The sequence below is a fragment of the Hibiscus syriacus genome, unplaced genomic scaffold (genome assembly GCF_006381635.1).
Source record: "Hibiscus syriacus cultivar Baekdansim isolate YM2019G1 unplaced genomic scaffold, ASM638163v2 tig00110266_pilon, whole genome shotgun sequence".
Taxonomy (NCBI): Eukaryota; Viridiplantae; Streptophyta; class Magnoliopsida; order Malvales; family Malvaceae; genus Hibiscus; species Hibiscus syriacus.
Window position 1 is genome coordinate 408,205 of NW_024062654.1, and position 72,089 is coordinate 480,293.

At 34.8% G+C, this 72,089-nt stretch overlaps 4 protein-coding genes and 1 pseudogene across 6 annotated transcripts; 2 read left to right on the top strand and 3 right to left on the bottom strand.

Annotated features, from left to right (window-relative positions):
- Window positions 1–20,671: 20,671 nt before the first annotated feature.
- On the top strand, window positions 20,672–21,025 carry LOC120115543 (protein PELPK1-like). The gene has a single exon (XM_039136223.1). It carries the CDS (start codon window positions 20,672–20,674, stop codon window positions 21,023–21,025), a length of 354 nt encoding a protein of 117 aa, XP_038992154.1.
- A 1,458-nt stretch (window positions 21,026–22,483) lies between these two features.
- LOC120115557 lies at window positions 22,484–23,473 on the bottom strand. Its single transcript, XM_039136229.1, has 2 exons — window positions 22,775–23,473; window positions 22,484–22,687 (listed from the first exon to the last, which is right to left on the bottom strand). Exons 1-2 carry the CDS (start codon window positions 23,283–23,285, stop codon window positions 22,581–22,583), a joined length of 618 nt encoding a protein of 205 aa, XP_038992160.1. The 5' UTR covers window positions 23,286–23,473; the 3' UTR covers window positions 22,484–22,580.
- Window positions 23,474–25,248: 1,775 nt separating this feature from the next.
- On the bottom strand, window positions 25,249–27,847 carry LOC120115593 (vacuolar protein sorting-associated protein 24 homolog 1-like). 2 transcript variants are annotated; one of them, XM_039136254.1, is made up of 6 exons: window positions 27,678–27,847; window positions 27,424–27,500; window positions 26,566–26,668; window positions 26,189–26,310; window positions 25,498–25,692; window positions 25,249–25,422 (listed from the first exon to the last, which is right to left on the bottom strand). In XM_039136254.1, the coding sequence occupies exons 1-6, from the start codon at window positions 27,787–27,789 to the stop codon at window positions 25,342–25,344; spliced, it is 690 nt and encodes a 229-aa protein (XP_038992185.1). In that variant the 5' UTR covers window positions 27,790–27,847; the 3' UTR covers window positions 25,249–25,341. The 2 variants fall into 2 exon arrangements, with proteins under 2 accessions (XP_038992185.1, XP_038992186.1); XM_039136255.1 differs by having other exon boundaries at window positions 27,424–27,492; window positions 27,678–27,797.
- Window positions 27,848–28,544: 697 nt separating this feature from the next.
- On the bottom strand, window positions 28,545–31,722 carry LOC120115538. 2 transcript variants are annotated; one of them, XM_039136220.1, is made up of 5 exons: window positions 31,590–31,722; window positions 30,475–30,711; window positions 29,774–29,861; window positions 28,967–29,033; window positions 28,545–28,733 (listed from the first exon to the last, which is right to left on the bottom strand). In XM_039136220.1, exons 2-5 carry the CDS (start codon window positions 30,629–30,631, stop codon window positions 28,680–28,682), a joined length of 366 nt encoding a protein of 121 aa, XP_038992151.1. In that variant the 5' UTR covers window positions 30,632–30,711; window positions 31,590–31,722; the 3' UTR covers window positions 28,545–28,679. The 2 variants fall into 2 exon arrangements, with proteins under 2 accessions (XP_038992151.1, XP_038992152.1); XM_039136221.1 differs by having other exon boundaries at window positions 30,475–30,752.
- Window positions 31,723–59,314: 27,592 nt separating this feature from the next.
- LOC120115598 lies at window positions 59,315–62,720 on the top strand (annotated as a pseudogene).
- The last annotated feature ends 9,369 nt before the right edge of the window (window positions 62,721–72,089 follow it).

A 72,089-nucleotide genomic window follows, 5' to 3' on the forward strand; every position in this document is an offset into this window, starting at 1 on the left:
GGCAGTGGTTTGACTGACAGACGATGACGTCAGAAGATAGTGACAGAAGCTAGGGTTAGAGTTTCATTTTAAGTTTAGGGCTTGGTAGGCCAATTGGGCCGATTTTGTATTTGGGTCTTGTTTTGAGTCTTTGTAACCTACAATTAAAATAATAAAAATATTAATAAAAAAATTAATATTATAAATAACAATAATAAAATAAATCCGAACGAAATCGAATGTCAACAAAATACAAATTAACTAATTTATTTGTTGATGTTGCCTCTCATAATTTGATAGTTTGGCCGAGTCGCCAAATTTAGGCTCTGGTCCGAAAAGTTGTGGGTTCAAATCCCACAGTTGTCTAGTATTCCACTTTTTTACTTGAGTAACGACTCCCACTTGGGTTTATTCGGTGACTAGGGGTGTGCAAAACTACCCGACCCGTTGACCCGGACCTAAAAAACGAGTAATTTTCTAAAAACAATACTCGGCCGGGTCGGGCCCGGGTCACAAAATCTAATTTTTCCGTTTTTTTTATTTTATATATATATATATATATATATATATATATATATATAATATAATGAATTATTTATATTATAGATTATTAGATTTTGTATTTCAAACTTTTAAATTTTATGTTCGGATATTAGAGTATGTAATTCGAAGTTTCGAACATTTATATTTGTGTATATTTTTATAAAATTAATAATTTGAAAATGAAAAATAAAAAAACCGGGTACCCAAAAAATTTGAATACCTAATTACCAGGTACCAGTATCATCCGGGTTGAGACACGGGTACTCGGATTTGCGCCCCTACTAGTGACCAGTTTTGACGTGACATGCACATGCTCATATGTAAAAAATAATTGAGCCAACTGACCTTTATATTTTTTTTTTAAATTGTAACAGAAAAAGCTAAATAGAAATGCAGAGTTGCAGTACTCGACATTACAGTGCTATTAATATCATTGTTGTAGGCATCTGTGACTTTGACTCAACATTACAGTGCTATTTTAACTCAACATTGTTGTAGTTCAAGTTCCATGTAATGGAGAGACCTACGGAAAGTACTCACCCCTTCCAGATGCATGGTCCGACTGCAACATGATCGTCTTCCACGCTGCTGTTTTCAGATTCGTCTCCGCAAGTCAAAATCAAATCTCACTTACACACTTAATAACTCCTCTTATTTATGTGTACTGACAAGCTGCCATCAAAGAGAAAATCGTCTCAATGACTAAAAATGTCTTATAATATACGATTTTAACTAATTTTTTTTGGATTTGTTAAAATGACCAACAAAATCGCAATGCGATCTCTAATTCGCAACGCGATTTTCAGTATCGTAAATTCGCGAAATGTCGTTGCGATAGTCTACAGTGTCGTTGCGATTTTCCATTTCGCGTTGCGATAGTCTACAGTGTCGTTGCGATTTTCCATTTCGCGTTGCGATAGTTGAAAATCGCGTTGCGATAGTGTACAGTGTCATTGCGATTTTCCAAATTCGTCGCGATAGTCTATAGTAAATTAAAAAAAGATTTTGTTTCTTAAGAATTTTCTCTAAAAAGATAGTATCCGCGCGGACGTGTCGAAGACACGTATTACCATTACCATTACCATTACCATTACCACGACCACGACCACGACCACGACCACGACCACGACCACGACCACGAGACGGCGGCGGCGGCGGCGGCGGCGCGCGAGAGTCCCCCTTGTTCTCTTTCACTCAACAAGGAAATGGGAAATCCAAACCTTAAATACACTTCCCAATAGTGTTTCCAATACTATGTGGGATTGAGCATTACTCAACACTTCAAAGAAAATATAGCAATTTTTGTAACATGTTTCTCACTTAATCCACATATCTAAAACATTTTATCATTTTATCAAGAGAATTAAAAGAGTTGTAGATATCTACATTTCAATTCAAACTTATACATATAGTTTTAATATGATAAAATGTTTTAATATTTTTAGATATGGATTAAGTAGGAAACATGCTACAAAAATTACTATATTTTCTTTGAAGTGTTAAGTAATGCTCAATCCCACATAGTATTGGAAACACTATATGGAAGTGTATTTAAGGCTTGGATTTCCCATTTCCTTGTTGAGTGAAAGAGAACAAGGGGGACTCTCGCGCGCCGCCGCCGCCGCCGTCTCGTGGTCGTGGTCGTGGTCGTGGTCGTGGTCGTGGTAATACGTGTCTTCGACACGTCCGCGCGGATACTATCTTTTTAGAGAAAATTATCGCAACGACACTGTAGACTATCGCAACGCGAAATGGAAAATTGTAACGACACTGTAGATTATCGCAACGCGAAATATAAAATCGCCATCAAATTGTTCGATAAAAGTTCAATGTTGATGGTCCTGGCAAACTCGATTACAAAGAAAATTCTTTCAAATTTCGTATATATCTCTTCATAACTTGTTTTTATTAATGGAAAAATATTCAGTTATGCTTTACTAAGATAACTGACCGGTTTAATTGGAGATCACCTGGTTACATATGCAATGAAAGGATAAGTTTTCTTTCAGTCATGTTGGCCGTGAAAAAAGGGTCGACCAGGGGAGAGTTATTTTCTTACTTGATTATTAGATTCTTAAGAGAAGAGGGAAATCATTGAAAGCTATGATGTAGCATCTTAATGCATAGGCTTCCATCTTTTGCTTCTGAAGATGCTGTAAGTTCCCCAGATTTCCTCCTTTATTTGTTAGACTTGGGCAATTAGTCTGTTTATTATATTTTTCTTGTGCCTAGTCTTTAAATGTTACTATTATTTTGGGTCTTCTTCTTGCAGCTGAAGATTATAAAAATAGTAATCAAGTTTTTGGCTTAGTTTAGTTAGACATAATTCATTCTTGAACAACCTTTTCAAACATAGTATGCAAGATTCTCTTTTAAGTTTGATGCTCAAAGTGATTCAAACATTAATGCCGTGATTAATTGTCTCTAATTGTTCACTTTCGAAAGTTATAGGGACTATATTTGTCTTCCTTTTTTGAGATAAATTACCCCAATTTTAAAAAGAGAAAATAACCTCAGTGACTAAAAATGCCTTATAATATACGAATTTAACCAACTTTTTTTGGATTTGCCAAAATGACCAACAAATTCGTAACGCGATCTCAAATTCGCAACGCGAACTCCAATTTCGCAACCCATTTTCCAATTTCGCAACGCGAATTTATAAATTGCAACACAGAAGTCAAATTCGCAACGCGATAGTCAAATTCGCAACGCGATAGTCAAATTCGCAACGCGATAGTCAAATTCGCAACGCGATAGTCAAATTCGCAACACATAAGTCAAATTCGCAACGTGAATTTGTAAATCGCAACACAGAAGTCAAATTCGCAACGCGAAAGTCAAACGTTTTTACGCGAAACACAATATTAATTTCGCAACACAAATGTAAACAGTATTATCGCAAATCATGTCTAACCTAAAACCCTAAATCACAACTCAGTCCTATCTCTATCTTTCACTCTCTACGGCGACATCCGTTCTCATCTCCGACAAAATCCGTCTATGTAACATCCGCAATACCGGGTTAGTGACCAAATTGTAGAGTTTCAGAATTTGGTGACTAAAGTATAAGAATGAAAGAATTCAATGATTATTTGAATTTATATTAAAGGTTATTTGGTAATTATTAAAGGAAATTAAGGGTAGTATGGTCTTTTCCTTTAAAAGATATTCTTCCCCCTTTTATAAGAGTGAAAAACGTGGGAAGAGAGCTATCTGGAAGCTTTCTTCTTCTTGCTTTCTCTTCTTCACGTGGGGCTAGCTACAAAAGGTAAGTTAATTTCAGTTGGTTAATTCTTAAGTTTTAAGCTTAGTTTTGATTCTTTGGGTATTAAATAAGCTTAAGGAAAGCTTAAATCATCTTAAAAACAAATGATGGAGGGGTTATGAGAGATTAAAGATTTGGAGTTTTTATATGAAACTTTGGAAAAGAATTGATAAGTAGAATTTGAAGTTAAATTTGACTTGTCAATGGTTAAATTAAGAGATTTGGAATGATAGAATTTGATTTTGAACATATAGAAAATTTGATATGATTTTTGAATTATATATGGAAGATAGGATTTTGAGGTTTAAGATGAAATAAATGAATATAGATTGGTTTAAGTATGTGTACTAGAGTTAAGAATGAAAAGGAGATGATATATGAAGTGTTTGAGTGAAAATGAAGGAATTTTCGGGTTGAAAATATGATTTCTGGGCAAGGGGAATCGGTACCCATTCAAGGGGAACCGATACCCCTTCAAACGACAGAATTCCAGAATGTCTGGAGGGAATCGATACCCCCATAGGGGGAACCGATTCCCCCTAAAGGAAAATTGGGAATATGGGTTTAATAAGTTCGTTTAAGTTGCTAGTATCCAATTACAAGGTGTAGGTATCTAATGATTGTCCCGAAATGTACATTTATGTAGATTCTACGCATAAAGAATTCCGGAACGTTTGGCAAGTAAGATCGATCAAAGGGAAAGATAAGAGATTGGAATTGACTAGTGAGGCCAGGTGAGTGCATATTAATTAGTTTATGGTGCTAAATGGAAACAAGACTTGCGACAAGTCTTTTTCCTCTGTTAGAATGCATGAATATATGATTATACGTATATGAATGACATGAATTATATGTATGCATGATTATATGTGTTAACATGCTTTTGAATGTAATGTTATGAGAAGTATGTGCTATGTAATGTATATATATGAACATATGTGAAACTGAACTATGTGACTGCATGAGAAAGATATGAGCCATATGACATGATATATGTGAACATGAGAAAACAAAGTATAAGATATGAATTATGTGATCCTATGAGAATATGAAAAGAAGCTATGAGCTTATATGGCATGTGATATGAAAGTTTATATGTGAAATGATATGAAATATATATGTGAAAACAAGTATATGTTATGAGATCAATGATTACACGTACATGTGATACGTGACTGAAAAGAAAAGATATGTGGTTATAAGAGAAAGAATATGAATAAGTAATGTGAACTGTTATAAATGATAATGCCCATGTTATGTGATATGAGAGCTAGGGGTATAGTTGGCATGCCAAGGGTCGAGGGTTTACCTATGTTCTTCGGAACATATGGACTGTTTACCTATGTTCTTCGGAACATATGGACTGTTTACCTATGTTCTTCGGGACATATGGACTGTTTACCTATGTTCTTCGGAACATATGGACTGTTTACCTATGTCCTTCGGGACATATGGACTGATTACCTAGGTTCTTCGGAATCTATGGACTGGTCCTTCGGGACATTGATCAAGCTGTGGTGACAGCATATGGGTGCACAACCTCAATGTACTCACATACCTTAAGTTCTCACTAGTGTACATGGGCTAATAAAGTGATTAAACAAGCATACTGAATGTGATATGTATACGATGGGTTTATAAGTGGTTTGAAATGTGTTACGTGAATCATATGATGTTGTGTGTGTATAGTGTTTGATTGAAAATTGTTAACAATAAGAGTATGTGATTACATGATAAACTGTTAATGATGAATTATGTGTCTGTATGTATTTACTGTAATTAATCTGATATGATTTTATATGATACGAAGAATGCATGAAATTGGTATAACATGATAGAACAGAACATGCATGTATTGATATATGTTATGAAGTGCATTATAAGTCGTTATGCCTCACTAAGTCTTCGACTTAGCGTGTGATTGTTTCACACGTAGGTTTCGAGAAGAGTAAAGAGTAATGCGGAGCAAGACAGGTCAGTTTTCCTTACCAAATGTCAGATCAGAAAATGTATGTACTGTTTACAGAGTGTAGTTGGCATGTAGTCTAAAGATATAAATGGTACGAACTCTGATATCTGTTGTAAACGTTTGGAAATAATTTAAATGTTATCAAAGTTTTTAAATTACCCACTATTTTATACGAATAAATGTTTAAAAAGTCAATGTGTCACTTCGGACTCGTATCCGGGTCGGATACGGGTTGGGGGTGTTACATTTAATGGTATCAGAGCTAAGGTTTAGCCGATTCTCGGCATAAACCGAAGTCCAAAGTGTCATAAAAGGTGTACATGCCAACATAGATTGAAAAATTTCTGATCTGATAGTGTAAGGAATATGTTGTCTTGCTAATAGAATAAGAATAGTTTAATACAATAGAAATCCGATCGTGATAATTTCGAAGTAAGTGAAAGGTGATATTCCTGATTGTGATAGCTATTCACTTGCCCTGGCCAGGCAGGATGAAGAGCGGACACCTCAGGAAATGCCTAGTAAGATCAAAAGTTGATTTCAGAAAGCTGAAATCATATCTGAATAATAATAGAAAGTTTTTATCGTTTGGAATCGGAAAAATGATATAGAGTTATTATGTGGATAAGATAGAATATGGTGAACGGGTGTCACCATAAGAATGTTAAAAAGATCTAAGGACGTGATGAGTACGTATCGAAGAACTTAAGGATAAGTGCATCAGTGACAAGTGTATAAGATGTATAAAGTCAGAGTTTATGAGTTTGAAACGAAGTGATAGTATTGCGCATAAACAAGAGTATGTTTATGATAAGGGTTTGCAATTAAGATGAAAAGAGTTAGTATGGGCTAACTAGAGTATTTGATAAAAAAAATGTACTGGAATGATAAGATTATAAGATATTGTCAGGATATGAGAACCAAATCCGTAATGGATCTGGATACAGTTGCATATTTGGATCATAGTAATGTGGTATAGTAAAGGAAAAGAAAGTAAGAATTTGTATATTTAAGTAAAGCTGAGGATTGATAAGAAGAGTTTGAGAATATGTATATCGATGATCAGATTATAGGACACAGGAAGTCAGAATGTTGAGTTTGAGTAAAAGAAATTTCAGGATGTATGAGAATAGAGGTGAAATTGATAAGTTGAGTAAGGGAATGTTAAGATAATTTAGATTGGAAAGAATGTATATGATTGGTATAAGAGGGATTGTGCCCTAGACTGAACCAAAGTTATTATCTAGCTGTCAGAGTAAAGGTGCTAGAGTTATAAGATTGGAGGAAAAATAGAATGGAGTTAATTGATTATGATATGAATTTGAATATAATTGTATATTCTGAGCAGATAGCTATGATGTAGAAACAGAGATAAGTATTTGAATGGAACCTTCAGGAAGGAAAATACAAGTATAAGAAATGATAAAGAATGAAGTTATGTATAAGAAAGGGGTTATCAGAATAATGAGGATGCAATGAAGATTGGTACATAAAGATGATGTATAAACGAAAAAGATAGTTGGAAAACTAAAGGATTGAAAAGTAAGTTTCTGATAATGACAAGAAAGAATAAGTCAAGGAAGCAACATAAGAACATTAGAAGATATGTTCCTATTAAGATGTGCAGTGAAAATTCGAGGACGAATTTTCTTATAAGGAGGGGAGATTTGTAACATCCGCAATACCGGGTTAGTGACCAAATTGTAGAGTTTCAGAATTTGGTGACTAAAGTATAAGAATGAAAGAATTCAATGATTATTTGAATTTATATTAAAGGTTATTTGGTAATTATTAAAGGAAATTAAGGGTAGTATGGTCTTTTCCTTTAAAAGATATTCTTCCCCTTTTATAAGAGTGAAAAACGTGGGAAGAGAGCTATCTGGAAGCTTTCTTCTTCTTGCTTTCTCTTCTTCACGTGGGGCTAGCTACAAAAGGTAAGTTAATTTCAGTTGGTTAATTCTTAAGTTTTAAGCTTAGTTTTGATTCTTTGGGTATTAAATAAGCTTAAGGAAAGCTTAAATCATCTTAAAAACAAATGATGGAGGGGTTATGAGAGATTAAAGATTTGGAGTTTTTATATGAAACTTTGGAAAAGAATTGATAAGTAGAATTTGAAGTTAAATTTGACTTGTCAATGGTTAAATTAAGAGATTTGGAATGATAGAATTTGATTTTGAACATATAGAAAATTTGATATGATTTTTGAATTATATATGGAAGATAGGATTTTGAGGTTTAAGATGAAATAAATGAATATATATTGGTTTAAGTATGTGTACTAGAGTTAAGAATGAAAAGGAGATGATATATGAAGTGTTTGAGTGAAAATGAAGGAATTTTCGGGTTGAAAATATGATTTCTGGGCAAGGGGAATCGGTACCCATTCAAGGGGAACCGATACCCCTTCAAACGACAGAATTCCAGAATGTCTGGAGGGAATCGATACCCCCATAGGGGGGAACCGATTCCCCCTAAAGGAAAATTGGGAATATGGGTTTAATAAGTTCGTTTAAGTTGCTAGTATCCAATTACAAGGTGTAGGTATCTAATGATTGTCCCGAAATGTACATTTATGTAGATTCTACGCATAAAGAATTCCGGAACGTTTGGCAAGTAAGATCGATCAAAGGGAAAGATAAGAGATTGGAATTGACTAGTGAGGCCAGGTGAGTGCATATTAATTAGTTTATGGTGCTAAATGGAAACAAGACTTGCGACAAGTCTTTTTCCTCTGTTAGAATGCATGAATATATGATTATACGTATATGAATGACATGAATTGTATGTATGCATGATTATATGTGTTAACATGCTTTTGAATGTAATGTTATGAGAAGTATGTGCTATGTAATGTATATATATGAACATATGTGAAACTGAACTATGTGACTGCATGAGAAAGATACATGATATATGTGAACATGAGAAAACAAAGTATAAGATATGAATTATGTGATCCTATGAGAATATGAAAAGAAGCTATGAGCTTATATGGCATGTGATATGAAAGTTTATATGTGAAATGATATGAAATATATATGTGAAAACAAGTATATGTTATGAGATCAATGATTACACGTACATGTGATACGTGACTGAAAAGAAAAGATATGTGGTTATAAGAGAAAGAATATGAATAAGTAATGTGAACTGTTATAAATGATAATGCCCATGTTATGTGATATGAGAGCTAGGGTTATAGTTGGCATGCCAAGGGTCGAGGGTTTACCTATGTTCTTCGGAACATATGGACTGTTTACCTATGTTCTTCGGAACATATGGACTGTTTACCTATGTTCTTCGGGACATATGGACTGTTTACCTATGTTCTTCGGAACATATGGACTGTTTACCTATATCCTTCGGGACATATGGACTGATTACCTAGGTTCTTCGGAATCTATGGACTGGTCCTTCGGGACATTGATCGAGCTGTGGTGACAGCATATGGGTGCACAACCTCAATGTACTCACATACCTTAAGTTCTCACTAGTGTACATGGGCTAATAAAGTGATTAAACAAGCATACTGAATGTGATATGTATACGATGGGTTTATAAGTGGTTTGAAATGTGTTACGTGAATCATATGATGTTGTGTGTGTATAGTGTTTGATTGAAAATTGTTAACAATAAGAGTATGTGATTACATGATAAACTGTTAATGATGAATTATGTGTCTGTATGTATTTACTGTAATTAATCTGATATGATTTTATATGATACGAAGAATGCATGAAATTGGTATAACATGATAGAACAGAACATGCATGTATTGATATATGTTATGAAGTGCATTATAAGTCGTTATGCCTCACTAAGTCTTCGACTTAGCGTGTGATTGTTTCACACGTAGGTTTCGAGAAGAGTAAAGAGTAATGCGGAGCAAGACAGGTCAGTTTTCCTTACCAAATGTCAGATCAGAAAATGTATGTACTGTTTACAGAGTGTAGTTGGCATGTAGTCTAAAGATATAAATGGTACGAACTCTGATATCTGTTGTAAACGTTTGGAAATAATTTAAATGTTATCAAAGTTTTTAAATTACCCACTATTTTATACGAATAAATGTTTAAAAAGTCAATGTGTCACTTCGGACTCGTATCCGGGTCGGATACGGGTTGGGGGTGTTACAGTCTATCTCCATCTCTCAGAGCAACCCTCACAACCATTCACGGTCAGAAATGGAAAATCAACCACCGATGGTTAGTTTTTTTAATCTCTTATTTTTATTTTGAAATTTTTGTATTATTATTAGATTTTTCTTATATTGATGATAAATTTATTGGTAATTTCAATATATATAGATTAACCATTTCACTGAGATTGCTTAGTAAATTCATTCGGTTGCTGCCAATACTACTAAATTGCTTAGTATTTGTCTTTGTTTTGTCTTTTTGTTGAATAAACCCTAAATCACAACACCAAAATCGTAACGCGATTTTAGTTTCGCGTTGCGAATTTAAGTTTCAGAAACTTCTTTTATTCTGCAAATTGAAACTTGAATGAATTGCATTACTTCAACCAAAAAACAAAGACAAATACTAACTTCACAGTGTTGCTAATTTAAGTTTCAAAAATAAACTACTACTCTTTATGTTGTCCTTGAACCTGCACTAAACATATATGTTGTCCTTTTAAATATTTATATAAGTGCTTACTTCTGGAATGTTATCTGATGCATTTTGTGAACTATGATGGAATAATGACTTGGTTGAATACCGTGCTAGTTTGAAACATATTTGGCTTTGTTTTCACTGTTTAATATCATGTCTGTTTATAGTGTATAATAAGGAGTTTTTGGTATATCTAATTGTATGTTTATTGCTTTTGTAGAAAAAAATTTCGGCTGCATTGACCTTAAAGAATAAATTAAGCCTAGCCACTAAAATTGTGTCAACACTTACACCTCTACAAAGAAAATTGTTTGAAGATACTTGCTTCGGGCCATGGCTGAAAGTGCAACATACAGGTGGAGATGCTATGTTAACACATTTGTTTCTTCAGACCATGACTAACGATCTATCCGAGGGGATACAACGTGGTGATGAGGAGATATGGTTTCATTTTCCTCCGGCACATACTTGTTTTGGGAGGGAGGAGTTTTGCTTAATCACTGGTCTACGCTTCGGATACGATGATGTTGGTAAGTACACTAGCCATATCGCCCGCCCTTCATGGTTATCTCGAGTTTTTCCTGAGCTAGCAAAGTCGAAGCCGAGTTTACACGTCGACGACTTGAAGAGATTATTTGATAAAGATGGTTTTACTCGGATGGATGACCTTGATGTTGTCCGAGTATGCCATTTATTACTTTTGTATTCTTTTTAGGCAAAGAGGGCAGACAACCTATCTCTGAGGACCTAATATTATTGGTAGAGGACCTAAATGCATGGAACTTGTTTTCGTGGGGTTCATATCTATGGAAAGCTACTTGGAAGAAGTTGTCGTCTGCCTTTGAGGACCGAAAAAGTTTGCGGAGAGATGGTTCTAAATACACTTTGACAGACTTTACTTGGGCCTTTAAGGTAAGAATTTCTATATAATGTTTCCAAAATTATAATTAATTATTTAACAATTACTAATGTTTGTGTATTATATTGTTTGTAGATTTGGATATTTGAGGCTTTCCCCAGCATGCGGACATATGCGATAAAAAGATCAAATGATATTCCTAGGGATATTACCTGGAAGAGGATCCGCATGTTGGATTGGGAAGAGTTACTCCCATATACGACGATGAATGATGTAAGTTAACACACAAATAATATCATATATAAACAAGTTATTATTAGTACAAGTTTAACTTTGTTTAAACTTTTATATTGTTAGGAGGCCAACTATCCATTACAGAGGCTGACACCCATAGAGGCTGAGCTTGCTACTGATTGGTGGCGCGCTAGTAAGCGGTTTTTTGATGGGACGGATGATGAGCACCCCCTACTTCGAGAGCCATCTCCTGATCGGGCCGATTCTACAGCTCGACACCCGGAGCCATCACCTGATCGAGCCTCTTCTCCACCTCCACCATCACCTATTCCATCACATCATCGAGCCTCTTCTCCACCATCACCTCATGATAGGCGACCGGCAAAGAGGCCACGACATTTATCTCCATGTTCTCCACCTCCACGGGATGAGTTAGGGGAATTACGTGATGAGGTCGGTGCTTTGCGTCATGAGGTCGGTACTTTACGTGAAGATAATGGTGCATGGAGTGATGAGGTTCAATATTTACGTGGTGAGGTAGATTTTTTACGCCATGACAATGGTGCGCTACGCTGTGAGGTATCTACTTTATGTGATGAGGTTGTCGCTCTACGCGAGATTGTTTCATTGTTGTAGAATGAGGTTCATACTCTACACAATGAGGTAAATTTGTTTAATACTATACTAAAAATGCAAATAACCTTTTTCGGTATTATTTATTTATTTATTTACTGATTTATGTATTAATTTATTTTCAGCGGCCCGATAAGGTAGATGTTTTACTTCGTGTTTTTCTTGCACGACGGGGTTCACTCATCAGACATCGTGCACGTGCCATTACGTCTCTGTTCACCCCACTAGTGCCAAGACTCCGTAAGAATAAGCCCGATGCACCTATCATCATTCAAGAGGCGCCTCCTGATCAAGAGACGTCTCCTATCGTTCAATAGGCCCCTCTCATCATCGAAGAAGCCCCTCCCACCGTTCAAGAGGCCCCTGTCATCGTTCAAGAGGTCTTGTCCGCCGTTCAAGAGCCCGATTCACATGGCGTCATAAGTTGACATATTGATAAACCCCCTCCCGTGCCCGATATGATGGATGCAAGTTGGCTTTCGTATGTGCTACCGGCCAGTACCATTCCTTTGGAGGAAAGGGAAACACTACCGGAAATAATTACGGATAATACCCTTTGGACTAAGACCGCAGTTGATTTTTATGTACATGAGCGGAGCAAGGGGTGTTATTCTGACCTATGTCAAATCGACGATGCTATTCATTTGTTTCTTGAACGGTCTTGGTGGGGTATTTTATTAGGGGTTGAAGATAATGGCTATCTCGAAGGGGTGGTAAGTCTTATATTCTTCTTATATTGCATTTTGATTAATTTTTTTAAAATTAGTAATAAATTCACTAATATATTTATTTTTTTATAAAACAGCATATTGATGCATGGGTGCCACGTCTTCTAATAATAAGGAAATTGAGGAAAAGAAATACTCGATGGACTATTATGCCGACGTCTTTTCACGCAGCTTACTTGAAGGATCAGAGAGATGGATCAGAGAGATGCTTCATATACGTTGGGTAATGGAAAAGCTAAACTTTATCCTGCTTGGTGGGAGGTCGATAAGGTTAGTATTTATTTTTTGAATATTTTAAAGGTTTTCATAAATTTTATTTGATGTACGCAATTATTTATGATTACATGTGTTTATCCCTGTTTTAGAACGTCGTCATTGGCTTCTCGTCCAGCTTCAGCTCCCATCCCTGAAGACAATGGTATATGACAGCATGTTGAATTACATACCATTGTCTGATTTGAGAGATATTATTACAAAGGGATGGAGCGATCATTTGGCTAAATACTTGGATGTGATTGATTATTGGAACAATTCTGGAAACAAGAAGCCAAAGAAGTTCAAAATTACAATGATCAGAGATGAGACTAAGCCACAACAAACGTAAAGAGCCAGAGGGGATTGTGGTCCTCTCGTATGCTTGTGCTTGGAACGTTTGACGACATGAAGTAAATAGTATCTACCTCCCACAGATAGAGATAGAGGTGCAGTAGGCTTGTGGTTTTGGCATTATATGGCTAGATCGATATATACGAGACGCTGCCTACCTGCATCCGCGTGCTGAAAGTGTGCATAAACAATAGGTAAGTTTGAGCAAGTGTTAACATATATACTCTTTAATTGGTTTGAAAATATTTGGTTAAGTACCTAGAATTCAGTAATTTGTTGTTTGTTGGTTTTAGATGTGTAGAAAGTGTTGTTTGAGCAAATATTTGGTTTCTGCAGGTTAATCCTGAAGTGAGCTGCGTGAAATTGATGTATTTGTGCATAAACAATAGTCTGGGGTACACTTTTTTTGCTTTGTTTAATTGAATTTTACATTGAAAGTTGATTGATAAGGAAATAAGATTTATTTTTCGATTAATTAATTTGTAAAAGTTGATTTGTAAAAGTTTATTTGTTTAATTTGATGTGTAAATAAGAATTATTTTTTTGCTTGTTTAATTGATTTGTAAAAGTTGATTTGTTGTTTCTAAAAAATTCAATCTGCATTATGTTTGAAGGCAAAAAAGACCTGTTGAAGGTACAAATTCGCAACGCTAAAGTTAAATTCGCAACGCAAAAGTCAAATTCGCAACACGAAATAAGCGTTGCGATAGTCAAATTCGCAACGCGATTTTCAATTTACGAATTTGACTTTCGCGTTGATCGCAACATACAACATCAAGTTATATACAACATCAAACACATTTCAAGCTATAAATACAAGTTAAGGACACTTGAAGAAGCAAGAAAACAACTATCCAAGCAATCAAACACAAGAGAAAATCCCAACATGATAAAAACTGAACAGATCATAGCAATGTTCAAACTCAAGTTGTAGATTTTGATTTCCTTTTGCTTGGCACCATATGAGATTTGGATTTTGATTTCCTTTTACTTGGCACCATATGAGCTTTGGATTTTGATGAGCATCGGAAGCATTTCGGACTTATGATTTGGGTGGTACTCGAAAGCATTTCGGACTTATTATTTTTGTTATTATTACAAGTTGTAGCCCTCAATTATCGGGATTTTTAGTTGCCATTTGTTGCATTTCTCGTATACCACCCAGATCTTACGTCCAAAACGTTTCTGACGCTTTAAAGTTGACCAAAAATTACGATGGTCGGGATTTCCCTCACGTTTAAAGTTGAAAAAAAACAATGGAAATTAGGAATAATCAATGATAACATGCATATTGGCTTGGGCTAATATTTATAGTGGAGCCAAAATTTATATTGAAATTCAAACTCAAATTGAAATTTAAATTCAAACTCCAATTACATATGAAATGAATTTGAAATGCAGTGTTAAATTGAACATGGAAATTGTATAATTGATTCATATTGTTCAAGTATCATTCTTTATGAACCATCAAGCTAAAATACAATATTGATTGAGTTCAAAGCTGAGTTGTGAGTTGATGGGGTTGTCACACTTGTCACATGGTTGGAATAAAGTACTTACATGAAAGAGATAGATTGTTTTGTTATACACAGGTCATCTCATCTGAATGAAAATATATTTACAATATAATCAAACCAAAACATACATACACAACAAATTTATACATAACAATGTTCAAATAATGTACCCACAAAAACGAAATTAATCCGATAAAAAAGGGTTATTTCTAACGAAGTCCGGAACATTATTTTCCAAATAATGTACCCATAACAATGTTCAAATAATGTACAACATGAAAGTTAAATTCGCAATGCGAAAGTCAAATTCTCAACGCGAAATAAGCATTGCGATAGTCAAATTCACAACGAGAAAGTCAAATTCATAACGAGAAAGTCAAATTCGCAACGCGAAAGCCAAATTCGCAACGCGATTTTTGCGTTGCGAATTTGACTTTCGTATTGATCACAACATACAACATCAAGTTATATACAACATCAAACACATTCCAAGCTATAAATACAAGCTAAGGACACTTGAAGAAGCAAGAGAACAACTATACAAGCAATCAAACACAAGAGAAAATCCCAACATGATAACAACTGAACAGATCATAGCAATGTTCAAACTCAAGTTACTAATGAATGTCTAACTGAAAATGTATGCATTCACACATAAAATACACATAATACAACGTTTGTATTTAAAAATTACCTAAGTTAATAAGTCTCAAAATGTGAAGCCGGTTGTGATTGGGATTTTGATTTTGATTGCGCTTTTGATTTCCTTTTGCTTGGCACCACATGAGCTTTGGATTTTGATGAGGATCCATTTTTTGGTAGAGGAAAAGATGATTGTGATGGAACTGGTGATCCACATGTCAACCTTGTATGACCACTTTCCTTGCACCGACTACATGTCGATAACCTCTTCTCTTCACCCTTAGACGGTATACGATCGTGATTTTTTGGTCGGCCAAGTAGCCTGCTATCCATGACTGGTGGCAAAACTGTTTGTAAGTCATCTGGTATGTCCCACTCAAAAGGATGTGAACATGGGTAGACAATATCGGTATAAGTTTGTCGATATACTTCTGTAGTGTAGCAATCCATAGCGTATGCGCTTGAATCATCTTGGTTTAGATGAAGAGCAACTTTTATAACATGACCACACGGATAACCAGATGTTTGCCATTTCTTACAACTACACGTCTTTGCATTTAGATCGACAAGCCCATTTAAGTTATTATTCAATACTTCAAGCAAAGTGTTTGAACATGGTTCAACTCTCCATGACGTTGACTTCACAACACGTTTCGTTATCTTTTTTTCAGTCCATGGTGTAACACGACGTTCCAATGTTCCTGTAAATTTAAATAAATAATACTTAGTAAAATATATGATAAGTTACGAATTTAAAGAAATAATACATGCATGGTTTCTTTTATTGTAGTACCACTGTTGAATAGAGGCTCGAAAAAACTCCATTAACATAGTAATGGGTAATTTCCGGGAATGACGACTTAGAGCGTTGATTGATTCTGCACTATTAGACATCATGAAACCATATCTTGCTCCAAGTTGATGTACTCTTGACCATCTTTCAAACCTGACATCTTCTAGTGTTTGAGCACATTGAGGCAAAACACGTCTTAAACAATTTATATGCTTATTAAAATCCACTTCCCGATAAGCTTTTACAGCCTTCCAGTATGTCCATTTGTGATTTTTTATACCAGCAGACCTTGATTTTAGATTTATGTACAAATGAACACCACAAAGTCCATGAAAAGCATCTGGGAAACACCTTCTAACAGCATTGTCAATTGAGTTTGCCCTATCAAATATGATTGTCAGATTTCTAATAGGACCTATGCAATCCCTAAGATGCCCCATAAACCATGTCCATGAATCAGAGGTTTCAGATTTGCCAACCCCGTAAGCTATTGGCAGTATCCCATTGTTAGCATCCATGGCTACTGCTAATAAGTTTACTCTAAGGTATCGACCTTTCAAATGTGCTCCGTCAACTATAATAACTGGGCGCATGCAAGTAATAAACGAACGAATCTACAAAATCATATACACAAGAAATATAATCATTTAAATGTGAAATGCATGCAACTAACAAAAATGAGTTAACAAAATTATAATTATTTACTAACCGCAGCACCAATGGCGATAAACAACAACTCAAAGCGTCCATCTCTATCTGTTTTGATATGAGTTACCGACCCAGGATTTTTCAGCTTTAAATTATGACAATAAGCCGGTAGTTGGGCAAACAATGCTTCTGGCGACCCCCTTAACAATTCCAAGGCATAACATTTGGCTCTCCAAGCTTGAGAATATGAGATACTAATCTTGAACCGAACATTCATGTCAGTCATAATTTCATGTCCCCGATATACCCTTCCATTCAAAAACATTAACTCAGCCAGAAAACCACCCAACACCTTTTTGTTTGCCTGTCTATGGTGAGGAAAAACTTGGGTTCTTGAACATGTATGTTTATCAATAAAAGTCCTAACTTGAAACATTTCGCAATCTTTTATCCTCTTTGCAATCATACGCCACGTACAGTTTTTGTCAATCATACACCTTGTTTCGAAATGATCTTTGCTTGATTTGTTAACTTTTAGTTGATAGCCATCTTCCACACATTTCGTATACAAAGCTATCTTCAAGTCTTCCTTTGTATCAAAACAATCATCTTTCTTGATACGAATAACTTTTGTGTAACAATCAACTGCTATCTTTACCAACTCTTCTTCCGGTATCTGAAGTAATTCTGGCATATTCCAGTTATACTCCCATGGCATTTTCTTCTTTTTCCTTTCTTCGGGGACTTCTTCTTTTTCTTTTTCTTCTTCAGGGTTATATGAATTACAGAATGGATGTTCAACATGTTCATTCACAGTCGTAACTTCCTCCTCATTATCATCAACAACATCTTCTTCGGCAGCGGCTGCTTCATCATCAAAATTCGGGTATTGACCAATATTAAAATCATTACATGCAGGGTCTGTTTCTTCTTCCATCACATCATCAAAATCTGAGTATTCCCCAAGATCAAAGTCCGGGTATTGACCAAGATCAAATTTCGAATACTGACTAGTACTCACAATTTTTTCTGTTGGCTCATAATCGTCTAACTGGTCAATACGAAAACATGAATTTGGTGCTGAAAGTTGATTGGGATTTGGATTAGGAAAAGGTTGTAGGTTTTGAGATTGTGTTTGATATTGTGTTTGGTATTGGAAATGTGGTGAAACAAAATTTGCTTGGTGATGAAATTGTGGTGGAACCATTAAATTTTGGGTTGAAGAACTTAATTGATTACTACCCGCTAGTGACCCAACTTCACTACTTCTAGGTTCAACAACATACAATGTAACATCATCTTCTTGCGAAACACTAATGTAAGCAATGAATCGTTCAACATCTTCATTTTCGGTTAACAAATAAACTTTATCTTTTCTCTGATAAGATAGCCTAAATCCACTTAGAGGCTCTAAATTCAATTTCTTTGCAACACGTAACATTAGAGTTTCATAAGTTAACTTTTTTAATGATAGTTTTAGTTTAAGATTCATGGGTAAAGGCACATATTGTAAAACACTATGAACATTCTCCCATGACCCTCTTAAACACAAATCTATCCAAATATGATCAACATTAGATGATTTCATTCTACAAATTGAAAATTAATTTACTAAACAAACGAGCTATAAACTAGATATCATCACTAACTTAGAGAAAAACATACCTTTATTACGTTGATAGTTGATAATTTGGGAGAGAAATCATTGAAAAATTATATAGAAATAAAATTATGTAAAAAAAAATTAGAGATGGGGAAGGATGTCGTTGGATATAGGAACGGATGTCGCCGAAGAGAGTGATAGATGGAGATGGAATGAGTTGTGATTTAGGGATTTAGGTTATGAGTTGATGCTGCTACGTTGTTATATACCCAAAACATTTGTGTTGTGAAACTAAAACCTGTTGCGAATTTGAAATTCAGTTGCGAATTTGAAATTCCGCGTTGCGAATTTTACTATCGCGTTGCGAATTTGACTTCTGTGTTGCGATTTATAAATTCGCGTTGCGATTTACAAATTCGCATTGCGATTTACAGATTCACGTTGCGAAATTGGAAACTGGGTTGAGAAATTGGAGTTCGCGTTGCGAATTTGTCGGTCAATTTGCAAATCCAAAAAAAGTTGGTTAAATTCATATATTATAAGGCATTTTTTGTCACTGAGATTATTTTCTCTTTTAAAAATGAGAGGACCTAAAAAGTTTTTTACCGAATATGTTTCTATCAAATATGTTTTTCATCCCATATTTGTATAAACAAAAGAGAGTTTCCCTATATTTAACAAATATTCGTAGGTTCTCGACAGTGCAGAAAGGATGGACCCAAAACATTTCAGGCTTGTTATGTTGGAGTAAAATCCATATTTGTGGATATGTATAATGTATAATGTTATTATAAAGTATAATACAAAATTAAGTGACCAATTGTGTTATATGTGTTATATGTATTAAAGTGTAATGGAATCAAAGTGTAGATACTATAAGTTATATTTATAATTTGATGAGGAGTCATAATTATAAATTCTGACCTAATATTGAATCTATATTTGGGTTGTGCATAATTTAATTGATTAAGGTGAATTAGGTTTGTGTTTGTATTTAGGTGGAAGAGTTGTGTAGAATTTGTTGTTTGTTGACATAATACACTTGGAATAGATTCTTAATGACTAGTTACATAGAGAAATCATTTGTTCTATACGTGTCTAGCTGGTCCATTAATCTTGGCTTTATTTATGAAGATGTCAGATATAAAATAGGGAATATCATCCACTCTTTCGATGCTGTTATCAGCTCATGTTTGTTTGGCCGAGTTATCTATGGCGCCTGATTTAGGGTCTGGTGCGAAAGGGCGGAGTTCAAATCCCACAGCTATCAAATGGTTTCTTTCTCATGGATGAGTCTAATTGTTTTTAGTTTAGCTGGGTAGCATCTCATGTGGCTGTAGTTTAGTGATCAGATTTCTATGCAATGGCAGCCACATGGGTTTTTAGTTTTTTTTTATCTTTGTGGTTCTACTGTGAGGGTCGGTGGAGAATAAGAAGACTTTTTTTTGGGTTCTTTGATCTTTCAATGTGAGCATGAATATAAAATCCAATGACCATCATATTTCTTCACTGTGATTTTCATTTTCAGCTTCCTTATATAAGGAATGGAAGTTAAGGGTAAGCTTATTGTATGTATAGTTTATACAAGAATGCTGGACACGTTGCACATGAAGTGCAGAAAACAACGTGGTTTAGGTTTTTGTTAGATATAAAACAGTTGGAGATGTAGGATATGGGACGCAATGTCATTAGGCCTTAGGGTTATACCTTTGTTAAATTCAGATGTGGAGCAATTGTGTTAAAATTATGGCCTGCTAATAGATATTGTTTGTATGCTAACTTCTGGTAGCTTCTGGCCAACCACAAGTACATTTGACAATTTTAGTTAATGAGGAGATGAACTACCAAAACATTTGGAACCACTCTGTGCTTTCTTTTCCAACCATATTCCATCAGTAATCAACAACCTCAGAGGCCACTTTCCCTGCTTCCACCCTATGTATATATATACCCAAACAACTCAAAGCCTCAAACCATTAGACAGAACAACCTTTTTCTAAGATAACACTCTGCGGGGTTCCAAATCTCTAGCAATGGCCTCTTCCAATTGTTTTGTTTTAGCCATTTTCATGGCTCTGTCATTGTTGAACATCAATGTTGGGCTAGCAGCTCGTCATCTCCTCCAGATGCCACCAGCTTTTCCCGGAGTAACGTTGCCACCACTGCCATCTATCCCCAATCTCCCACAACCGACATTGCCGACAACTCAGCCATCGTTACCCAAGCCTGGAGCTCTGCCTCCACTTCCTAGCATGCCAACATTGCCTACCATGCCATCCGTCCCTCCTCTTCCTAGCATGCCAACATTGCCTACCATGCCATCCTTCCCTACAATACCAACTACCATCCCATTCTTCTCGCCACCTCCTTCAAAAACGACCCCTTGAAAATGTTCACTCATACAGAGAGTTTGGACTATGTGTGTTTTGCTGTGGCGTGGTCTGTGTTCCTTTAGATACTAATCTTGTATCGCCTTGGGATTATGTAGGAGGATTTTAGCCATTTATTTCCTTACATTGTACTTTTGTATTTCTTTTGTGTTGTTCTTGTATGATGAGAAGTCGCTTTGATTTATTTATATAGAATAATAATAATATATCTATCATTTCCACTTTGATGTATTTTACCCTTGCATAGGACCATTCATAACTTGTGCGCCACATCCTAGAGAAGTAAAGGAATGGTTAGAAGTGGAGGCAACAGTTCATGTGTTTCCTTCACTGTAAGTGTTGAGAACTATAGATTGACAGTAAAGGAGTAGATTTACTTCTCATTATAAGATGATGGAAGGAGTTAAGTTGGAGATAGGATGAAGTATTTCCCTCTAGGAATAATGAATTTGGAATAGAGGGTATATGTTTTATCTAACTTCTGCTCAAATCCCAGCAAGCAGGATTATATATTTGCATTCCTGCATGCTCTGAGGAGTGTTGGGGAATAAGATGATCTCTCCTTGTTTGATGTTTCAATGTGAACAGGTATCCAAGCATCTTATTAACATTATGACCGTACTTGTATGTTACATGGATTCGAATGAAATCACACACTTGGTTTGCTAAGAAACATTGATAACAATCCCTTTTCTTTCTTTTCCATTGTCATTTCTTTGAGCTTGGTGAAAGGCTTCATGAATAGTTTCAAAACAAAGTACTAGTTATTTAGATGACTACGCCATCTCATGACAGCTTGGCCGAGTGATCTAAGGCGCCAGTTACAGGCGTGGATTCAAATCCCACAGCTGTCATTAATGTTTTACATTTTTAACTAACAATACACACTTGGGTTCAGCCCAAAACCTTGGAGACACTAGCCAAAATTTTATTGTCAAAATTTATTAGTAATAAATAGCATATAATTTAAGACAGAAAACACAACCTTTAGCTCACAAGCAAAACAACCAAAATAATTAGTCCAAGATCTTTATCACTTTTCTGTTATTTTCTTTTCATTAGATGATATTCCTTTCAGAAACTAGTAATTATATATGTATGAATGCAATCAATTTCTCATATTGCTTTTTTTTCAAATCTGATTTTCTTTCATATTACTAAAATTTCATTGATTTATAAGATGATCAATTAAAGGATTCATGATTATCTTTAATAATTTTTTTAAAATTTCGTTTATCAAACTTAAACTCATTCTTTCTTGCTCTCCATAAACAAAAAAAGAAGCAAATTTGTCATCTATTTTTCTTTTTTATCCCACATGTTCAAGAGGAAACTCAAAAACTGCAATTTGGTTTAATATCAAAGAACAAAACAATCAAATAATATATATATATATATATATAATCATCTGCAGACATCTACACAACTAAACCTCATCTGTCTCGCTTTCTCCCTTGCTTGTATCCATTTTGCCTTCACTTCCTTCCAACCATCGTTCCAATTTCGATTCTTTATCCGCCTTGAATTCATCGTATTTTTCCGACACAAACAATCAAATATCACCGGACAGTTTGACGTTGTCTTCAGTTCCATCCTTCACTTCTTCATGGAGTTTATCTGCCGGTTGACATTGAACCAGGTTTTGGGGCTCAGTTGTTACCTCATCGGGTATTGAACCAATGCTAGCAGATGCAGGCGACAATGGTGGAGCAGGACACCGAACCGGCTTCTGCGGTTCTGTTTCACTTGGTTCCTTGGACTCGACTTGGAACCACTTAAAACTGCTCGCCTTCTCTCTCGCCGACTTGAATATGGTCGAAAAATAGTGACTTCCATCCTGCTGCCGGACATCTATGGATCCATAACTCCATGATATCGGTCCCCAAGATCTAGTTCTTGTTATGGTAAATCCCGAATCAAGGCTATCGACCAATCCTTGCTTCAGTTTCTCATCCGATGATATTAACATTAGCGAATTCTCAAAGTCCTTGATCATCTCGTCGACAATGGGGATGCCACATTCCTTCATTGACCTCACCATGGTGATCGAATCTTCCAAGTCCTCCGAATGCAAACTCGCTTCCCGGGACTTCTCCGTGACCCGATTACTGAGATCAACAACGTTAGGAACCGCATCGTGCGTGTGCTTTTGAACATACAAAAGACCGAGCGTCGGTTCATTCGCGATGTACTTGATCATCTCTGCCAGGGATTTGGTCATCTCCACGAAGCCGTCCACGGTGGAGAATCCATTCATCTTGTTGAAGGTGAACCACAGTTCATCACTGGTTTGTCAACAATCTCAAAAACAACATTTTGAAATGTAGGGTTTAATTTCATAGTTTACAATTTGTTTCTTCGTGCAATAGAATCAAAGCATAAACAGGGATAGTTAAAATTTTATAAGTTGGTCGTCCCTCACTTAAAATCAGATCCGTCCCTGTCCCTGAGCATAAATTCTTCGAATTCATTCATAATCCTAAACAAGAAAAGATAAATAAACAACTCTTACTCAGTAGACTAAACAACAGAGATCATGCATTGAAATCAATAGCCACATCGAAACAACGAAAAATAACAAAAACCCAGAAATCAAAATGTATTATCGACTTCGATTTTGTTCAATTAAAACAAAAGAGAGAGGGGGAAATCACTTACCAAAGAACCGGCTTGAAGGAGAGTTCCAAAGAAAGAAAAATCAATGTTCAAAGTTCAAGAAAGATTCAAAACTTGAAAGTTGGAGCGTAAAGAGGCATTATTGATTTGATTTTTTTCATTTATTTACTGGGAAGAGTGGGATATGGCATTCCATAGACAAAACCCAATTTTGGTTTTTTGTCGCTTTATTCATCAAAATCCATCCTTGTCTGCACTTTACGGCTCAATTGTAGAGAGTGAGTCGTTTTCGGATCTCATATCAATATTTTCAATTTTATCATTTTATTATAAATATTTTTATATTAAACATGATTCATTTACCTCGTATAATATATTTTTTATGATCAACTGAAAATACACTATTAAGATAAAAAAATAAAAAAATATTTATTAAAAATAATAAAATAATTTTAATTATTTATTTCAACTCATCCAAATATTCTAAAAAATTATAAAATTAGGAGTTTTACCCTAAAGTGCAAGTAGATTCTAACTAGGGATGGGTATGAGATTCAAGTCCAACGGGTTTCGATCCTACCTGATCTGATCGGTCGGATTTTTCTATAAAAAATTATGTTTGGGTTGGATCGTGTTAGGTTTTTTAGAGGTTATGTTCGGGTCGGATTATATTCGAATTTAGAGTGAAAAATATTCAACCTTACTCGATCCGAAAAATATAATTTTACTTATATATTTAAAGATAATTACAATAATATCCCATATTATTTTTTAAAATTAAATCTCTATTTTTCTTGAATAAAAAATATTTTTTAATGATATATTATTTTAGGTCGGGTCAAATTTTATCTAAAAAATTGGGGTTGAGTTTGAGTCGAAAAGAGAATGTATATTTTTCGAGTCAAACCGGATCGGGTGAAAGATGTATAAATTTTAGATCGGATCAACCCAAACTAAACTCGTATCCATCCCTAATTCCAACCCTTTTAGATTTCCATTTTATTATTGTTAAAAATCAGATTAAATTGTAAAATAAAACAAATTAACATGTTAACCGGCAATATTAAAAAGAGTAAAGTACATAAACATCTATTAAACTACGTTTAAATATACTATAAAATTTAAAAAAATATATAAAATAACTATTAAATTCATTAAATTATAATAAAATAATCATTAAATTTTATAAAAAAAATAAACATTAAAATTTATTGAACTTTATTGAACTGTTATAAAATATACCTTAAACTTACCGAAATTTATCACTATTTTGTAACACTCAATGACTATTTTGTAACACTTTGATAAATTTAAAAACTATTTTATAACTTATAAAATTTTAGTAATTTAAAACATCAATTATAATTTAAACTGTATTTTACCCTAATAAAAATGAAAAGGTGGTTGTATTTATGTATTGCAATAAATTTTATTACAACTTTTAAACTAAAACGAAAATATTTTAAAATACTTATCGTTCTAATATTGAAATAATTACATGATACTATAAGAAAATTATATAGAAATTCGGTGAAGCAATTGGTGTACAGCTCCAAAGTGTAAATCCGTTGAATGGTGGGTTCAAAGACTCGAGACACAACACATGAGCTCAAAGCTCCTTCAATGTAATGATACATTACAAATCACAGTTTCAGTTGATTGGCAGCTAAAGAACACCAGGAAAGAAGGCCGAGTTTTTACGACCGAACTCGAGCAAGCCGTGCCCTGATCTCTTCCAACTCTTCCTCATCGTCGGCACCCTCTGCTATAGCTTCTTCCTGTAACATGTGCTCAAAATTTAGATCCTTCAGCTTTTTGAAGCAACATAAAAGGGGGTTTAAAGTTTTACATACCTTGTGAGAAGTGCTTTCTTTTTGGGCAGATATTGTCGCTCTTTCCTTCCGAACAGCTTCAGGAAGCTGTGCTGCAGTTTCACCGGCTATTTCCGAAAGAACCTTGTCAACTTCTTCTTCAGTCTCTTCTTCGATATCTTCAGAATCCAATGCCGAGTCGAGGGAATCGTTTACTATTTCTTCAATAACCCCTGCCTTCAAACCAAGTTTATAACTACAAATACAAGGAACTCCAAAAATATGAAGAGCATGCAGATGCTTCTCACATGGCATTTTTCAAGTTCATAGTACTTATAAAAGGGGATGTTCATCAGTTTTAGCATGTTAAAAAATAGTAGACCGATTAATTCTTTTGATCTATATTATTGAAACTCGAATGTATTAGATTGGAATATATACAAGACGGGTATGTTTAACTTCAGGTTCCAATTGGACGCATCCAAAAATGAATTTCCGGGACAACTTCAACTTTGGGACCAAAAAAACACAAATAAAAATCAATCATGAGGAAACATAGGAACTCTGAATAACGATGGTAAAAACCAGAATATTGTTGATGCTGAGAAAACAGGCACTAGGAACTACTGAAACAGAAATATTGCTGAGAAGATTGAAAAATATTCTGAAACAAAAACCGGCACATAAAATGCAACAAAATTACGAACTTGAAATTTATGAACTTGAAATTTACCTTGGTCATTTCTTTGCTAAATTCTTGCATCGTGGCTGCCAATTGTGGTGCTTTCATGGCGTTGTTTACAAGTTTCATGACTTCAGCACTCTTGGACAAATGGCCAACAGTTCGAGCAATTGCTTCAAATACATACCAGTAATAAAGACCATTTAGAAAGAAAAGCAGTTCTTCCAAGAGAAAACGAAACATGTGCTTAGGTGTGTCAGATTATAAGTCTAATACGACAAATATTGATATGTTTACGAAAATAAGTCCGGGCCGACCCATTCTCAACCTATGTTCAAAATAATTGTTTTTTAAGAAGGTATTGAGACATAATAGCATTAACTGGAATAATCACAATACATAGAATTCAGATGCATAAGTTATCATACCAACACTTTCTCCAAGGTGCATTGATATTGAATTGAGCTGGGCTTTATTCTCATATAGACGGTTCACAGTTTTTCTGGACATTACAATTTCCTTTGCAAGTGCCTTAAAAAATATAGAATAAGGATCACTATGAGCACGTATATAAGAGATGACTCATCAATAACGAGGCAAATGCAAAATTACAGCCATGAAAGCATGAACACAAAGGAAATAGATTTCACACACATATAACACATCGGCTAAGACACAGGGGTGTCAGTTGATTGGACCACCCAAAGAAAACATGATCATTTCTTGATGAAAGAAACCAACAACTTGTTTTTTCTGTTCTCAATTAGCGGTTCCAGCAAAGAACTAGAGAAGAGTCACAACTCCAGATCCTAAGTTCTGCTAGAGAGCTTATCAGATGAATACCTAATATCAGCTCGATTTATGATAATCAAGCGGCATCCTTTTCATGCACGATCAAACATTCTATCAGACTCCAACCAACTTGAGCATTCTAAAGCACAAAATTACTCTATACCATATTAGGACCTAGATCCTTTTACAATGAACTTAAATTTACTAGATGTCATGCTTAAGGGTGGCTACATGAACCAATAGGTTCCCTTAAATTTACAAAATGGAGGCAGCGTTGGAAATGGCAGGATTCAAGTCCCTATTGTTGATTGTCACTCTTTAAAGTGGCTACGAGAAACCAACGGATTCGCCTCAATGATTTTAATGTAATTATGTAACTTATCTTCCCAATCATACCAATCCAAATAAAAAAACTTTGAATTCCTCAACAACTATGACATGGTGAATCTATTTAGCTAAAGTTCCATTGAAGGGAAAAATAAAAGAAATTTTACCTTAGCAGAACCCATGTCATTTCTCTTGGCAGCTTCTTTAATTGCTTTCTGTACAGCTTTCTCCTCTCTCTGAATATCTAAAACAAAATCCACAAATATCAGAAAATTAGACCAAAACCATTCAAAGAAAAAAAACCCATTATTTTAAACCTTAAATCTCAAACATTCATAAACTGATAACCCAAAATTACCAACAAAAAATCAATCATCGAGATTTTGAAAAACAATTTAAGGGGGGAAATGAAAAATCTTGCCTCTGATTTGTCGTTCGATGTTACGGCATTCTTGACGAAGCTTTCTTTGCCAATCTCTTAGTAATTGTTGTGGATTCGGCTTCGGTTTTAAAATGTTCTTGAATTTATCCATCTTCTGCTTATAAATTGATCGCCTTTTTTTGAAGGAAAAAGTGAGGACTTCAATGGGGGGAGGTTGGGTTTTTAGAAGGAAAAATGGCTTAGAATCGAAGGTTTTTTTTCCTCTCGTTAGTTTTTTCTTTTAATTTTTGTTAAACTACCGAAACGGTCACTATAATTTCATAATTGTTCTCCATTGGTCACTAAATGTAGAAAATAATGTTTTGACTATCGACTTATAACGTTTTTATCACTAAAACATTACATGTGTAGTTAGTTTGACAATGTAACACGCTAATTAAATAAATTAATTTTAAAATTGATCCTTTACATAAAAATATCAATTATATCTCTCGAATCTGACCAAAATTCTTTGTCGTCAACTGTCATTTACCATCATAAGTGATTGACTGTGGTCATCACTACCGATTAATGACAGTCAACAGTGACAATAATGAATAGATGTCAACGATCGAATATTTTAATTCAGAGGTTAAATTAATACCTTTACCTTATATGATGACAATCAATTAAACATGTATCAATTCAATCAATTAAGGTGGTTAACCAACTTATTCTTTTTAAAATAGTTATATAATTTTAATCAACTTATGCTCTCCACTAACGAAGTGTTGAAAGCACTCGTACAATGCCAACGAAAAAGCAACTATAGTCTTGTTTATTTCTAAAAGAATCCGTGTTTGTATTTGATACTCGTGTCTAACATAGTGATACGTAGATATGATTCTCAAAGTAGAAAAAAATAACATACTCGTCTAAGACAAATATCCGAATCCAGGTGACATAGTCGAAATGTGTGTTTCTTAAGATTAAGGAGGCAAACAAAATCCAGACCAGCAATCACCTAAAACTCTCCTATGCCTGTACTCCGTCATCCATCGTCTAATCAAACAACCCTTCGTCGTGCCAAATATCGACTAGGAAATCTACCATTTCCTGCACATCAGGGTTTACTGCAGTTAGTAGTTATCGATGGCGTTTGTTTGTGATGATATTCCTATGGCTGCAAAGTGCGAACATTCATTTAAACTGGATGAACCCTCTCACTTTTTTCGTAATGGAAGGATCAGAAACAAGCGCTAAACCATCTTAGCATTCAAATGTATTTATTGATGATTTATTCAATGAAAACAACTACTTGTTCTTGATGTCCAGTTTGGGGGACTTACAGGCAAAGGAATTGGCTGGGAAAATGGCTCATTAGTCAAGAGAAGGTCTTCATATGTTGTGGACCAGCTGCAACATCAAGTTTTCGCAGTTATTATCTGACATATTCAAGCAACAGTAAGAAAGATTTAAACTAGTAAAAATCTGGATAGAGAGAGTAGTCGATATCGTATAACACATGAACGAAACGATCAGAAGAGATGTTCTTCATTTATTCGTAAATGTTATGCCTAATAATCACTATAACTATGCTTCAATTGTGATAGTTCCCACAGAAGCTAGATCATATATATTCTATTTGAGCTAACAAGTTTCTGTAGTTTGAGAACCGTATCTATAAACATCAATGTGTGTCACCATACGAGGCATCGCTCGTTACTCGAACTTCAGCAGGGTCTGCAAAAGTTTCATTCGACATTGAAGTTTGAACAACCATTTTAAGAGAAAACACTTAGAGCCTTTATTTCCAACAAACCCGGACCTATACCACTTGGGCCAAGCGAAATAGCAACTTTAGCTCAAACTTTTAACTGCACATATTGAAGATGAACAAGATGGCGAGACAAACGTTTATCGGCACCAAGAATTTGATTCTTCCTTACCATTTTCCATCGAATGCAAATTTATCGAGAGCATACTTGTGTCAGACACGTATACGTCTGACACTCACCAACTAGCCCGGGTTACATAGATTTCAACTAGTGTGCTTCTGGATGCATATATGGTGTCTATATCCCCACATCCAAAATATAATACAGTACAGCAATATGAAACAGTCGTCGAACAAACGGAAGTAGAAAACGATATACCTTATAACTTGATCCTTGTTGATCGTTCGTGATTGTTGAGATTTATCCCCTGTCCACCTTTTCCTGTTCTTGTGCCAATCGATCGCAGCTACATAATAGATTCAATCAGATCATAACTTCATGCTCAAAAGCCAAAGCATAAATATAGACTCAATGGAAACAAAAAAACAATAGATCTTCTAATCCTGCATTTCCTATCCTCCTGTACTGATGTCCAGTACATTTTTGGACATGGTACGTATGACCCCCTAAATACAGAGTGGTTTTCGAAAAATAGAGCATATCCGTCTTGGATATGTACCCATGTCCGACATGTGAGTCAGAACGGAGGGTACATCAAGAGAATGAGAGCGTAAGAACTGGTGGTATTGTTGTTATGTATGGCTCATAAAAAGTCTCGTTGTGGGGTTACGAATTATGTGGGTTGGGGGTGTGGGGGCGCAGCCCCGCGGTACGGTACAGGGTTGATTTTGTAATTATGTACCAGGGTTTTCTATTATAAATAGAGATGTAACCTAGACCTAAAAGATCATTGATTAAAACTTCTAGCGCCGCCTAGGCACCGAGGACGTAAGCACATTGCCGAACCTCGTAAAATTGTCGTGTTCTTTCGTTTTCTTTACCCGTTTTCGTCAACAATTGTCAATGCAAAAAATGGGAAAATACCTATCATCAAACATATCTAAAGCAAGGGAACTAACCATGATTTACGAATGCAGAACCGCCTGCATCTTTTTCCGAAGGCTTTTCCCCTTTATCAGCAGATTTTCGACAATCCAACCGTTTTTTCTCATTTGAACAGGAATGTCCGGTATTGACTTCCATCGTCTCCGAACCAAACGACCATTCCCTTTTCATAAAAATTGAAATACTATCCAATGGTGCCCCTCTTCAGTTACCAAATCTATCCACAAAAAGTTGGTGGGGCTTCAAGTCCTCTGCTATGCAAGAACAATATCTTCTAAACAATGAACGTCGACTAGAAAAAAAAAAAAGAAATTTTCGGTATGAAGATCGATCATTTACAACATATGACTCCATCAATTCAGCTAGGTAATATTATACGCTATAGAATACATAACGATACATCGCAGCACGATTTGTTTTTACATTACATACATATATTTGACAACTTATCACAAGCATTTTCACCTTGAATTTAACTTTTATTGTAGCTCGGATTCTAAAACATCTTTAGGAATTAACACACACACATTCGTTCTATATCATTAACTACCTTCTTCCCCTAGTGCTACTGCTTATTCGGTTCAATCCTACATATTCTTATCCTTATGCACACGAAACAAGAGCATGAACTTGTGTTTCAAGAATAAAAGCTCAAGTAAACCAAAAATACGAAACTCCTCAAAGAACATTTCTGCACGTAAAGTTCTTGGTCCAAAGAACACACCAAAACACCAGTGGATTCCTCAAAAAATTCTCATGAATTTGTCCTCGTTCAGAAAATCTAATGAAAGCAAAAACCTAAATGATCTTCTCTTGTTGAAGAAATTTACAATTTCAAACAGTACCTTTTTAAAATAATCTTGAATATAAATACATAATTAAAAAAATACATTCCAAATTCATTGATTTTCCACTTAAGAATCAATGAATCAGCAACAATGATAAGACCTATTATACAAGAACAATAATGTGAACATATCAAACAACCCATCTAGACAAAAGATTCATAAAAATAAAAACTAAAACACTTACTTTAAAGAACCAACAATGCATTTGGCCATGAAAAAGTAAAAAAAAAGAATGGGGAAACCCCAATAGAAGAGAAAGTAGAAAAAGAAAAAGGAAATACCTTCTGAGGATGATAAAGTGGGATTCTGGAGATGGTTTATGGGAAGAGATTCAAAAAGATATTGGATTTTTCTTTTAGTAAGAAAGGAAGGAAATCACTGTGTGTGTTTTCTGCAAGTTTTATTGTCGTCATCGTTCTTAGCTTTAGTTTTGTTTTGTTTCGTTTCATTACACTTGTGTGTATGAATGTCTTTGTCTAGGCTGACGTGGATGTGATTTGGAATTTTGACGCGTGGAATTTTATAATGGATAGACTTGTCTGCAAGATTATCACGTGTTTTATTATGAACAAATTAAATTACATATTTATCCATCATAGTATATATACAAGCATATCAGAATAGGTAGGCCTGTAAACGAACCGAACGCACACGAACGGAGGTATGTTCATGTTCGTTCATTTAATAAATAGACGAACATAAACGAACACGAACATAAACGAACAAAAATTTTTTTGTTCATGTTCGTTTACTAAGGAATATAATATGTTCATGTTTGTTCATTTAATAAATAAACGAACATAAACGAACACGAACATAAACGAACACGAACATAAACGAACACGAATATAAATGAACACGAACATAAACGAACATAAACGTTGGAGACCCTACCTTCCATTGTTCTTTAATGAAAAATAGTCGATAATGCAAATAACCAAATCTACAGTGATAAATAGCGTAAGAGTTTATTAGCAGTGATAAAATGTTTGAAGATATCAAATATTTTGATCGATCTTTTAAAGATATAAATTATTCACACAACTTTAATTTAACACTATAACATTTATCTTAGTGGTCCATGATTACATATGAACAATCATTTTTCGCTATTACACTCTTTTCAGAAATTGCATAGAAACATTTGTTTTGTTTTCTGGCAAATTCTATATATTTTTCTCTTTATTGATGCTCATATACTTCTGATTGTTACCTTTATCTTCCCAGCTATTTCTAGAAAGAAGTATGATGTTTTCTTGAGTTTTAGATGTGAAGATACCTACAATAACTTTACATATCAACTATTAAGCCAAAATAAAACAGAGAAAGAGATGAAAACAGACCTGTAAAACTTCATATTGCACTATAATATAACTTGTTTTGAAGCTTTCAGCGATCGTCTCCACTCTCTAGTGAACACTAGGGTTTGGGGAAAAAAGGGGAAATGAATATAGGTGCGATGTGCCTCACATGTTAACATATTGGATTTAATCTCCAAATAAAATTGGGTTAATTATGGAGTTGGTCATCAGAATATCAGATTAATTAATATTTTTAAGATACTTACAAATTGGTCACCAAAATTGATTTAAGAAGATTGAGTTAAACATAAATGAATGAACATAAACGAACATAATCGAACGAACATAAACAAACATAACCGAACGAACATAATCGAACGTTCACGAACGTAAATGAACGAACGAGACCTATGTTCATGTTCGTTCATTTAATTAAACGAACAAAAAAATATTGTTCATGTTCGTTCATTTAATAAATGAACGCACATAAACGAACTTCCCGCCGCACGGTTCACGAACGGTTCGCTGAACGTTCAGTTCATTTACAGGCCTAAAAATAGGATCAACTAATTTTTATATGTTGCATCAAACGTTCCTAAATTTATGATTAAATCTTTAAATTGATTTTCGTACTTTAGAACATATCAACAAAAAATTTAAATTATCATATGATTTTAATCATATATTCAATCAGTTTAATAATTAACTTAAATATTGAATATATAATGTTTCTTTCATGAAAAAATTAGAAATCTTACATCCCACCTCTTTTCTCAATTCTCACAAGAATAGAAAAATATAAAATCACAACTAATTAATTATACCATTTAGTTAAAGAAACAATATGTTCTAAATTAATGTCATTTAATTAAAGGAGTGTTATGTGTTACAATTTAGAAATTGTATATTAAAATTTTAAGTATAGAGATAAACTATTTAAAAGGTAATATTTAATTATACAAAAATTTCAAAGTTACTTATAAAAAACGCATAACGTCGAAAAATGTCTCTATTGTTTGATTAAATGATCACTTTAACTTTTTTTTTTTTTGTAGTTATTTGTCCTTAACGTTTTATTATGAGACAAAAATACCCATTTATAAATGGAAATCTTAGTTAACAAATAGTTAATACTATAAAAATATGAGCTTTTTATCTTGAAAAGAAACATTGAGGGCCAAAATATTTTAGAAAAAATAATAATGAACAAAATGACTTTACGATTAAACATTAGGAGTCTTTTTGTCTTAATATAAAATATTAGAGTCAAAATGTTCTAAAATTGAATAATGACCAAAATAACTATTTTTATAAATGTTTGGGATAATTTTAGTATTATGTCAAAATTATTGTTACCCGAGTTATTTGGATAAGGAATGTAGTATTAAAATAATTATTTAAAATATGTAAATATGTTCTGACGACCGACCTTAACTCAGTTGGTAGAGCGGAGTACTGTTGTGAGTTTGCTTTAAAGATGATATGCATAAATCACTGGTTCGAATCCGGCTAGTCAGATTATTTTCTCTTATATTTTCTTTCTGTGGATTCATTTTAGAGAAAATCGCCTCAGTGACCAAAAAAAGTTATAATATACGATTTTAACCAACTTTTTTTGGATTTGCCAAAATGACCAACAAAATCGCAACGCGAAATAAAAATCGCAACGCGATCCCCAGAATCGCAAATCAGTTTCCAAAATCGCAACGCGATTCTTGAAAATCGCAATGCGATAGTACAAATTCGCATTGCGATTTTCCAAAATCGCAACGCGAATATGAAAATTGCAACGCGAACACATAAATCGCAACGCGTATCCGTAAATCGCAACGTGTATCCGTATATCGCAACGCGTATCCGTAAATCGCAACGATAATACATAAAAATCGCAACGCGTATCCGTAAATCGCAACGCGATATTTAAAGCGCCATTATAATCGCTACGCGTATTTTATTTTCAAATTACAAAAACGAATATTAAGACAAAATCCCGTAATCGCAACTCATAACCTAAAACCTAAAATCACAACTCAGTCCCATCTCCATCTCTCACTCTCTACGGCGAAGAAATCCGTCCCCATCTCCGAAGATTTCCGTCCCCATCTCCGGCGAAATCCCTCACAACCATTCACGGTCAGAAATCCCTCACAATATTCAGAAATGGAAAATCAACCTCCGAGGGTTAGTTTTTTTAATTATTTTTATTTTGAAATGTTTGCATTATTGTAGGTTTTTCATATTGAAACTGATGATAAGTTTACTGGTCATTTCAATAATAGATTAACCATTTCACTTAGATTTCATTTCGCGTTACGATTCTGTCGTTGCGATTTTCATTTCGCGTTGCTATTCTCTCGTTGCGATTTTCAAGTTAGTATTTGTCTTTGTCTTTGTTCTGTCTTTTGGTTGAAGTAATGCAATCCATTCAAGTTTCAATTTGCAGAAGAGTCGCAACGAGAGAAATGAAAATCGCAACGAGAGAATCGCAACGCGAAATGAAAATCGCAACGAGAGAATCGCAACGCGAAACCAAAATCGCATTGCGATTTTCATTTCGCGTTGCGATTTTCATTTCGCGTTGCGATTCTCTCGTTGCGATTTTCATTTCGCGTTGCGATTCTCTCGTTGCGATTTTCATTTCAACCAAAAGACAAAACAGTGTTGCAAATTTTAGTTTCAAGAATAAACTACTACTTTTTATGTTTATTGTTTTTGGTATATCTTCACAGTGTAGTTTTTGGTATATCTAACTTGGTATGTTTATTGTTTTTGTATAAATTTTTTTCGGCTCAATTGAACTTGAGAAATAAAGTCAGCCTGGCCACTACAATTGCTTCGAAGCTTTCACCTGCTCAAAGACAATTGTTTGAGGAAACCTGCTTCGGGCCATGGTTGAGAGTACAGCATCCGGGTGGAGATGCTAATTTGACCCATTTGTGGCTTCAGACCATGACATCAAATCTACCCGACAGTATACAACGTGGTGAGGAAGAGATATGGTTTCATTTTCCACCAGCGTATACTTGTTTTGGGCGGAAGGAGTTCTGCTTAATCACTGGTCTACGATTCGGACACGATGATGTAGGCCGGTACACTCGTCATATCGCCCGCCCATCATGGTTATCCCGGGTTTTTCTGGATGAGTCAATGGAGAAGCCGAACCTACATGTCGACGACCTGAAGAAATTGTTTAATAAGAAAGCTGGTTTCACTCGGATGGATGACGTCGATGTTTTCCGAGTATGCCTTCTACTACTTGTGTATGCCGGCTTTTTAGGCAGAGAGGCCAGACAACCTATTCATCGGGAGCTAATAATATTGGTAGAGGACCTGAATGCATGGAATCTGTTTCCGTGGGGTTCGTATATATGGAAAGCTACCTGGACTAAGTTGTCGTCTGCCTTTGATGACCGCAAAAGTTTGCGGGGCGATGGGTCCAAATACACTTTGTCAGGCTTTGTTTGGGCCTTTAAGGTAAGAATTTCTATATAATGTTTCTAAAATTATAATTAATTATTTAACAATTACTAATTTTGTTATTATATTGTTTGTAGATTTGGATATTCGAGGCTTTCCCCAGCATGCGTACATATGCAATAAAACGTCAAATGATATTCCCAGGGCTATTTCCTGGAAGAGGAAAACTCTGTTGGATTGGGAAGACTTAATATCATATGCGACAATAAATAATGTAAGTTAACACAAATACTTTCATATAATATATAAACAAGTTATTAATAGTAGACGTTTAACTTTGTTTGAGTTTTTATATTTTAGGAGGCCAACATTCCATTACAAAGACTGACACCCATGGAGGAAGAGCTTGCCACTGATTGGTGGCAAGCTAGTCAGAGTTTTTTTGATGGCACGGATGATGAGCAGCATCCACTTCCTCCAATTCGAGAGCCATCACCTCACCTAGAGCCATCACCCGATCGACCCGACTATACACCTCTAGAACGAGAGCCATCACCTATCCCGTCACATCATCGAGCCTCTTCTCCACCATCACCTCATGATAGGCGACCGGCAAAGATGCCACGACTCCTATCTCCCTGTTCTCCACCTCCACCTCAACGGGATGAGTCAAGGGAGTTACGTGATGAGGTCAATGCCTTGCGTGAGGAGATCGGTACTCTACGCGATAACGATGGTGCATGGCGTGTGGAGGTGTCAACTTTACGTGGTGAGGTTGCCGCTCTACGTGAGATGATAGTATCGTTGCAGAATGAGGTTCATACTCTACGCAACGAGGTAAGTTTAAGATTTTCCATATTTAACTTAATGATAAATTTACTCGTAATTTCACTTAGATTAGCCATTTCACTTAGATTGCTTAGTAAATTTATTCGGTTGCTGCCAATTCTGCTAAACTGTGTATTCTTTAACACTGTGAAATAGTATTTGTCTTTGTTTTGTCTTTTGGTTGAAAGTAAATTTGTTCGGTTGCTGCCAATTCTGCTAAACTGTGTATTCTTTAACACTGTGAAATAGTATTTGTCTTTGTTTTGTCTTTTGGTTGAAAGTAAATTTGTTCGGTTGCTGCCAATTCTGCTAAACTGTGTATTCTTTAACACTGTGAAATAGTATTTGTCTTTTTTTTGTCTTTTGGTTGAAAGTAAATTTGTTCGGTTGCTGCCAATTCTGCTAAACTGTGTATTCTTTAACACTGTGAAATAGTATTTGTCTTTGTTTTGTCTTTTGGTTGAAAGTAAATTTGTTCGGTTGCTGCCAATTCTGCTAAACTGTGTATTCTTTAACACTGTGAAATAGTATTTGTCTTTGTTTTGTCTTTTGGTTGAAGTAATGCATCCATTCAAGTTTCAATTTGCAGAAGAAGAAATAGTTTACTTTCGCAACACGAAACTTAAAATCGCAACGCGAAACCAAAATCGCAACGCGAAATGAAATCGCAACGACAGAATCGCAACGCGAAACCAAAATCGCAACGACAAGATCGCAACGCGAAACCAAAATCGCATTGCGATTTTCATTTCGCGTTGCGATTTTCATTTCGCATTGCGATTCTGTCGTTGCGATTTTCATTTCGCGTTGCGATTTTGGTTTCGCGTTGCGATTTTAAGTTTCGTGTTGCGAAAGTAAACTATTTCTTCTTCTGCAAATTGAAACTTGAATGGATTGCATTACTTCAACCAATAGACAAAACAAAGACAAATACTAACTTCAGGGTATTAGTTTGAAACATATTTTCTTTGTTATCTGATGCATTTTGTGAACTATGATAGAATAATGACTTGGGTGAATACAATGCAAGTTTGAAACATATTTGTCTTTGTTTTCACTGTTTAAATATCATGTCTGTTTATTTACTGATTTTTGTATTTAATTATTTAGCGGCCCGATAGAGTGGATGCTTTACGTCGGGTTATGCTTGCACGACGGAGTTCACGCATCAGACAGCGTGCACGTGCTATTAAGTCTCCGTACACCCCAATAGTGCGAAGACACCGCAAGAAGAAGCCCGACTCGCCTGTCATCCCTCAAGAGTCCACTCCTATCGTTGAAGAGGCCCCCCCTATCATTCCTCGAGAGTCCCCTCCCACCGTTCAAGAGGCCACTGTCATCATTGAAGAGGTCCCTCCCACCATTCAAGAGCCCGATTCACATGGCGTCATATGTAGGCTTCTTGAGAAACCCTCTGACGTGCCGGACATGATGGATTCAAGTTGGCTCTCGTATAAGTTACCGGCCAGTACCATACCGGTATCTGAAGAGGAGAGGGAACAACTACCGGACACAATTCTGGATAACACCCTTTGGGCTAAGACCGCTGTTGATTTTTATCTACATGAGCAGAGCCAGGGGTGTTTCACTGACATATGCAAGCTCACCGATGATATCTATTTGTTGCTTGATCGGTCTTGGTGGGGCGTATTATTAGGGGTCGAAGACAATGGCTATTTCGATGGGGGGGTAAGTCTTATATTTTTCTTATATTTCAATTTGATTAATTTTTTTTTTAAATTTATGTAAGTCACTAATATATGTCTTTTTTTGTAAAACAGCATATCGATGCGTGGGTGACACGTCTTCTAATAATAAGAAAACTTAAGAAAAATAAAAATATACGATATACAATTATGCCGACGTCTTTTCACGCCGTTCACTTGAAGAATGCACGAGATGAAGCATTTGATTTGGGCAATGGACAAGCTAAACTTTATCCTGCATGGTGGGAGGTCGATAAGGTTAGTATTTATTTTAGATTGAGTTTAAAGGTTTTATGAAATAAGTGCGCAAATGAATGAATTATTACTTATGATTGCAGGTGTTTATCCCTGTTTTGGAACGTAAACATTGGATTCTCGTCGAGCTTCAGCTCCCATCCCTTAAGACAATAGTGTATGACAGCATGATAAATTACATATCATTGGCTGATTTAAGAGATGTTATTAAGGGATGGAGCTCTCATTTGGCTAAATTCTTGGATGCGATCAATTATTGGACTCGTTCTGGAAACAAGAAGCCAAAGAAGCTCAATATTACAGTTATTAGAGACGAGACCGCGCCACAACAAACGAGCGGAGCCAGAGGAGATTGTGGTCCTCTCGTATGCTTGGCGTTGGAGCGTTTGACGACGGGAAGCATCAAGTATCTACCTCCCACCGATAGAGATAGAGCTGCAGTAGGCTTGTGGTTTCGGCATTATATGGCTAAATCGATATATACGAGACGCTGCCTACCTGCATCCGCGTTATAAAAATGTCCATAAACAATTGGTAAGTTTATATACTTTTGGTTTGAAAATGTTTGGTTAAGTACCTAGAATTCAATAATTTGCTGTTTGTAGGTCTTAGATGTGTAGAAAGTGTTGTTTGAACAAATGTTTGGTTTCTGCAGGTTAATCTCAGAAGTGAACTGCGTGAAAATGATGTATGGCTGCAAAATTTGATTCAATAGTTTAATTGATTGTTTTTTGATTGTTTAATTGATTTGTAAAAGTTGATTCAATAGTTGATGATCGGAAATAAGAATTATTGCTTATTTTTTGATTGTTTAATTGATTTGTAAAAGATGATTTGTAAAAGTTGATTTGTGTAATTGATGCGAATATAATTCTTATTTGTGCTTGTTTAATTGATTGAAATGTAATGGTTGATTTTGTTGATTTCAATCTGCATTATGTTGAAGGCAAAATTGACTATCGCAATGCGAAATGAAAATCGCAATGCGAAATGAAAATCGCAACGAGAGAATCGCAATGCGAAATGAAAATCGCAATGCGGAAATGAAAATCGCAACGGGAGAATCGCAATGCGATTTTAATTTCGCATTGCGATTCTCTCGTTGCGATTTTCATTTCGCATTGCGATTTTCATTTCGCATTGCGATTCTCTCGTTGCGATTTTCATTTCGCATTGCGATTTCATTTCGCATTGCGATTCTCTCGTTGCGATTTTCATTTCCGCATTGCGATTTCATGTTGGGATTTTCATTTCGCATTGCGATTCTCTCGTTGCGATTGTAATTTCCGTGTTGCGATAGTCAAATGCATGCCTAATAGTGATAACAACTGAATAACAAGAGTTGGTTAAGTCAAAATGGTTTGCCTGAGTCATTAATTCAACTGAAAATGTTAAAAGTTCACACATAAAATCCACATAATACAACGTTTGCATTTAAAAATCACCTAAGTTAACAGTCCCAAAAGGTGAAGCCAATTGTGATTGGGATTTTAAAGATGATTGCCTTTTGCTTGACACCATATGAGCTTTGGATTTTGATGAGGATCCATATTTTGGTAGAGGAAAAGATGATTTTGATGGCACTGGTGATCCACATGTCAACCTTGTATGACCACTTTCCTTGCACCGACTACATGTCGATCTCTTCTTCTCTTCACCCTTAGACGGTATACGATCGTGACTTTTGGTCGGCCAGGTAGCCTTCTGTCCATGGCTGGTGGCAAAACTATTTGTAAGTCATCTGGTATGTCCCACTCAGAAGGATGTGGAATAGGGTAGACAATCTCGGCATAAGTCTGTCGATAAACTTCTGTAGTGTAGCAATCCATAGCATATGCGCTTGAATCATCTTGGTTTAAATGAAGAGCAACTTTTATAACATGGCCACACGGATAACCAGATGTTTGCCGTTTCATACAACTACACGTCTTTGCATTTAGATCGACTAGCCCATTTAAGTTATTATCCAGTACTTGAAACAAAGTGTTTGAACATGGTTCAACTCTCCATGACGTTGACTTCACAACACGTTTCGTTATCTTTTTTTCAGTCCATGGTGTAACACGATGTTCCAATGTTCCTGTAAATTTAAATAAACAATACTTAGTAAAATATATAAATATGATAAGTTACGAATTCAAAGAAATAATACCTGCATGGTTTCTTTTCTTGTAGTACCACTGTTGAATAGAGGCTCGAAAAAACTCCATTAACATAGTAATGGGTAATTTCCAGGAATGACGACTTAGAGCGTTGATTGATTCTGCACTATTAGACGTCATGAAACCATATCTTGCTCCAAGTTGATGTACTCTTGACCATCTTTCAAACCCGACATCTTCTAGTGTTTGAGCACACTGAGGCAAAACACGTCTTAAACAATTTATATGCTTATTGAAATCCACTTCCCGATAAGCTTTTACAGCCTTCCAGTATGTCCATTTGTGCTTTTTTATACCAGCAGACCTTGATTTTAGATTTCTATACAAATGAACACCACAAAGTCCATGAAAAGCATCTGGGAAACACCTTCTAACAGCGTTATCAATTGAGTTTGCCCTATCGGATATGATTGTCAGATTGCTAATAGGACCTATGCAATCCCTAAGATGCCCCATAAACCATGTCCATGAATCAGAGGTTTCAGATTTGCCAACCCGTAAGCTATTGGCAATATCCCATTGTTAGCATCCATGGCTACTGCTAATAAGTTTACTCCAAGGTATCGACCTTTCAAATGTGCTCCGTCAACTATAATAACTGGGCGCATGCAAGTAATAAACGAACGAATCTACAAAATAATATACACAAGAAATATAATCATTTAAATGTGAAATGCATGTAACTAACAAAAATGAGTCAACAAAATTATATTGATTTACTAACCGTAGCACCAATGGCGATAAACAGCAACTCAAAGCGTCCATCTCTATCTGTTTTGATATGAGTTACCGACCCAGGATTTTTCAGCTTTAAATTGTGACAATAAGCCGGCAGTTGGGCAAACGATGCTTCTGGTGACCCCCTCAACAATTCCAAGGCATAACATTTGGCTCTCCAAGCTTGAGAATATGATATACTAATCTTGAACCGAGCATTCATGTCAGTCATAATTTCATGTCCCCGATATACCCTGCCATTCAAAAACATTAACTCAGCCAGAAACCACCCAACACCTTTTTGTTTGCCTGTCTATGGTGAGGAAAAACTTGGGTTCTTGAACATGTATGTTTATCAATAAAAGTCCTAACTTGAAACATTTCGCAATCTTTTATTCTCTTTGCAATCATACGCCACATACAGTTTTTGTCAATCATACACCTTGTTTCGAAACGATCTTTGCTTGATTTGTTAACTTTTAGTTGATAGCCATCTTCCACACATTTCGTATACAAAGCTATCTTCAAGTCTTCCTTTGTATCAAAACAATCATCTTTCTTGATACGAATAACTTTTGTGTAACAATCAACTGCTTTCTTTACCAACTCTTCTTCCGGTATCTGAAGTAATTCTGGCATATTCCAGTTATACGCCCGTGGCATTTTCTTTTCTTCGGGGATTTTTCTTCTTCTTTTTCTTCTTCAGGATTATATGAATTACAGAATGGATGTTCAACATGTTCATTCACAGTCGTAACTTCCTCCTCATTATCATCAACAATACATTCTTCGGCAACGGCTGTTTCATCATCAAAATTCGGGTATTGACCAATATCAAAATCATTACACGCAGGGTCTGTTTCTTCTTCTGAAACATCATCAAAATCCGTGTATTGACCAATATCAAAGTCCGGATATTGACCAAGACCAAATTTCGAATACTGACTAGTACTCACAATTTTTTCTGTTGGCTCATCATCGTCTAACTGGTCAATACGAAAACCGGAATTTGGTGCTGAAAGTTGATTGGGATTTGGATTTGAGAAAGGTTGTGGTTTTGAGAAAACTTAGTTGATTACTACCCGCTACTGACCCAACAATACTACTTCTAGGTTCAATAACATACAATGTAACATCATCTTGTGAAACACTAATGTAAGCAATGAATCGTTCAACATCTTCATTGTCGGTTAACAAATAAACTTTACCATTTCTCTGATAAGATAGCCTAAATCCACTTAGGGGCTCTAAATTCAATTTATTTGAAACACGTAGCATTAGAGTTTCATAAGTTAACTTTTGTAAAGACAATTTTAGTTGAAGATTCATGGGTAAAGGCATATATTGTAAAACACCATGAACATTATCCCATGACCCTCCAAAACACAAATCTATCCAAACATGATCAACATTAGATGATTTCATGGTTGTAAATTAATTTACTAAACAGACGAGCTGCGAAACTAAAACCTGTTGCCGGATTGGGAAGGATGTCGTTGGATATAGGAACGGATGTCGCCGGAGAGAGTGATAGATGGAGATGGAATGAGTTGCGATTTAGGGATTTAGTTTATGATTTCAGTGTTATATACCCAAAATTTCAGTGTTGTGATTTACAGATTCTCGTTGCGATTTACGGATTATCGTTGCGATTTACAGATTCTCGTTGCGATTTACGGATTATCGTTGCGATTTACAGATTCTCGTTGCGATTTACGGATTATCGTTGCGATTTACGGATACGCGTTGCGATATACGGATACGCATTGCGATTTACGGATACGCGTTGCGATATACGGATACACGTTGCGATTTACGGATACGCGTTGCGATTTATGTGTTCGCGTTGCGATTTTCATATTCGCGTTGCGATTTTGGAAAATCGCAATGCGAATTTGTACTATCGCATTGCGATTTTCAAGAATCGCGTTGCGATTTTGGAAACTGATTTGCGATTCTGGGGATCGCGTTGCGATTTTTATTTCGCGTTGCGATTTTGTTGGTCATTTTGGCAAATCCAAAAAAAGTTGATTAAAATCGTATATTATAACTTTTTTTTGGTCACTGAGGCGATTTTCTCTTCATTTTATTAAAGGATTTTTTATGAAATACTTATTAGCACAGAAAAACCAAAATCAATTGGAAAACCAAGAATATGTTTGGTTATAGAAAGCATTTTCTATTTTCTATTTTTTTTAGAGAATAATTTTTATTTTTAAATTTTTAAAAGAATAAAAAATATCTTTGATTAATATAAATGAAAAAAAATTAATTTGAAATGCCAACCAGTTATTAGTAGTAAGATATATTTGGTACACCTCATAAGCTAACCATTAGAAAACAAAACCAATTGGACATCTGCAATTGGAACTCAAATAACCTTTATAATAAAATTAAATTAAAGTTTATACTAAATGAACAGATGTTGGCCTTTGAGACTTCCCGCATGCAACAAATAAGATTGGAGAGAATCGCTCGTCTACGAGAAAGGAATAAATGCATAAATAGATCCTAGCAACTCACCACGCAACACGACAACATCTTTATCAGGGGGTCTAACCAGTGACGATCCTACGATGCTTGTGACTCCACTCACCAGGGAACTTCCTCCACCCAAAACAGATCAGTCAAACCTAACGACTTCTTAGTAGCTAGGATATGAGTTGACATGTTTACACTTCTTGGAACGAATCGGTACATACACGAACGAGAACTTTATGCCCTGCCTTTTGCTTCCATGATTAAAGCACTAACGGTGGATGAATCTTCCTCCGTTGCTTTTAATTTTTCAATGATGGTCTTGCAATCACCTTCGACGACAATCTCAAAGAAACCCAGATCCGCTGCTGATGAAATTGCATGTACGGCTACTGTGGCTTCAGCCATGAAAACAGAGGTATTCCTAGAAACACTCATTCTACTAGCTCCCATTATTAATCCATGGTTGTCTTCTGATTATTGCACATGTCCATGCATGTTGTCGATTTTGCGCAAAACTGGAGTCAAAGTTTACTTTACCATTCGGGACATAGGCGCTAGCCATCTTCTGAGAATGGACGGTGGTGGTCCTCTTAGTGTCATATCTGCCTTTGCGAAGACAACCCATTGCCTTCGGATGAGAATAAGTACCTCCTCTTTTCTCATTAATTTTCCTTGGTGGTAATGTATGTTGCGCGCATACCATAGAGCCCAAATCAGTACTAAATTTTATGTGTTTATGGTTTGGATAATGACCAAACAACCAATCTAACCATACTAATGGATCATATGTGGGATTAAGAGCAGATCAGCTGTAAAGCAAATTTGACCAAACAGCCTGTGATAAAACACAGTCACACACCACATGTAATCTGGTTTCCACGTACGTATTACACTGTCTATACACCGGATCATTTATGATTCGTTTATCGTATAGACATTTAAGGGTGGGATGAAATATAAATGAAAACTTGAATTCAAAACTAAAATATTAAAAATATATTTGATATCTAATTTTTCACAAAAGAAATAAAAATAATAGTAATTAAAATAAAATATAATTATTACAAATCATTACATAAGTTTAGCATATGAGTTATACAAATATAAAAGAATAAAATTCCATAACACAAAATTTAATGTTTATGAAAGAATATTAAAAAGTTAATGGCGTTTGCGAAAGAACGTTTTTAAATAATTAATTTTGATTCAAAATGTAATGTTTAAAAGGTTATTATTGATTTAAACTAATCAGTTAAAAGGATAAAAAGATTTCCAAATGAAGGCTTAAACATAGTCGATATCAACCATTTGATATCTTGAGAGACATCTGCTGTCACGAAGCTTCGTCACGAGACTCTTGATATCACTTTCCATCTCCAAGGTAAATAAAAACACTCCAATATATCCGATTTTAACCCAACTCAAAATATTTTTAAATTAGAGCTGTAATATTTTTCGCAAATACTAAAAGCCAATACCCTAAATATGAATGTCCTAAAAACACTAAATCTTTCGTAATGTTTTTAGGGTAATTGCCGTTTGGTATTTTATTTATTGTCACGTTTATATTCTGGTTACTCGATTATTCTTTTAAAAACATCATACATGAGATTATGTTTTGATTTTTCACCATTGAGTTTGATCATTGACTATCGGTAATGATGATGAGATATAGTATAATAATAGTTTGTCCTTAATACTTACATATTTTATCAAATTAGTTTTAATTCAAAACAATTTACATAAATACTCATTATTTAAAAATCCTTTTAATTTGAAATAATTTAAAATTTTAATAACAATTTTTAAATATTGAGAATTTATTAAATTATTTTGAATTAAGATTAATTTAATAAAATATATAAATTAAAAAATTAAAAAATTACTATTATACTATACCACATCATTATTTTATTAAACCAACGATAAAAATTTAACTATGAGATATTATAATAAAAAACACAACTTTAAATTTAGTATTTTTTTAAAATGAGTAATCAAAATACAATATTTTTTCAGGTTTTTTCTTTTTCTCTAATTTAAGTTTTCTCTCAACATTTTTATGTCGTTCTTTAGATTTTTGTTTAGTCGTCGACGACAATAATATTAATATTGGTTACTGACCGCAGGTGATTATTATTTTTCTTGTTCTTTTTCTTATTATATCATTTGTTTTTCTTAAGCTTTTTCAATTTTAAATAAGAATCTTTATCTTTGTGACACGTTTTTCTTTACTCTTGTAGCAGATTTTTTGTTTACTCTTGTGGTGCGTTTCTTATGGTTTTTGATACATTTCGCATACCACTATGGTCGTGTTGGTACATACACAAAGATTCTCACAACATTTATTTTATGATTGATTTCTTTACCGATATAATCAGAATTATGTAGTGAAACAATTTGTCAAATTGTTTGGTTTGTTCACCACTCATTTATCACTTCATAAAGCTTCTCGTTCGACAGAGACAATGAGTTCTACGAAGATTGTTGGATTTTTTTTGATGTTGACGTCATTCTCAATAAAGATTTTGTCTTCTTTTGTATCTAAGGTGGTGTTTGGTTCGTTGGAATCCCTTATAATTAGAGGGAATTGAAATCCAATTCAACCACTTTCCTATGTTTGGTTCAAGTTTTCAAAGGGAGAATTGGAATCCAATTCCATCAAGGGAGAGAAAGTAAATTCCATCCATAACATGATAGAATTGAAATCCTTTGGAGGAAGGAATGTGAAATTTGATCATACTACCCTCATCAATCTTTTGGTATTCGGGTCGGATTTTTTTTAAAAAAAAATTGGGATCGGGTCGGTTTTTTTTTTAAATTTTGGGATAGGGTCGGATTTTTTTAAAAAAAATTGAGTTTGGGTCGGTCGGGTTTTTTAAGTGTGATATTCGGTCGGGTGGGTTTAGGGTGAAAAATACATGACCCGACCCGACCCGAAACGAAAAAAATATATAATTTTACCTTATATATTTAGGAATAATTACAATAATACCCATATATATATAATTTTTGTCAATTAATTCATTGTTTTTATTGAATAAATATAATTTTTTTATTATTTCGGGTCGGGTCGGGTGGACAAAAAAACCCGACCCATGGCCATCCCTAATTGGGATGATTTTAACTTATGATGTTTATTAGTATGATTTTTATAATTTATTGAAATGAATAATCAATCAATAAAATGAAAATTTAATATTTTTTAAATTTTTATAATATATTGTTACATGTAAGTTATAAAACAAACTAAAATTAAGCAAAAAAATAAGAAAGGTAATTATGTCATTTTACATTACTGAAATCAAATTTATCTGACATGTCTGCGAACCAAACAGAATATGGAATTGGATTTTAATTCAATTTCCTGCCAACCAAACAGGTTTCAGATTCAGATTCCAATTCCTTCACAGATTTTAATTCTCTTAGAAACATTCCAGCGAACCAAACGTCACATAAGGGTTTAGTTTTGGTGACTATTGTGTCAATTTTATCTTTAATTGTGTTGTAATTTGTTTCTTTTATTGTTCTTATTAATAAAATCTAGTAATTGTTAAAAAAATTAGAAACACAATAATAAATAGATGCCAAAAGAATTAGTTTATCCTTTTTCTTGCACATATTATATAAAGAGATAAGGAACACGAAAAAGATATCCAAATTGGGCGATTTTCCTGATATATCACCGGTGACCGGTAATATTACCGATCTAACACCGATTAGATTATATTTCCCGATCTAACACCCTTAGCAGTAAAGCGCGCCCCCTGCACCGCGCTATACGGTGAGCTGGCGCCACGTGGGTATAGCGCGGCCCCTGCAGCGTGCTATACCTGTATATCTGACACGTGGGGTATAGCGCGGTGCAGGGGGCGCGCTATACCCCTAATTACCGACCCCTCCCGTCCCCATCCTCCCTATAAATACCCCCATCCTCAATCACTTTTATCACACCAAATTCTCTCAGATTCTCTAAATTTCTCTCAAATACTCTCTTTTTAAGGTATATTTTATAATATTTTTACTATTATGTTTTTACTTTATTTAATATTTTACTAATATAATTCTTTTGCAGATATATAATGGAAGGCAGTCTACTTCGCTCGGATGGAAATCATATATTTCTACACTTTGCTGATACGGTAACATTTTAACGTTTTAATTTAAATTATTAGTAATATTTATTTATTTAATGCATGATTATTATATTAATAATTAAATATCTCGACACTTTGCTGATACGGTAACATTTTAATGTTTTAATTTAATTTAATTTAAATTATTATTAATAATTAGTTGATTCATTTAATGCATGATTATTAGATTAAGAATTAATTTTTGTAATTATTTATTTTTAGGAGAATGACCGTGTATTAGATCCTTTTATTAGGAATCTTAAGTTAGTGATACCCAGCCGTGTCTTGCCGTATTTAGTAGAGGCTGGATTCGATTACATAGGTAGATATCAGGTCACTGTAGATAGAGCCAAACCTGATTTCTGCCTTAGTAGAGCGGTGGAGGCCGGAGACCCACATATTCCATCTTCCGTGCGGAGAGTGCACAATCACGCTTGAGGATGTTTCTATGCACCTGGGGCTTCCAGTGGATGGAGATGTGATATCGGAGATAGCTTTCGGTTCTTGGACTGCTTTGTGTCAGGATAGTCTAGGACGTGTCCCGGAAAATCGGAGGTAGGATACCGTTAAATTGGTTAGATGTCAATTTTTGGGAGTTGAGCGCAGACGCCTCTGAGTATGAGGTTAATATGTATGCACGGGCATGCATACTGCAGCTGATAGAAGGGTTGTTGATGCCAGAAAAATCGCGCAACCTAGTTCACTGCATGTGGTTGCGACATCTTAGCGACTTTCGTCTCGTCGGATCATTCAGTTGGGGCTCGACAGTTTTGGCTTTGCTGTAAAGGGATATGTGTGTAGCCACTGACTACAGGCGTAATGCTATCGGCGGATACTTCAGAGCTTGAAAAAACCCACAGTTGCACGTTCTGTCCCTTAGATTTACTCTTAACGACACAGCTTCAATCCCTTGAAGAGGTTGCGGCAACTCTGTGACACGAAACATTTCATGCCTTCTAGAGAAACTTGTTACAGACATTCCATTTGATACAACAATTTTTTTCTGTAGATCTGCAACTAATTTAGGGTGATAGACATGACCGCCTTGCATCCAGGTTTGAGCTTGTCCCCCGAGCTTCGCAAAAAGCGCCCCCAAACGAAAATATATAGTCTTTACCGAAGCCGCTAATGGTAAGTGACGTGCACCCTTTAAGGTTGAATTGATTGCCTCTGCCAAGTTGGTCGTCATGTGTCCATATCGATATCCACCATCATATGTGTTCGTCCATATTTCTTTATCGATGAGGCTGATGTAATCATATCCTTCCTCGTTCTTCGCCCGCAACTCTTGAAACATTGATTCAAACGTTCAAGGAAGTAGTTCGTAACTGGATCAAAAAATATATAACTTACTAACTTGTTGTCTTTGCAAAATTAAAACGATCGAAAGAAAACAAACTTGCTAAGTTTCACTTACCCATGCGCACAATTAATTGACGCTCATCATTCTTCTTGTACCTTCCATGGTAGTTCGCGGCAATGTGTCGAAGACAATACCTATATTGGACAAAGGGTGGTTGCCACATTGGACCCAAAGACTCCATTGCTGCTTTGATCTCAGCTCCGCGATCTGAAATAAAATAGATGTTTTCCCTCGTGATAACATGTGCCCGTAAATTTCGGAGGAAAAAAGCCCAAGAAGCTGTATCTTCTCCTTCGACAAGAGCAAAAGCAACTGGAAGAATGTTGCGATTGCCATCTTGGACAACTGCCAATAATAAAACTTGCTTGTATTTTCCATACAAGAAAGTCCCGTCGATCTGGACCATAGGCTTGCAGTATTTGACAGCATTAACGCACTGTGGGTAACTCCAAAAAACCCGGTAGAATTGGCATCGATCGCGAAGAACTTGATCATTATGGTATGCATAGGAGGTTTCGAAGTCCACAATTGTCCCAGGATTCAACGTTTGCACCAGCCTAAACCAACCTGGAAGTTCGTTGTAAGATGCATCTCATTCACCATGAAGTTTGACAGTGACATTTTGTTTTGCCAACCAAGCTTTTTTATAGGAGACAATGTACCCATACTGCGATTGTATAGCTGAAATCAACACTGCAACATCTATATGAGAGCTTGCTTTGACCATGGGCATGATGGCTTGTCATATCACTTCAGAGTCCAAGTTGGGATGATCTTGGTTGACCCCTCCAGCACAACATGTGTGAGGACCATTGTATATTGTTAGTTCCCATCTGTTGTTTTTCCTCTTCCTCTTCGATACGCAAACCATCCAATTGCATCCGTTTCGCGCTGGGCACAGTAGCATACATATTTTTCGGTCGTGGAGCGGTCTACTCTGGACTGAACAGAATTACGGATATTGTAATTTTTGATAGCCATCATCGCTTCTTCTTTGCTTGAAACTCCATGCCTAAAGATAACTCACCATTATTTATTGATGAGTAATACCCATAGTCACCGAGATGAGGCATATCCGCAAATTCTGGCCCGTACATTGCACCATAATCAGCTTCATACATGTGTGCATGAGGGTCAGTTTGTGCCACATTTCCTGGAACTTCATCATCATCGGAGTTGAATTACGGTGATTCTGGGTCAATGAATAGTCCAGTCTCAGCACCATCTGCACTAGGCTCACGAAGCGGTTCTTCTGGTGGAGATGATGGTTCCTCCATGCTCTCCACATTTAGGTTGAAGAACCTACTACTTGCACGCCTTCCCCTTGAACGGGAAGGCATATCGACATTGAGATCGAAAAAGCTCGCAGTCGAATGCCTCCCCCTAGAGCTTGAAGCCATCGCGTCAAATGGAAACTGCACAGATGGTTGCGTCGATCGCATCTCCATATTAAGGTCAAAGGGATTTGCAGATGAATGCCTTCCCCTTGAACTGGACGCGATGTTGCCATACGGATTGTTCGTCGACCTACCTCGGTACATATCGTAAGGAGTTGCGGATGAATGTCTCCCCATTATGGCATTAAAATCATTACACATTACTGTCGTCTGGCTGTCAACTTGATCAACTTGTTCAGTCAGCCCATAGTGGGAGCTTAATGGCCCCGAATAGCACGCACTTGAACAAAATGTGCATACATCTCAATAGCGACGTTTGGATAATTACTTTGAGCTTCAACCATCATTTCAACATCATCATTGTTCGAAAGTTCGAATGTTGTATAAGTTAATGGCAACAATGATGTTGGAAATCTATACTGCAACGACGACACTCTTCTACTACTTCCAACATGAATTTTCCTCGAAATCTTCGTTATCAACTCCTCAAGAGTTATGTTTCTCTTGAATGATATTTTAACACGCTCATTTGATACGAAAACAACGCCGGTTTCATCTTCTTGAATTTCACCATCATAATAAATAATAGCTGAAAGTCGCGCCATTATTTGAGTTTAAAAGTGCAGCACTATTATATCTGCAAAAAAATAAATGAAAAAAAATCTGATTTAATAAATTATATATGAACGAACATATAACACAATAAAAATTTTACACATCAACGTAAATAAATTAAATAATATAATTTAATATTATTACATGCACCGCAAAACTATTTCGACGTATGCTCCCGCTTTCCAATTTTACAAACACAAAAATTAATTGAAAATAATTAGTATAATATTTTTTTTTCAAATAATCATAATAAACAATAAATATAATAAAAATTATAATAAAATTACCTTATAAAGAAAAATCGCACGAACTTCTAAATAAAATATGAGAAGATTGCCAGAATTATTGACTCGCTGACGGAATTGTTGTATTAATTTATAAGTTGAGAGGAGAGATGTGAGAAATTAACCGACGGAGAATGGTATTTATAGCGAGGAAAGTTATACAAAACGCGGTACATGCCCCGCGCTATATAAAATTATGTCAGGAGTAAAGGTATGTCGCGGTACCTGCCCCACGCTATATAAAATTATGCAGTAAAGGTATAGCGTGGTACCTGATCCGCGCTATACTCCTACGTGACGTATAGCGCGCTGCAGGAGCCGTGCTATACCCACGTGGCGCCAGCTCACCGTATAGCGCGGTGCAGGGGGTGCGCTATACCCCACGTGGTGCCAAATCATCGTATAACGCGGTGCAGAGGGCGCGCTTTACTGCTAAGGGTGTTAGATCGAGAAATATAGTATGACCGGTGTTAGATCGATAATATTACCGGTCACCGATGATATATCATAAAAATCGCCTCCAAATTGTCATATAGGTCGTTGGGTACAACTGAGCCTACCCTATGCCTTTGAGGCACCCGTTAATTAAACTGTCAAAATATCGTGCTGACAAGCAAAAGGAAAAAAGTAAATGGACAGTATGACATGGCAGACTCCGATTACAGATTCAAATTAAAAAGGTAAATTACACCAGATATCACTTAGTTATTGTAAGATTACAATTGGGTCGTATAATTTCAAAAGCCATGCCAATAATCCAAGAGTTTTGAATTTCTTGAACCCAATCTATTTCGTCCACTATCGGATGACCTTCGTCTCAAGATATGTTCTTCTTGTAAGAAATGATAGCCTTTCTATGGCTCAAATCATCCGATGAAGCCCTTAATTTTGAGAAATCTAAAATCAAAACGAGTTTTCTTTTATGTGTGAAGACCGTTGTATATTGTTAGTTCCCATCTGTTGTTTTTCCTCTTCCTCTTCGATACGCGAACCATCCAATTGCATCCGTTTCGCGCTGGGCACAGTAGCATACATATTTTTCGGTCGTGGAGTGGTCTACTCTGGACTGAACAGAATTACGGATATTGTAATTTTTGATAGCCATCATCGCTTCTTCTTTGCTTGAAAACTACATGCCTAAAGATAACTCACCATTATTTATTGATGAGTAATACCCATAGTCACCGAGATGAGGCATATCCGCAAATTCTGACCCGTACATTGCACCATAATCAGCTTCATACATGTGTGCAGGAGGGTCAGTTTGTGCCACATTTCCTGGAACTTCATCATCATCGGAGTTGAATTACGGTGATTCTGGGTCAATGAATAGTCCAGTCTCAGCACCATCCGCACTAGGCTCACGAAGCGGTTCTTCTGGTGGAGATGATGGTTCCTCCATGCTCTCCACATTTAGGTCGAAGAACCTACTACTTGCACGCCTTCCCCTTGAACGGGAAGGCATATCGACATTGAGATCGAAAAAGCTCGCAGTCGAATGCCTCCCCCTAGAGCTTGAAGCCATCGCGTCAAATAGAAACTGCACAGATGGTTGCGTCGATGGCATCTCCATATTAAGGTCAAAGGGATTTGCAGATGAATGCCTTCCCCTTGAACTGGACGCGATGTTGCCATACGGATTCTTCGTCGACCTACCTCGGTACATATCGTAAGGAGTTGCGGATGAATGTCTCCCCATTATGGCATTAAAATCATTACACATTACTGTCGTCTGGCTGTCAACTTGATCAACTTGTTCAGTCAGCCCATAGTGGGAGCTTAATGATTGACCCCGAATAGCACGCACTTGAACAAAATATGCATGCATCTCAATAGCGACGTTTGAATAATTACTTTGAGCTTCAACCATCATTTCAACATCATCATTGTTCGAAAGTTCGAACGCTGTATAAGTTAATGGCAACAATGATGTTGGAAATCTATACTGTAACGACGACACTCTTCTACTACTTCCAACATGAATTTTCCTCGAAACCTTCGTTATCAACTCCTCAAGAGTTATGTTTCTCTTGAATGATATTTTAACACGCTCATTTGATACGAAAACAACGCGGGTTTCATCTTCTTGAATTTCACCATCATAATAAATAATAGCTGAAAGTCGCGCCATTATTTGAGTTTAAAAGTGTATCACTATTATATCTGCAAAAAAATAAATGAAAAAAATCTGATTTAATAAATTATATATGAACGAACATTTAACACAATAAAAATTTTACACATCAACGTAAATAAATTAAATAATATAATTTAATATTATTACCTGCACCGCAAAACTATTTCGACGTATGCTCCCGCTTTTCAATTTTACAAACACAAAAATTAATTGAAAATAATTAGTATAATATTTTTTTCAAATAATCATAATAAACAATAAATATAATAAAAAAATATAATAAAATTACCTTATAAAGAAAAATCGCACGAACTTCTAAATAAAATATGAGAAGATTGCCAGAATTATTGACTCGCTGACGGAATTGTTGTATTAATTTATAAGTTGAGAGGAGAGATGTGAGAAATTAACCGGCGGAGAATGGTATTTATAGCGAGGAAAGTTATACAAAACGCGGTACATGCCCCGCGCTATATAAAATTATGTCAGGAGTAAAGGTATGTCGCGGTACCTGCCACACGCTATATAAAATTATGCAGTAAAGGTATAGCGCGGTACCTGATCCGCGCTATACTCCTACGTGACGTATAGCGCGCTGCAGGAGCCGTGCTATACCCACGTGGCGCCAGCTCACCGTATAGCGCGGTGCAGGGGGCGCGCTATACCCCACGTGGTGCCAAATCATCGTATAACGCGATGCAGGGGGCGCGCTTTACTGCTAAGGGTGTTAGATCGAGAAATATAGTATGATCGGTGTTAGATCGATAATATTACCGGTCACCGATGATATATCATAAAAATCGCCTCCAAATTGTCATATAGGTCGTTGGGTACAACTGAGCCTACCCTATGCCTTTGAGGCACCCGTTAATTAAACTGTCAAAATATCGTGCTGACAAGCAAAAGTAAAAAAGTAAATGGACAGTATGACGTGGCAGACTCCGATTACAGATTCAAATTAAAAAGGTAAATTACACCAGATATCACTTAGTTATTGTAAGATTACAATTGGGTCGTATAATTTCAAAAGCCATGCCAATAATCCAAGAGTTTTGAATTTCTTGAACCCAATCTATTTCGTCCACTATCGGATGACCTTCGTCTCAAGATATGTTCTTCTTGTAAGAAATGATAGCCTTTCTATGGCTCAAATCATCCGATGAAGCCCTTAATTTTGAGAAATCTAAAATCAAAACGAGTTTTCTTTTATGATTAATTTAATGACTAATTGTAAACTTTTCAAACTAGTTATTATTGTATATCCTCTACAAGATGTATCTTGATCCTCCATTACTTCCGGAGGAACTCAATCGTCGTACCTTTTCAAAATCCATTTTGGTAATAAAATTAGGTAAATTACATCATATCGTCAATCAATTATTATAAGTTTACAACTGGGTCATATAACTAATTGAGTGGTAAATTTGTGAATTTTGTAAGTTAGATATATATTTGTAATCTTATTAAAATATATTTCCTAACTGAACATTCTAATTTCCGTTCTATTTTTAACAACCCACATACATCTTTGTAGTGCTTGATTAATTAAAGTGATTTATTTGTAATTTTTGAAATTGAATAATTATTTTTATAAATTTACAAACGTTTAAATAACTCGGTGTAGTTTACCCGTTAAAGAAACTGAGGCAGATTCCACCGAATATTCTCATCTAGGTCTGGTAGAAGTAAAAGATCACGTGATGGGAGGACATATAAAGATTTCCCACGTGGCCAGATCTTCAATGTGTAAGAAATTAAAAGAGACAGAGGTTAGATGATCAATGACTTACCTAATTTACCGTCAATTTATCGCAATTACTTTCCAAGTTATCCGGAAAAGGTAATATCACCGCGAGTTTTTATATTTTAGAGGTAATTTATGCATCGATTTTGTTGAAGATTTTAATGAGATCGTTGTTCATCTTATTGGTCAGAGAAAATATTGATTTTTTTTTAAAAGTTTAACAATTGCTTCTTTAAAATTTGTACGAGTTATTAATTAATTAATTTTTTTAATAATCATTTAAAATTATTTTATAATTATTATTTTTAAAATTTTAAATTTATATGATTATGTGTTGGACCTATTTTGATATAATAAATTAAGGATAAAATATTTTTAAAATTGATTGAATTTATTAAAATCTTTAAAAAATAACTAAATTTCCATTCAACAATAATTTGAACACAATAACAATTTTCTGGCAAAGTAGTATCGATATTGTGTTTACAATATCGATATCACATGAATAGTATCAATATTATTTTTGCAATATTGATACCAAAAGCAAGTGAAGTATCAATACTCATATGATAGTATCGATATTGCCTATTGTTTTCTCAATTTTGTCATTTGTAAAAGGGGAGTGGTTATGTCTTAATCATTAAAAAGATAGAGAATTTGTAAATATTATTATTGAGCCTAGAAAAAGAAATAACAAATTAGTGAATTGTTAGAAATCCTTAATGAAGAGTTAAGTTACTGTATATAGACTTAGTTAAAAAAGTTAAACCATTATAAATCATTTTGTCAATTTTTCTATCATTTTTCCTCTAACTCCCTAAATTTTCAAAAAATCAATTCACATCTTCTTAACATTTTTCGGTTGATTTCATAGAGTCTGAAATCATAACATTATGTAAGTATGATTTGTATTACTAAATATGATATAGATAATTATAATGCAATTTGGAATGTTGTCCACAAAGGTGAATATTTGATCGAGTTGAGTAAAAAAAGTTAAAGTTATTCGACTTGACGAGTCTTATTTCATAATTTGAAATTGACTTAAAAAATTTTCGAGTTGAGTCGAGTTTATGTTTAAATATATAAATATTTATAATATTACGATATTTTTTATTATATTATTAATATATATATATATATATATATATATATATATATATATATATATATATATATATATATATATATATATATATATATATATATATATATATATATATATATATATATTCATAGAATGTAAAAAGACTCGACTCAAACTTAAAAATTCATTCCACTAAATATTAAAAATTTTAAGTTATTTGAGTTTTATTTTATAACTCAATTAAAACTCAAAATTTGATAATTTCTGTATCCCTTTATCTCGTCCCAAATCTTTGTTATTTTCATTTCTGAAAATATATATTTTATTTATATTAATAAAAAATAAAAAATTCATTTATATGCAAATGCATTCTTACTTTTATTTTTCTTTAAAAAAAATCAATGAAAATAAAATATTTGTACCTACCTCACCAAACCACCCACCCAAGCACTAAAATTTTTCCTTTGACCTTGTACTTTCATCTCTTTACAAAATATATATATATATATATATATTTATTTATTAAATAAATTTTAGAAATATGCATATTCTAATTAAACACTTTTTTTCAATTGATTTTTTTAGAAATATGCATGATTATTATAAAAATTAATAAAATATTTATTAAACTAATTGCATGCAATGTTAGAGACCTGATTCCATTTTCATAAAATTTTAGGATATATTTGAGCACTAAAAATTGTAAATATCGTTCAATCTCTAAAATGGTATCGGCCAAATATATTAGCAGGTCCCTATACTTTAATAAAAGTTTGGAAATTGACACCGTTAATATTTTCAGTCGCAAATTTACTAGCTTGAAATGTTATTAATAGAATAAACTATGCTATGTCATATAAGGGTATGTTAATCGGTATGAAACTGATAAATTTGGATTGAAAATATTAACGAAGTTAATATTAGGACTATAAATTTTAAGAAAGATTCAAAGAGATACAAGTTTGGGTAAAAATGCATCATATTGTCACTGAATTGTGTTAAAATAATTATTTTAGTTACTAGACTTTCAAAAATTATAAAATGGTCATTAAATTTATGGAGCGATTATAAAATGGGTATTAAATTTTATCGAAATGTTATAAAATTATCTTAAATTTATTGAACTTGTACAATTAAGTATAACATTACCATTACCATTTTGTATCATTTTGATAAAATTTAATGATTATTTCATAACTTCTAAAAGTTTTGTACTCAAAATAATCATTTTCAACACATCTCAAAAACAGCTAATGTTACTTACATTAAACATTTAATTGAATTTTTAAAAAGTATACAGAAAAACAAATTGTGTAAGAGAGACATTATTTTAATTTTGGACCAAAATAAGAATTTTTAAGTTTTATTTAAAAGTTGGATTGACATACCTTTAAGAATACAAAATAACAAAATGCCACGTGTAAAGATCAAGTAAATCTAATCCCAATTGATCATTGAAAATTATCAATCTATACTATTCAGATCTCCTATTAATAAAACCTATATTATTTTAAAAAAATAAAATATAGGTGAATCTATAGTTGAAACTATTTACATACTTGGATGGATTTGATGATAAAATTGAAAGATATAAAAGTTCAATCTAGAATATGAGTCAAGGATGAAATTAAAATATTTACAAGTTTAAAGTCTAATTTAAATAAGACTCATAATTTAAATATAAATTTGATATATTAAAAAATTAGGATAAATTTAAAATAAAAGTCATAATTCGAATTTATAAATGGGTAAACTATACCATTTTCATTGAACTTTACTCTCTTTCCTATTTTACTCATTGTGTTTTCTAATTTACTCACTGAATTTTTGAATCGCTCTTATTTTGACCAATCTAATTTGTTTTATTATTATTTAATATAAAAATAATTTAAAATAAATAATAATAAATTATTTTGTTATTATTAAATTTAAAAAAACTTAAAATAATCACCGTTCATCCTCGACCATCCTCGACCTTCAAAATAATAATAATTATTTTATATTAATTAATAATAAAAATATCATATCATATGAAATAATAATATAATATTCAGAGTGGTCAAAACAGGAATAATTTGAAAGTTTACTGAGTAAATTAAAAACATTGAAACTATAATGAGTACAATAGGATAGAGAGTAAAGTTAAGTGAGATATTATGTATTTTACCCTTTATAAATTGGATTGAACTACCTTTCAGAATGGAATAACAAAAGGCCACGTGTAGAGATCGGGTACATATGATCTCGCTTGATAATTGAAAAAGCCTCTCGTTTACAAAAATAGGCATAAAAGTCACCGTTGAAAAAGGACGAGAAATTGAAATTCACATGGAAAGAAAAGGAAAGTAGGAAACAGAGGAATTAAATAGTAATAAATTCCCATTTTGAATTTTTGGATTCTTTTTCCCCAGTTTGTGTTCTTGTTTCCCTCACTGCTTTTTTGACGGAAAATTCAATCCATTTGCTTCAAAACTGGGAAACAAAACATATAAGGAAGCAAAAGAGAAAGTGTAACAACAAAAGAAGAAGAAAAACTCAGTTTTTTTCTTTTTGGAGCAAAGAAACAGAGTGAAGAGAAAGTGAAAGTGGAAAAAGATGGGAATTTTGAGGGAAGATGTTGTAGTGATAAATCCAGCAGAGAAAACTGGAGATCCCACTGTGATATCGGTTAACTGCCCTGATAAGACTGGATTAGGTTGTGATTTGTGTAGGATTATTTTCTTTGGCTAAGCATCACTAGAGGAGGTAAGCTTCATCTACTCACTAATTTTTGTATTAAAAATAATTCTTTGGGTTTTTATTATTTTTGAGTTATTGTAACAATTTAAACGATGGGTCATTTTGATTTCTTAGCTTTTTTTTTTTTAATGTTGCTGGGATTTATGTAATTGATTGAATATTAATCCTTTGGGTTTTCTTTTGGTAATAGAATTTGGAGGTTTAAGTCAATTACTGATTTTTTTTTTTATCTTTTGGTGGATAAGATTTCTCAACGGATGGGAAATGGTGCTATATAGTGCTTTGGGTGGATGGAAAAAACACACAAGGTGGGATTTGCTTGAGAAAAGGATATTGGAAGTTTGTCCATCTTATTTTTCAACATCTGGAATCGACTATTACAGGCCTGTAAATCAACAGCCAAGACAATTGGATGTGTTTCTCTTGAAGTTGTGGTGTTCTTGTGATAGGAAAGGGCTATTACATGGTAATCTTTCTTTTTTTAAAATTTGTCTTTGATAAGGGAAAAATGAAATGTTTGGTTTAGCTAGTAGTGGTTAGCCGTCTCATATTGGTTTTCGAGTGATTTTGGGCATTTGATTTTGTTTTGCATTAGTGCTTGATGTCTAAAGTGAACTACTAATCCCTAAATCAAGCAGCCTCTCAATCGACAACATAATGAATTTCTAGACTACCAATCTGTTCCTAATGAACCACCCTATCAGCTAAATGATTTGTTTATTTTTCTAAGCGAGGAGGTCAACTGTGAAGCATTGCTACATATCCTCTCAGTCTATTTTTCTACCTCACCGCCCCTCCTCCCCAGTTACTGCACCATAACTGAGCGTGGTTGTTGATCTTTGAGATTCATCCAGAGTTATTTTGTGTTTTGTTAAAGTGGCATATCCTTGTCTTTTGTTGATACAGATTCTTGTTCTCTGTTTTGATAGATATAACGCAGGTCCTTTTCGATCTGGAGCTTACCATAAAGAGAGTGAAGGTATCCACAACTCCAGATGGAAAAGTGATGGACCTCTTTTTCATCACTGATACCAGGTTTGCCAATGTTGACAGCTTTTTATACTTGGAATTTGTATTTGTAGTGATAAATAGCATTTGCTTTAAAGGTGAAATTATTGGAAATTAGAATTTGGAATCAATTTAGTCATATATAAATTCCCAAGCAAGTTCCTTTTTGTGAATCATTGCTTTAGACTTGTACATAAAAACTAACCGATCTCTTAAAGGGAATGTTCTACTTCTATAAACTCCAGAGTGTACCGATGTTTGTTCAGTGACGGTTATATAATAAGAGACACTTCGAATCACCGTGTATGGTTTTGCCACTTTTTTATGTCCAAGAGGTTGTCATATGACCATATGCTTAAGTCTTGACCTTTCTTTTATTAAATTTTATGGAACTTTTCACATATGAACCTTAACTTTATGTATTTTCAAAGTGAACTAAAGGAGAAGATATGAGGAAAGTTTTAGTATCACTAAAAACTCACGAAACTTGTACCATTATGTTAATTGTCAGGGGCAATGCATGTATTTGTCATTTCTGATATATATATATATATATATATATATATGCTTAAATTTATGCATGTATCCATATACTTGTATGTGGACATGTATGTGTCCGATGCTTTTGTAACTTGATTCTTCCCATTTTTTAATTTTAGGGAACTTCTTCATACGAATGAACGGCAGGGTCAAACAATCCGTCTCTTGAAAAATGCATTAGGTGATGTATTGGCGAGTTGTGAGATTGAATCAGCTGGATTGGAAATAACTGCGTGTTCACAAGGAACTTTGTTTCTTCCTTCCACGATCACTGAAGAAATGTTCAGTTTAGAGCTGCCTTCACGACAATCCGGTGGATTACTTGCTTCAAACCCGATATCAGTTACCGTTGACAACACCCTTAGTCCCTCCCACACACTTATTCAGGTCCTCTGCCAGGACCACAAAGGTCTAATATATGATACCATGAGAACCCTAAAGGACTATAATATCCAGGTACATATCTTAAACTACTAACTATTGTTATTCAAAACTGTACTTTGAATCTGTTACTTGGGTTTGGGTGTGAGTGTTGGGTACGGTATTGTGTCCCGATACAAGTATGCTTGATTTTTTTCTGAGTTATTCCTTACATTTGGAAGGTTTTATCCTCACACCCATGTTTGAATACGTGTCGAGCACAAGTATTGTAAGTAAAATGAAGAGTCGAGCGACATAGCTTTGAATTTGCTTGTAATTGGTAAATCTAAAGGAAACCTTCAATCTTGATGGTTTATGCTTTAAAGATTGCATGAAATTACCTTCTGGAAGTGTTGAATATCCATAAAGAGTTGTTCATAATTGCAAATGGTTGCAAAACCACGTGGCTTGATTTCTCTCCTTGATTACTTGATTTCTCGTATAAAAATTAACATTTCGTATCAGGTTTCCTATGGAAGATTCTTTACGAACCGAAAAGGTGGCTGCGAGTTGGACTTGTTCATAGTGCAAGCCGATGGCAAGAAAATCGTAGACCGCAACAAGCAAAACGCACTATGCTCTCGTCTGAGGATGGAGCTTTGGCGTCCTCTTAGAGTGGCCGTGATAAGTCGGGGACCTGATACCGAGCTACTTGTAGCAAACCCTGTTGAATTGTCCGGCAGGGGCCGTCCTCTTGTTTTTCATGACATAACCCTTGCTCTCAAGAATCTCAACACCCAGATCTTTTCGGTATTAACCTCTATATCATTTATTTTATCGTTCATCATATCACTCATAAATGATTGCTTTCCTCCAAACTCTAACTGCAACTCGTATTGCACATTGACTTTTCTCAGGTTGAGATAGGGAGACACATGATCAGCGACCGTGAATGGGAAGTGTACAGGATCCTCCTCGACGAAGGAGATAGTTGTCATGTTCCGAGGAGTAAGATAGAAGAGGGTGTTAGAAAAATGTTAATGGGATGGGAATGATGGATTAAGATCACAAAAGAAGAAGCCTAGAGTTATATTCCATACTCGCTGTACAGCTTTTCTTTGTTGAGGTTATGTTGAATGGTAGGTTCTAACAAGTTACCAAGCTGTAAATTTGCGAAGTTACCTTCAAATGAATGAAAATATGTGGTTTTCTTTTATCCAAGGGGAAAGAAATTTGTTAAAGATAATATTGCTTACACTAAGCATAGTTAAAATTAAACACCGACCATTTTATATATTAGAGATAATATCTGTTGACACTCTAAACTTTATAAGTTTTTCACTTTTTTAAGAATACAAGGATTATTGGATGCCTGAAAATGAGTAAACTTTTTACAGAAACGTAATATCTCTAAAGTTTTAATCTCAGTCATTAAATTCAATTTATAAAATTATCTTTAATAAATAATCAAGAACTATTTTAAAAAGGTAAGAAAACTAAAAAAACATTTTGACAGATTTGAACCAACGCCCTTTCGAAAAAAAAAGTCTAATTTTGACCCCTTGGACAACTGGGCCAAACTGCCATGAGATAATGATGTCGTCAATGTTTACATGACTTTCTTTTGAAACTATTCAAGAAACATTACTGACATAGAATCCACCAAGCTCAAAGAAATGATAATGGAAAAGGAAGATGAGGATTGTGATCAAATGTTTCTTCATGACAGTAGTTGCATGTTACATGGATTCGAATGAAAGCACACTTGGTTTGTTTTATTGTTCCTACTAGAAACAATAAAACAAACCAAGTGTGCTTTCATTCGAATCCATGTAACATGCAACTACTGTCATAGATTAATGCTAATAAGGTGCTTGGATGGGAACCTTTTCACATTGAAACATCAGACAAGGAGAGATCATCTTATTCCCCAACAGTCCTCAAAGCATGCAGGAATGCAACTTTGATTAAAAAACCACAGAGAAAATAAAATGACAAAACCTACATAATCCTGCCTGGCCAGCTGGGATTTGAGTTGTGATGTTTGATAAAAGATAGACCCTCTACTCTTGCAAATTCATTTTCTACATGCAACAGCTCCCTCTTCCATTCCACATAACTTCTCACAATTCATTATTCCTCGAGGTACTTCATCCTATCTCCAACTTAACTCCTTCCACCATCTTATAATGAGAAGTAAATCTACTCATTCATTGACAATCTATAGTTTTCAACACTTTTAGTGAAGGAAACACATGAATTGTTGCCTCCACTTCTAGCACATTCTCTAGGATGTGGCGCACAAGTTATGAATGGTCCTATAAAAAGAAAAAATAGATGGAAGTGGAAATGATAGATATATTTTTATTTGAGTACTGTGTAGAAATAAATCAAACTGACTTCTGATCAACAACACAAAAGAAATACACAAGTATAATATAAGGAAACAAATGACAAATCCTCCTACATAATCCCCAGGTGATACAAGATTATAAAGGAACATGATCACACCAACGCAAAAGACACATAGTCCAAACTCTCTATATGAGTGAACATTTCAAGGGCTAGTTTTTGAAGGAGGTGGTGAGAAGAAAGGGATGGTAGTTGGTATTGTGGGGATGGATGGCATGGTTGGCAATGTTGGCATACTAGGAAGTGGAGGGATGGATGGCATGGTTGGCAATGTTGGCATACTAGGAAGTGGAGGGATGGATGGCATGGTAGGCAATATTGGCATGCTAGGAAGTGGAGGGATGGATGGCATGGTAGGCAATGTTGGCATGGTAGGAAGTGGTGGTAGAGCTCCAGGCTTGGGTGACGATGGCTGCGTTGTTGGCAATGTCGGCAATGTCGGTTGTGGGAGAGTGGGGATAGATGGCAATGGTGGCAACGTTACTCCGGGCAAAGCTGGTGGCATCTGGAGAAGATGACGAGCTGCTAGCCCAACATTGATGTTGAACAATGACAGAGCCATGAAAATGGCTAAAACAAAACAATTGGAAGAGGCCATTTCTGGAGATTTGGAACCCTGAGGAGTGCTATATCTTAGAAAAAGGAAGGTTGTTGTTCTGTCTAATGGTTTGAGACTTTTGAATTGTTTGTGGGGGTATATATAGGGTGGAAGCAGGGAAAGTGGTCTCTGAGGTTGTTGATTACTGATGGAATATGGTTGGAAAAGAAAGCACAAAGTGGTTCCAAATGTTTTGGTAGTTCATCTTCTCATTAAAAAAATTGTCAAATGTAGTTGTGGTTGGCAGAAGCTACCTGAAAGCACTGAAGTTAGCATACAATGGTCAACGTGTCGAACGGTATCTTTTAGCAGCAATTGCTCCACATCTGAAGTTAACATAGGTATACCCTAAGGCCTAAAGTCATTGCACCCCAAATCCAACATCTCCAACATTTCATATTTAACAAAACCCTAAACCACATTGTTTTCAGCACTTCATGTGCAATTGCATTCTTGTATAAAATATATATACAAGAAACCTTACCCTTAACTTCTATACCTTATACAAGGAAGCTGAAAACGAAAATCACAGTGAACAAATATGATGATCATTGTATTTTATATTCGTGGTCACATTGAAAGATCAAAGAACCCAAAAAGGTCATCTTATTCCCCATCCATCCTCAAAGTAGAACCACAAAGAGAATAAAATGAAAAAAAAACTAAATATAATTGTGGCAGCTGGGATTCGAGCCCAGGTCTCTACGGCCACAAAGTATAATTCCTACCACTAAACTACAGCCACAAGTTAACTTGTAAATTATTGTGGAAAAGCAAAATGAACTATACACATCCCTGAGGTAGAAAAACACATGACAAGTACGGAATTTGAACCAACGCCCTTTCGGAGCAGAGCCTAAATCTGGCGCCTTAGACCACTCGGCCAAACTGTCAGCAACTGATGACTGCATAGAAAGAGTAACACATATGCCTTGTTTTATATATGAAATCTTCAGAAACGAAGCCAAGAGTAATGGACCAGCTAGACACCCACAGAACAAATTATATCTCTTTGTAACTAGAAATTAAGAATCTACTCAAACAAACTCCAAAGTATTATATCAACAAAGAACAAATTCTACGCAAGTCTTCCACACAAATACAAACACAAACTGTCATCTGAATTCCAATTCACATTATACACATATTACTTTATCAATAATCCAAATATAAATTTGTTCAAGTATGTCTAGAAATTACAAATGAAAGAGAAGAGGTTTCGATCCAGTGACACCTGATCCCAATGGTTCAACAGGCCTGAAATGTTTTAGGTCCATCCTTTCTACACCGTCCAGAACATAACAAATATTCATTAAATATAGGGAAACTATATTTTGTTTATACAACTATGGGATGAAAAACATAGTTGATATAAACATATTCAGTAAAAAAAACTTCTTAGGTCCTCTCAATTTCGAAATTGGGGCAAATTGGTCCATCTCCAAAAACAAGAGTCCAATAATCTCTGTTACTTTTGAAAGTGAGCAATGAAATACAATTAATCACGGCATTAATGTTTTTCATATGAGTCATTCGATGCACTATTGTCCATACCATAATAGACATTTTCCAAAATGATAAGACGTTAATCACTTTCAGCATCAAATTTAGTAGAGAATCTCGGATAGTATGTTTTATAATCTTCAGCCGCAAGAAGAAGACCCAAAATAATAGTAACATTTAAGGACTAGGCTCAAGAAAACAGACTAATGCCCAATTCTAACTAATGAAGGAACAAATCGGGGGAACTCACAGTAGCTTCAGAAGCAGTAGAAACAAAAGTGAGATTTGATTTTAGCATACGGAGACGAATGTGAAGGATCTAGAAGACAAGGTTGGGCGAGGAAGATGATGTCGTAGTCGGAGCATGCATCTAGAAGGCTCCGATGGTTCAGCCGCAGCTCACCGGAGAGGGGCACAGCCTTCCACCAAGATAACCCGTTGCGCCAGTTTGTAGAATATTGAGATTTCAAAAGACTATAAGATTTTTGGATTACGAGATTTGCATTTTTAGCACAAGTAGAAGCATTTCTTGCCCGAAAACGCTGCTGGGATGCATGGGTCATGGGTGTGTAAATGAACCGGCTTAGACTCTTTAAAATTTGCAAGCCAAACAAAAACGATAAAATTACATCATTAAAGCTTAAACTATTTAAAATTTTATAGTTTAAATTTCATCTTTTCCATTTGTTTAATTTAATCCATGTCTTCACCTATATTTAAAATGTAAAAAATAAAAGGAAAAAGAGAACCGATAAACGAGCTTGTTCATGAACATAAATGTGCAAGTCGATAAACGAGCTTGCTCATGAACACAAAGGAACCGAACACACCTTTGTTCGTATCCATTCGTTTATTAAATGAACAAAAAATGTTTGTTAATACTCGTTCATTTAACTTAACAAACTAACATTATATGAATGATTCATGAACTGTTCACCGAACGCTCTGTTTATTTACACTCTTACTGCTAAAGGGCCTGAATTTGGTGTTTACGTATCAAATATAAAAAGGGCAAACTACAATTTTAATCACTTTTGGTTATTTTTATCAACAAATTGAAAATATTATATTTTGATAATTTATATTGCCAATTTTTTATAATTTGATGATTAATATTTTTTTAGTATTTTATTTTAGACATCATAATATATTCAGATTTTTCTTAAATATTATAAAATCAGACATTTAAGATTATCTCTTTACAATATTATTTCGAAGAGATAATCTATAGTTCTCAACACTTACAGTGAAGGAAACACACACATGAACTGTTGCTGTCGTAACCGGTTTTCGTCCGGGCACGAAAATATTAACTTTATAGGAAAAGTAATGTGAATAAATGGTTTTTTAAAAATAATTTGGGAGTCGCCATCGGCCTTTTGAGTCAGGTAGGTCGAATACCTAAAAATCATCTTTTAAAAGAGTTTTTAAGAAAACATCAGTTAAAAGATAAACTGATCTGCGTTTAACCAAAAATTCATTCTTTTTATTAATAAAAAGGGATTCGTGGTCGGTTACGTTTAGGGAAGGATTAGCACCCCTACAACGCCCAAAATTGGTACTTTTTAATTATAAATTGTCTCTATTATTAAATTTTTTTTAAAAATTCAAAAATATATTTAATTTATAATTCTATTTTTTTTCAAAATTATATAAAAATATTTATTTATTTAAAAATATCAGAAAAGAACTTCTAGGTGCCTTAAGACAGCTCTTTTCTTTGATATTGATAAATGTTAATTTAAATTAAATAATATTTTAAAGAAATTAATTATTAAATCTTAAAATACCAGAATAGGACATCCAGTTGTATTAAGACTGTCCTTTTCTTCGATATTGAAAAATAAATTTTGAAATAATTTATTTGAAATAAATATTTATTTATTATATATATATATGACTTTATAATAAATATATAAACAAATAAAATTAAAATAAAAATACAATTGGAGCTATATATTTAAAAGCAATAAAATAAATGAAAACATTTAAAATAAATGACTAAATTATAGTAAAATTAAAAACCTAATTCATAATTACTCAAAATTACAGGGATTAAATATGCTATTTTCTTATTTAATAATTTAGTGACTAAAATAAACTTATCTAAAATTCGAATATAAGATTAAAATAAATTAAAAAATATAAACTAGGGATTAAAATATTATTTATTAGAGTTAAGGGACTAAATATATTATTTATCCTAAATATTTAAACATACAGGCTAGGACTAAAATGAAATAAAATAAAATTACGAGACGAAATTAAAACGTATAAGAATTGATTTTAGTGACTAAAATGGAATTCTACAAAACCTGAAGGGTCACGGACGGGGTTTACTAAAACGCACAGTTTCACTATAAAACGGCGTCGTTTCATCCCGGGTATAAATACCCTATAACCGGCTTCTCCCTTAAGCCATTTTCTCATTTCTTCATTTCTTTTTCTCTCTCTAATAGAGAGAAAATTTTTCTCTCCTCTCTCTCTTCAAACTCCGCCTGGAGGGAGCCTGATTACAGGCCGGTCGTCGTATCCCGGTGCCGACGACCACCGCCGGCCACCGTGAATGGTGGCCGGAATTTGGAAAATAGCTTAAGCGAAGCCATATTTCTCCTTAAGCACAAATCTAACTTCTATTTCTCTAAAAACCCTCTCAATAGCAGTAGATCTAAACAAAACCGAAGGGTTCTACCTTCGCTTAAACGGCGGTTTGGCAACATTTGGCTTCCGAGGGCAACAAAGGCTTCAAGGGTAAGTCTTCTTCTTCTCTTTTCCTTTGGTTTTCTGCTGTGGTTGCTATTCGTTGTTGTAGTATCTCTCCCTCTGTTTTTTTTTCTTGTTGTTGGCTGTCTGTCATTCTCTTCTTTCGCAGGTATGGTGGCTTTTATAGCCACCACGAGGTTCTGTTTGGACCGGTCTCGAGAGGGATGTCTAGGTGAGTCACCATAGCTATGCTGGTGACTCACCATGGAGCTCGATTTGGGCTGCCATCTGGTGTTCTGGAATCTACGGCGGCGAGGTGGCGTGGCAAAAGCAGCGTCGGCAGCGACTGGTTGGACTATCTGGCAGTGGAGGCGTCGGCAGCAGCGTCTGGAAGCTGGAGAGGCAGCTTGAGCCTTCTGGAAGCGGCGGCTGGGAGCTAGGGTTTGAAAACCCTAGCTGAAACCCTAAATTGGTTTAGGGTTTCCATCTGGTCTGGGCCGGTTCTAGGTCACTGTTGGGCTTCAAATTGTAAATGGGCTCGGGGATCTTGTAAAATGGGTTTGTAATATTTATTTTTTTATTTAATAATAATAATATAATAATATAATAATTAATAATAATAAAATGAACTGAAAAATTATTGTCTACAGCTGCCCCTCTTTGCTCATTCTTGTGTTAACAAGAATAGAGCAAAGACCAAAAAAAACAATAATTTTTCATTCGGCTTATTTTAAGTAATATGGAAATGTTGAAAACATCATGCACTGAATGGCTTACAGATGACCCTAAGGTTTTGAAAACATCAAAAAGCTCCTGAAGGCTTTTTGGAAACATCATGCACTGTAGGACTTACAGATGACCCTAAGGCTTTGAAAACATCAAAAAGCTCCCGAAGGCTTTTTGGAAACATCATGCACTGAAGGACTTACAGATGACACGAAGGATTTGAAAACATCAAAAAGCTCCTGAAGGCTTTTTGGAAACATCATGCACTGAAGGACTTACAGATGACCCGAAGGCTTTGAAAACATCAAAAGCTCCCGAAGGCTTTTTTGGAAACATCATGCACTGTAGGACTTACAGATGACCCTAAGGTTTTGAAAACATCAAAAAGCTCCCAAAGGCTTTTTGGAAACATCATGCACTGAAGGACTTACAGATGACCCGAAGGATTTGAAAACATCAAAAAGCTCCTGAAGGCTTTTTTGGAAACATCATGCACTGTAGGACTTACAGATGACCCTAAGGTTTTGAAAACATCAAAAAGCTCCCGAAGGCTTTTTGGAAACATCATGCACTGAAGGACTTACAGATGACCCGAAGGATTTGAAAACATCAAAAAGCTCCTGAAGGCTTTTTGGAAACATCATGCACTGAAGGACTTACAGATGACCCGAAGGCTTTGAAAACATCAAAAAGCTCCTGAAGGCTTTTTGGAAACATCATGCATTGAAGGACTTACAGATGACCCGAAGGATTTGAAAACATCAAAAAGCTCCTGAAGGCTTTTTGGAAACATCATGCACTGAAGGACTTACAGATGTGAGAAATAGTTTACTAAGTAAGAAACTATGGAAATTGTTTTCTTACTATTCAACAATTTCATTTTCAGAAAAGATTGAATGAGAAACTATGGAAATCGTTTTCTCATTATTTTTCAAAATAACATGTTGATTGGGTAACATGCCCCAATCTCAAGATAATACTCATTCCTGTGGATCGCGTCCATCTCTTCTTCAGATGTTTGCGTGATTCCTGTATTTTTGGTTTTGAATACCTTCTTCTTGTAAGGTATTTTTTCTTTCTTCGTTCTTCCGAAGATCTGTAAAACTTCATGTTTGAATGCACTTAGATGTATCAATGTAATGCATTGTCTATTGTGCAAATGATGTTCTTATGAATGCATGAATGTTGATGCAATCTTCATTTGACTTCAAAGTGGTGAACTTGGTCTTCCTTCACTTCATCATTTATTGCCAGGGTTACCTCTAGATATCAGTGTATCAACTTATGCTATCAAGCTTGCATTTCTGCAGAATCATCTGATCAACTTGTATCGTGGTGCATTCTTTGCTTCATTTAAGTCTTAGAAGAAATGTTTTACTTGTGGAACTCTTGTCGTAGTCAAAATTATGACCCTGATGCCCCATTTTGTTTTGGATAAAACCAACTTTATTTGCTTGGACTTGTGTAGAAATCCCATAAAGCTTTCATCTTTGAAAAGAGAATCTATCATCTTTAAAAAGAGAATCTATCATCTTTGAAGAGTGTAGATGTAGATATGCCTGACTCAGCAGGGATTAATTAGGAGAGTAGAGTCTGTTCTAATTTAACTCTTGAAACATCACAAGGAAGATTTATTCCAATTCCTTTCATGTCTCCACATATAATCAGATCTCGAATAAGGCAACTTGGACCAATATCATGTCGAGATACTTAACAACAACCTGTAGTTCAACCTTAGTTGACCCCATTAGTTTCTTGTTTAAAATTTTTCAGCTCTCTTTCTGTGGAAAGAAATCTTCATCATATCTCATTTCTGATTTTGAAGAAGACAAACTTCATCTTGTATCAATAAAGGAAAACCATATGATCTACAGTATTGGTTCAGCATCATAATTACTGGTTCATGAAACATTTGACAACACATTCTTCATCTCATGTGGTTTCTGCTCAGATGCAAAACATTTGAAAACACATTTATCCTTTCCTGTGGCTTCTGCTGGGATTGATGGTCAAGAAAATTCTTTGCACAGTATTTAAAACTTTTGTATGATGTCACAAGACCATTTGAGAACAAAACTCCATGGGGATTCAAGTATGATGTTGGTATGATCTTGAAGTTGGTCAAATTCACCAGAATTGCTAGTGTTGAATTGAATAGGAGACACTAACTGATCTTGATATCATCTCGGGCAAAAACAAATGTGATACGGATCACATTTTCTTTTATAATGATCTTTGTAGGAAGTAGAAACACATCAACTGTAGGATCAATGTACAGAAAGATATCCATGGAGTATTCTCGATGATGGGGATGAAACGCACATGATAAAACCCAAAATAGATAAAAATCAGTTCAGCCTGGCTGGCAATGATAACCCCAATAATAATGGGAATAACAGTAATAAGTGATTCGAGTCTCCCTTTCCAATGTCATCGATTAAGCGAAAACTATTGTGAAAAACAGCTTCGTAACCTCAACAATATGGTTGAAACTAACTGCCAGGAATCTCAAAGAAATATTTTCAATTATCACTGATACAGAGAATGCAAAATTCAAAGCTG

Coding starts and splice junctions, on each gene's coding strand:
- LOC120115557 (XM_039136229.1), bottom strand. CDS start 23,285: ATGAATGGATTCTCCACCGTGGACGGCTTCGTGGAGATGACCAAATCC. Junction 22,688..22,774: donor AGTCGAGTCCAAGGAACCAA/GTGAAACAGAAC, acceptor TACCCGATGAGG/TAACAACTGAGCCCCAAAAC.
- LOC120115593 (XM_039136254.1), bottom strand. CDS start 27,789: ATGGATAAATTCAAGAACATTTTAAAACCGAAGCCGAATCCACAACAA. Junction 27,501..27,677: donor CATCGAACGACAAATCAGAG/GCAAGATTTTTC, acceptor ATTTTGTTTTAG/ATATTCAGAGAGAGGAGAAA. Junction 26,311..26,565: donor GCACCTTGGAGAAAGTGTTG/GTATGATAACTT, acceptor ATGTATTTGAAG/CAATTGCTCGAACTGTTGGC.
- LOC120115538 (XM_039136220.1), bottom strand. CDS start 30,631: ATGAAAAGGGAATGGTCGTTTGGTTCGGAGACGATGGAAGTCAATACC. Junction 29,034..29,773: donor AACAAGGATCAAGTTATAAG/GTATATCGTTTT, acceptor TTGATGTTGCAG/CTGGTCCACAACATATGAAG. Junction 28,734..28,966: donor CCCAGCCAATTCCTTTGCCT/GTAAGTCCCCCA, acceptor CCTGATGTGCAG/GAAATGGTAGATTTCCTAGT.
- LOC120115543 (XM_039136223.1), top strand. CDS start 20,672: ATGGCCTCTTCCAATTGTTTTGTTTTAGCCATTTTCATGGCTCTGTCA.